Source organism: Phalangium opilio, unplaced genomic scaffold (genome assembly GCF_054372755.1).
Source record: "Phalangium opilio isolate 3A_F unplaced genomic scaffold, DU_Popi_V2 ptg000101l_1, whole genome shotgun sequence".
Taxonomy (NCBI): domain Eukaryota; kingdom Metazoa; phylum Arthropoda; class Arachnida; order Opiliones; family Phalangiidae; genus Phalangium; species Phalangium opilio.
In genome coordinates this window covers 9,217,050-9,289,138 of record NW_028324204.1, presented here as the reverse complement: position 1 = coordinate 9,289,138, position 72,089 = coordinate 9,217,050, and the positions used below count along the sequence as shown (strand labels likewise).

The following is a 72,089-nucleotide window of genomic DNA, read 5'->3' as shown; positions in this document are numbered from 1 at the left end:
ACAGCCGAACGCGCTAAACATTGCGCCACGGAAGCCCAAATGTTAAATGCTCGTCAGGTATTGTGTAAAAACCTTGACTTTTTACGTCACATCTGAGACCTCACAACACCGCTCCCGGATGGGCTCGAACCACCAACCTATTGGTTAACAGCCGAACGCGCTAACCATTGCGCCACGGAAGCCCAAAAGTTAAATGCTCGTCAGGTATTGTGTAAAAACCTTGATTTTTTACGTCAAATCTGAGACCTCACAACACCGCTCCCGGATGGGGTCGAACCACCAACCTATTGGTTAACAGCCGAACGCGCTAACCATTGCGCCACGGAAGCCCAAAAATTAAATGGTCGTCATTTATTGTGCAAATACTTTGGCTTTCTACGTTACATTTGAGATCCCACAACACCGCTCCCGGGTGGGCTCGAACCACCAACCTATTGGTTAACAGCCGAACGCGCTAACCATTGAGCCACGGAAGCTCAGAAATTAAATGGTTGTCAGGTATTGTGGAAAAACTTTGACTTTTTACGTCACATCTGAGACCTCACAACACCGCTCCCGGATGGGCTCGAACCACCAACCTATTGGTTAACAGCCGAACGTGCTAACCATTGCGCCACGGAAGCCCAAAAATTAAATGGGCGTCAGGTATTGTGGAAAAACTTTGACTCTCTACGTTACATTAGAAATCCAAAAACACCGCTCCCGGGTGGGCTCGAACCACCAACCTATTGGTTAACAGCCGAACGCGCTAACCATTGAGCCACGAAAGCTCAGAAAATAAATGGTTGTCACGTATTGTGGAAAAGTTTTGACTTTTTACGCTACATATGAGACCCAACAACACCTCTCCCGGGTGGGCTCGAACCACCAACCTTTCGATAAACAGCTGAACGCGCTAACCATTGCGCCACGCAAGCCCAAAAATAAAATGTTCGTCAGGTATTGTGGAAAAACTCTGACATTTTACGTTACATCTGAGACGTCACAACACTTCTCCCGGATAGGCTCGAACCACCAACCAATTGGTTAACAGCCGAACGCGCTAACCATTGAGCCACAGAAGCTCAGAAATTAAATGGTTGTCATTTATTGTGCAAATACTTTGGCTTTCTACGTTACATTTGAGATCCCACAACACCGCTTCCGGGTGGGCTCGAACCACCAACCTATTGGTTAACAGCCGAACGCGCTAACCATTGAGCCACGGAAGCTCAGAAATTAAATGGTTGTCAGGTATTGTGGAAAAACTTTGACTTTTTACGTCACATCTGAGACCTCACAACACCGCTCCCGGATGGGCTCGAACCACCAACCTATTGGTTAACAGCCGAACGTGCTAACCATTGCGCCACGGAAGCCCAAAAATTAAATGGTCGTCAGGTATTGTGGAAAAACTTTGACTTTCTACGTTACATTAGAAATCCAAAAACACCGCTCCCGGGTGGGCTCGAACCACCAACCTATTGGTTAACAGCCGAACGCGCTAACCATTGAGCCACGAAAGCTCAGAAAATAAATGGTTGTCACGTATTGTGGAAAAGTTTTGACTTTTTACGCTACATATGAGACCCAACAACACCTCTCCCGGGTGGGCTCGAACCACCAACCTTTCGATAAACAGCTGAACGCGCTAACCATTGCGCCACGCAAGCCCAAAAATAAAATGTTCGTCAGGTATTGTGGAAAAACTCTGACATTTTACGTTACATCTGAGACGTCACAACACTTCTCCCGGATAGGCTCGAACCACCAACCAATTGGTTAACAGCCGAACGCGCTAACCATTGAGCCACAGAAGCTCAGAAATTAAATGGTTGTTAGGTTTTGTGGATAAGTTATGACTTTTTACGTTACATCAGAGACCCTACAACACCTCTCCCAAGTGGGCTAGAACCACCAACCTATTGGTTAACAGCCGAACGCGCTAGCCATTGCGCCACGGACGCCCAAAAATTAAATGGTTGTCAGGTATTGTTGAAAAGTTACGACTTTTCACGCTACATCTGAGACCCCACAAATCCTCTCTCGTTTGGGCTCGAACCACCAACCTTTCGGTTAACAGCTGAACGCACTAACCATTGCGCCACGGAAGCCCAAAAATTAAATGGTCGTCAGGTATTGTAGAAAAACTTTGGCATTTGTAGAACGTTACATTTGAGATCCAAAAACACCGCTCCCGGGTGGGCTCGAACCACCAAGCTATTGGTTAACAGCCGAACGCGCTAACCATTGAGCCACGAAAGATCAGAAAATAAATGGTTATCACGTATTATGGAAAAAGTTTGACTTTTCACGCTTCATCTGAGACCTCACAACACCTCTCCCGGGTGGGCTCGAATACCAACCTTTCGATTAACAGCTGAACGCGCTAACCATTGCGCCACGGAAGCCCAAAAATTAAATGCTCGTCAGGTATTGTGGAAAAACTCTGACATTTTACGTTACATCTGAGACGTCACAACACCGCTCCCGGGAGGGCTCGAACCACCAACCTTTCGGTTAACAGCTGAACGCGCTGACCATTGCGCCATTGAAGCCCAAAAATTAAATTTTCGTCAGGTATTGAGGTAAAACCTTGTCTTTTTACTTCACATCTGAGACCTCACAACACCGCTCCCGGATGGGCTCGAACCACCAACCTTTCGGTTAACAGCCGAACGCGCTAACCGTTCGCCACGGACGCCCAAAAATTAAATGGTCGTCAGGTATTGTGGAAAAACTTTGGCTATTTACGTTACATTTGAGATCCAAAAACACCGCTCCCGGGTGGGCTCGAACCACCAACCTATTGGTTAACAGCCGAACGCGCTAACTATTGAGCCACGGAAGATCAGAAATTAAATGGTTGTCACGTATTGTGGAAAAGTTTTGACTTTTAACGCTACATCTGAGACCCGACAACACCTCTTCCGGGTGGGCTCGAACCACCAACCTTTCGATTAAGTGCTCGACGCGCTAATTATTGCGCCACGGAAGGCCAAAAATTAAATGTTCGTCAGGTATTGTGGAAAAACTCTGACATTTTACCAGGGGTAAATAACGAAAAGAGTTAGAGACGCTAGCTTCCGTAGTGTAGAATACAGTAGGACCTTGAAACGTCATAGAATTTGTAACTAACGTAGTGCCATCTTTGGAACAGTATTGTATATAAGACCAGAACCTTAAAAGTTTTGCCTTAAAATCTCGCGCCGCAAGGTATTCTGGGTAAAGTAAAATGGCGGGTGTCGATGTTGAGAAGTCATCTCATAAAGCAACCCAATATAATTATTATATTCAATCGCGAGTAAACAGCGATTTAAAGAAGAAAGATAAGTCAACAATTTGCAATTTGAAGCCGGGGAAATCCTCAAAATGTGATCAAACTTTTTTTGCCGTAAGTGCGCGGTTACAGAGACGGCCCAGTGAGCCAAGGCTTAGTGATTTTTCCGAGTCAGTGCCAGTGGAATTGTGGGATCAGGATCATCGACTGTATCTGTGACTAAAGAAATTAAAACAACTAAAACTGTCTAGAATGATGCAAAAACGACATTTAATTCCATTTCATTATCGATAAAGGAATTTACCAACTTTAAGATTGCATGATTCTAATTCAAGTGCACCTTAATGAATAAACTTTACTCTAAGCCTAATTGTCACTGAGTCGTAAGCAGACGAACACTAGCAAACGAACACTTGCAGACGAAAACTAGCAGACGAACGCGCTAACCATTGCGCCACGCAAGCCCAAAAATTAAATGTTCGTCAGGTATTGTGGAAAAACTCTGACATTTTACGTTACATCTGAGACGTCACAACACTTCTCCCGGATGGGCTCGAACCACCAACCTATTGGTTAATAGCCGAACGCGCTAACCATTGCGCCACTGAAGCCCAAAAATTAAATTTTCGTCAGGTATTGAGGTAAAACTTTGACTTTTTACTTCACATCTGAGGCCGTACAACACCGCTCCCGGATGGGCTCGAACCACCAACCTTTCGGTTAACAGCCGAATGCGCTAACCATTCGCCACGGACGCCCAAAAATTAAATGGTCGTCAGGTATTGTGGAAAAACTTTGGCTATTTACGTTACATTTGAGATCCAAAAACACCGCTCCCGGGTGGGCTCGAACCACCAACCTATTGGTTAACAGCCGAACGCGCTAACTATTGAGCCACGGAAGATCAGAAATTAAATGGTTGTCACGTATTGTGGAAAAGTTTTGACTTTTAACGCTACATCTGAGACCCCACAACACCTCTTCCGGGTGGGCTCGAACCACCAACCTTTCGATTAAGTGCTCGACTCGCTAATTATTGCGCCACGGAAGGCCAAAAATTAAATGTTCGTCAGGTATTGTGGAAAAACTCTGACATTTTACGTAACATCTGAGACGTCACAACACCGCTCCCGGATGGGCTCGAACCACCAACCTTTCGGTTAACAGCCGAACGCGCTAGCCATTGCGCCACGGACGCCCAAAAATTAAATGGTTGTCAGGTTTTGTTGAAAAGTTACGACTTTTCACGCTACATCTGAGACCCCACAAAACCTCTCTTTTGGGCTCGAACCACCAACCTTTCGGTTAACAGCTGAACGCGCTAACCATTGCGCCACGGAAGGCCAAAAATTAAATGTTCGTCAGGTATTGTGGAAAAACTCTGACATTTTACGTAACATCTGAGACGTCACAACACCGCTCCCGGATGGGCTCGAACCACCAACCTTTCGGTTAACAGCCGAACGCGCTAGCCATTGCGCCACGGACGCCCAAAAATTAAATGGATGACAGGTTTTGTTGAAAAGTTACGACTTTTCACGCTACATCTGAGACCCCACAAAACCTCTCTTTTGGGCTCGAACCACCAACCTTTCGGTTAACAGCTGAACGCGCTAACCATTGCGCCACGGAAGCCCAAAAATTAAATGGTCGTCAGGTATTGTGGAAAAACTTTGGCTATTTACGTTACATTTGAGATCCAAAAACACCGCTCCCGGGTGGGCTCGAACCACCAAGCTATTGGTTAACAGCCGAACGCGCTAACCATTGAGCCACGAAAGATCAGAAAATAAATGGTTATCACGTATTATGGAAAAAGTTTGACTTTTCACGCTACATCTGAGACCTCACAACACCTCTCCCGGGTGGGCTCGAACCACCAACCTTTCGATTAACAGCTGAACGCGCTAACCATTGCGCCACGGAGGCCCAAAAAATAAATGCTCGTCAGGTATTGAGGTAAAACTTTGACTTTTTACTTCACATCCGAGACCTCACAACACCGCTCCCGGATGGGCTCGAACCACCAACCCTTCGATTAACAGCCGAACGCGCTAACCATTGAGCCACGGAAGCTCAGAACTTAAATGGTTGTCACGTATTGTGGAAAAGTTTTGACTTTTTACGCTACATCTGAGACCCCACATCACCTCTTCCGGGTGGGCTCGAACCACCAACCTTTCGATTAACAGCTGAACGCGCTAACCATTGCGCCACGGAAGCCCAAAAAATAAATGTTCGTCAGGTATTGTGGAAAAGCTCTGACATTTTACGTTACATCTGAGACATCACAACACCGCTCCCGGATGGGCTAGAACCACCAACCTATTGGTTAAAAGCCGAACGCGCTAACCATTGAGCCACGGAAGCTCAGAAATTAAATGGTTGTCAGGTATTGTTGAAAAGTTACGACTTTTTACGCTACATCTGAGACCCCACAAAACCTCTCTCGTTTGGGCTCGAACCACCAACCTTTCGGTTAACAGCTGAACGCGCTGACCATTGCGCCACTGAAGCCCAAAAATTAAATGTTCGTCAGGTATTGTGGAAAAACTCTGACTTTTTACTTCACATCTGAGGCCTCACAACACCGCTCCCGGATGGGCTCGAACCACCAACCTTTCGGTTAACAGCCGAACGCGCTAACCATTGAGCCACGGAAGCTCAGAAACTAAATGGTCGTCACGTATTGTGGAAACACTTTGGCTTTCTACGTTACATTTGAGATCCCACAACACCGCTCCCGGGTGGGCTCGAACCACCAACCTATTGGTTAACAGCCGAACGCGTTAACCATTGCGCCACGGAAGCAAAAAAATTAAATGGTCGTCAGGTATTGTGGAAAAACTTTGGCTTTCTACGTTACGTTTGAGATCCCACAACGCCACTCCCGGGTGGGCTCGAACCACTAACCTATTTGTTAACTGCTGAACGCGCTAACCATTGCGCCACGGAAGCCCAAAAATTAAATGCTCGTCAGGTATTGTGTAAAAACCTTGACCTTTTACGTCACATCTGAGACCTCACAACACCGCTCCCGGATGGGCTCGAACCACCAACCTATTGGTTAACAGCCGAAAGCGCTAACCATTGAGCCACGGAAGCTCAGAAATTAAATGGTTGTCACGTATTGTGGAAAAGTTTTGACTTTTTACGCTACATCTGAGACCCCACAACACCTCTCCCGGGTGGGCTCGAACCTTCAACCTTTCGATTAACAGCTGAACGCGCTAATCATTGCGCCACGGAAGCCCAAAAATTAAATGGTCGTCAGGTATTGTGGAAAAACATTGGCTTTCTACGTTTTGTTTGAGATCCCACAACACCGCGCCCGGGTGGGCTCGAACCACAAACCTATTGGTTAACAGCCGAACGCCCTAACCATTGCGCCACGGAAGGCCAAAAATTAAATGATCGTCAGGTATTGTGGAAAAACTTTGGCTTTCTACGTTACATTTGAGATCCCACAACGCCGCTCCCGGGTGGGCTCGAACCACTAACCTATTGGTTAACAGCCGAACGCGCTAACCATTGAGCCACGGAGGCTCAGAAATTAAATGGTTGTCACGTATTGTGGAAACGTTTTGACTTTTTACGCTACATCTGAGACCCCACAACACCTCTCCCGGGTGGGCTCGAACCACCAACTTTTCGATTAACAGCTGAACGCGCTAACCATTGCGCCACGGAAGCCCAAAAGTTCAATATTCGTCAGGTATTGTGGAAAAACTCTGACATTTTATGTTACATCTGAGACGTCACAACACCGCTCCCGGAAGGGCTCAAACCACCAGTCTTTTGAATAGCAGCTGAACGCGCTAACCATTGCGCCACGGAAGCCCAAAAATTAAATGGTCGTCCGGTATTGTGGAAAAACCTGGACTTTTTACGTAACATCTGAGACCTCATAGCACCGCTCCCGGGTGTGCTCGAACCACCAACCTTTCTGTAAACAGCCGAACGCGCTAACGATTGCGTCACGGAAGCCCCAAAATTAAATGGTCGTCCGGTATTGTGGAAAAACCTGGACTTTTTACGTCACATCTGAGACGTCACAACACCGCTCCCGGATGGGCTCGAACCACCAACCTATTGGTTAACAGCCGAACGCGCTAACCATTGAGCCACGGAAGCTCAGAAATTAAATGGTTTTCACGTATTGCGGAAAAGTTTTGACTTTTTACGCTACATCTGAGACCCCACAACACCTCTCTCGGGTGGGCTCGAACCTTCAACCTTTCCATTAACAGCTGAACGCGCTAATCATTGCGCCACGGAAGCCCAAAAATTAAATGGTCGTCAGGTATTGTGGAAAAACATTGGCTTTCTACGTTACGTTTGAGATCCCACAACACCGCGCCCGGGTGGGCTCGAACCACCAACCTATTGGTTAACAGCCGAACGCCCTAACCATTGCGCCACGGAAGCCCAAAAATTAAATGATCGTCAGGTATTGTGGAAAAACTTTGGCTTTCTACGTTACATTTGAGATCCCACAACGCCGCTCCCGGGTGGGCTCGAACCACTAACCTATTGGTTAACAGCCGAACGCGCTAACCATTGAGCCACGGAGGCTCAGAAATTAAATGGTTGTCACGTATTGTGGAAACGTTTTGACTTTTAACGCTACATCTGAGACCCCACAGCACCTCTCCCGGGTGGGCTCGAACCACCAACCTATTGGTTAACAGCCGAACGCGCTAACCATTGCGCCACGGAAGCCCAAAAGTTAAATACTCGTCAGGTATTGTGTAAAAACCTTGACTTCTTACGTCACATCTGAGACCTCACAACACCGCTCCCGGATGGGCTCGAACCACCAACCTTTCGGCTAACAGCTGAACGCGCTGACCATTGCGCCACTGAAGCCCAAAAATTAAATTTTCGTCAGGTATTGAGGTAAAACTTTGACTTTTTACTTCACATCCGAGACCTCACAACACCGCTCCCGGATGGGCTCGAACCACCAACCTTTCGATTAACAGCCGAACGCGCTAACCATTGAGCCACGGAAGCTCAGAAATTAAATGGTTGTCACGTATTGTGGAAAAGTTTTGACTTTTTACGCTACATCTGAGACCCCACAACACCTCTTCCGGGTGGGCTCGAACCACCAACCTTTCGGTTAACAGCCGAACGCGCTAACCATTCGCCACGGACGCCCAAAAATTAAATGGTCGTCAGGTATTGTGGAAAAACTTTGGCTATTTATGTTACATTTGAGATCCAAAAACACCGCTCCCGGGTGGGCTCGAACCACCAACCTATTGGTTAACAGCCGAACGCTCTAACCATTGAGCCACGGAAGCTCAGAAATTAAATGGTCGTCACGTATTGTGGAAAAACTTTGGCTTTCTACGTTACATTTGAGATCCCACAACACCGCTCCCGGGTGGGCTCGAACCACCAACCTATTGGTTAACAGCCGAACGCGTTAACCATTGCGCCACGGAAGCTCAGAACTTAAATGGTTGTCACGTATTGTGGAAAAGTTTTGACTTTTTACGCTACATCTGAGACCCCACATCACCTCTTCCGGGTGGGCTCGAACCACCAACCTTTCGATTAACAGCTGAACGCGCTAACCATTGCGCCACGGAAGCCCAAAAAATAAATGTTCGTCAGGTATTGTGGAAAAGCTCTGACATTTTACGTTACATCTGAGACATCACAACACCGCTCCCGGATGGGCTAGAACCACCAACCTATTGGTTAAAAGCCGAACGCGCTAACCATTGAGCCACGGAAGCTCAGAAATTAAATGGTTGTCAGGTATTGTTGAAAAGTTACGACTTTTTACGCTACATCTGAGACCCCACAAAACCTCTCTCGTTTGGGCTCGAACCACCAACCTTTCGGTTAACAGCTGAACGCGCTGACCATTGCGCCACTGAAGCCCAAAAATTAAATGTTCGTCAGGTATTGTGGAAAAACTCTGACTTTTTACTTCACATCTGAGGCCTCACAACACCGCTCCCGGATGGGCTCGAACCACCAACCTTTCGGTTAACAGCCGAACGCGCTAACCATTGAGCCACGGAAGCTCAGAAACTAAATGGTCGTCACGTATTGTGGAAAAACTTTGGCTTTCTACGTTACATTTGAGATCCCACAACACCGCTCCCGGGTGGGCTCGAACCACCAACCTATTGGTTAACAGCCGAACGCGTTAACCATTGCGCCACGGAAGCAAAAAAATTAAATGGTCGTCAGGTATTGTGGAAAAACTTTGGCTTTCTACGTTACGTTTGAGATCCCACAACGCCACTCCCGGGTGGGCTCGAACCACTAACCTATTTGTTAACTGCTGAACGCGCTAACCATTGCGCCACGGAAGCCCAAAAATTAAATGCTCGTCAGGTATTGTGTAAAAACCTTGACCTTTTACGTCACATCTGAGACCTCACAACACCGCTCCCGGATGGGCTCGAACCACCAACCTATTGGTTAACAGCCGAAAGCGCTAACCATTGAGCCACGGAAGCTCAGAAATTAAATGGTTGTCACGTATTGTGGAAAAGTTTTGACTTTTTACGCTACATCTGAGACCCCACAACACCTCTCCCGGGTGGGCTCGAACCTTCAACCTTTCGATTAACAGCTGAACGCGCTAATCATTGCGCCACGGAAGCCCAAAAATTAAATGGTCGTCAGGTATTGTGGAAAAACATTGGCTTTCTACGTTTTGTTTGAGATCCCACAACACCGCGCCCGGGTGGGCTCGAACCACAAACCTATTGGTTAACAGCCGAACGCCCTAACCATTGCGCCACGGAAGGCCAAAAATTAAATGATCGTCAGGTATTGTGGAAAAACTTTGGCTTTCTACGTTACATTTGAGATCCCACAACGCCGCTCCCGGGTGGGCTCGAACCACTAACCTATTGGTTAACAGCCGAACGCGCTAACCATTGAGCCACGGAGGCTCAGAAATTAAATGGTTGTCACGTATTGTGGAAACGTTTTGACTTTTTACGCTACATCTGAGACCCCACAACACCTCTCCCGGGTGGGCTCGAACCACCAACTTTTCGATTAACAGCTGAACGCGCTAACCATTGCGCCACGGAAGCCCAAAAGTTCAATATTCGTCAGGTATTGTGGAAAAACTCTGACATTTTATGTTACATCTGAGACGTCACAACACCGCTCCCGGAAGGGCTCAAACCACCAGTCTTTTGAATAGCAGCTGAACGCGCTAACCATTGCGCCACGGAAGCCCAAAAATTAAATGGTCGTCCGGTATTGTGGAAAAACCTGGACTTTTTACGTAACATCTGAGACCTCATAGCACCGCTCCCGGGTGTGCTCGAACCACCAACCTTTCTGTAAACAGCCGAACGCGCTAACGATTGCGTCACGGAAGCCCCAAAATTAAATGGTCGTCAGGTATTGTGGAAAAACATTGGCTTTCTACGTTACATTTGAGATCCCACAACGCCGCTCCCGGGTGGGCTCGAACCACTAACCTATTGGTTAACAGCCGAACGCGCTAACCATTGAGCCACGGAGGCTCAGAAATTAAATGGTTGTCACGTATTGTGGAAACGTTTTGACTTTTAACGCTACATCTGAGACCCCACAGCACCTTTCCCGGGTGGGCTCGAACCACCAACCTATTGGTTAACAGCCGAACGCGCTAACCATTGCGCCACGGAAGCCCAAAAGTTAAATACTCGTCAGGTATTGTGTAAAAACCTTGACTTCTTACGTCACATCTGAGACCTCACAACACCGCTCCCGGATGGGCTCGAACCACCAACCTTTCGGCTAACAGCTGAACGCGCTGACCATTGCGCCACTGAAGCCCAAAAATTAAATTTTCGTCAGGTATTGAGGTAAAACTTTGACTTTTTACTTCACATCCGAGACCTCACAACACCGCTCCCGGATGGGCTCGAACCACCAACCTTTCGATTAACAGCCGAACGCGCTAACCATTGAGCCACGGAAGCTCAGAAATTAAATGGTTGTCACGTATTGTGGAAAAGTTTTGACTTTTTACGCTACATCTGAGACCCCACAACACCTCTTCCGGGTGGGCTCGAACCACCAACCTTTCGGTTAACAGCCGAACGCGCTAACCATTCGCCACGGACGCCCAAAAATTAAATGGTCGTCAGGTATTGTGGAAAAACTTTGGCTATTTATGTTACATTTGAGATCCAAAAACACCGCTCCCGGGTGGGCTCGAACCACCAACCTATTGGTTAACAGCCGAACGCTCTAACCATTGAGCCACGGAAGCTCAGAAATTAAATGGTCGTCACGTATTGTGGAAAAACTTTGGCTTTCTACGTTACATTTGAGATCCCACAACACCGCTCCCGGGTGGGCTCGAACCACCAACCTATTGGTTAACAGCCGAACGCGTTAACCATTGCGCCACGGAAGCCCAAAAATTAAATGGTCGTCAGGTATTGCGGAAAAACTTTGGCTTTCTACGTTACGTTTGAGATCCCACAACGCCGCTCCCGGGTGGGCTCGAACCACTAACCTATTTGTTAACTGCTGAACGCGCTAACCATTGCGCCACGGAAGCTAAAAATTAAATGCTCGTCAGGTATTGTGTAAAAACCTTGACTTTTTACGTCACATCTGAGACCTCACAACACCGCTCCCGGATGGGCTCGAACCACCAACCTATTGGTTAACAGCCGAACGCGCTAACCATTGCGCCACGGAAGCCCAAAAATTAAATGCTCGTCAGGTATTGTGTAAAAACCTTGACTTTTTACGTCACATCCGAGACCTAACAACACCGCTCCCGGATGGGCTCGAACCACCAACCTTTCGATTAACAGCCGAACGCGCTAACCATTGAGCCACGGAAGCTCAGAAATTAAATGGTTGTCACGTATTGTGGAAAAGTTTTGACTTTTTACGCTACATCTGAGACCCCACAACACCTCTTCCGGGTGGGCTCGAACCACCAACCTTTCGATTAACAGCTGAACGCGCTAACCATTGCGCCACGGAAGCCCGAAAATTAAATGCTCGTCAGGTATTTTGGAAAAACTCTGACATTTTACGTTACATCTGAGACGTCACAACACCGCTCCCGGGAGGGCTCGAACCACCAACCTTTCGATTAACAGCTGAACGCGCTAACCATTGCGCCACGGAAGCCCGAAAATTAAATGCTCGTCAGGTATTTTGGAAAAACTTTGACTTTTTACTTCACATCTGAGGCCTCACAACACCGCTCCCGGATGGGCTCGAACCACCAACCTTTCGGTTAACAGCCGAACGCGCTAACCATTGCGCCACGGACGCCCAAAAAAAATGGTCGTCAGGTATTGCGGAAAAACTTTGGCTATTTACGTTACATTTGAGATCCAAAAACAACGCTCCCGGGTGGGCTCGAAACACCAAGCTATTGGTTAACAGCCGAACGCGCTAACCATTGAGCCACGAAAGATCAGAAAATAAATGGTTATCACGTATTATGGAAAAAGTTTGACTTTTCACGCTACATCTGAGACCTCACAACACCTCTCCCGGGTGGGCTCGAACCACCAACCTTTCGATTAACAGCTGAACGCGCTAACCATTGCGCCACGGAAGCCCAAATATTAAATGCTCGTCAGGTATTGTGGAAAAACTCTGACATTTTACGTTACATCTGAGACGTCACAACACCGCTCCCGGGAGGGCTCGAACCACCAACCTTTCGGTTAACAGCCGAACGCGCTAACCATTCGCCACGGACGCCCAAAAATTAAATGTTCGTCAGGTATTGTGGAAAAACTCTGACATTTTACGTTACATCTGAGACGACACAACACCGCTCCCGGGAGGGCTCGAACCACCAACCTTTCGGTTAACAGCTGAACGCGCTGACCATTGCGCCACTGAAGCCCAAAAATTAAATTTTCGTCAGGTATTGAGGTAAAACTTTGACTTTTTACTTCACATCCGAGACCCCACAACACCTCTTCCGGGTGGGCTCGAACCACCAACCTTTCGGTTAACAGCTGATTGCACTAACCATTGCACCACGGAAGCCCAAAAATTAAATGATCGTCAGGTATTGTAGAAAAACTTTGGCTATTTACGTTTTATTTGAGATCCAAAAACACCGCTCCCGGGTGGGCTCGAACCACCAAGCTATTGGTTAACAGCCGAACGCGCTAACCATTGAGCCACGAAAGATAAGAAAATAAATGGTTATCACGTATTATGGAAAAAGTTTGACTTTTCACGCTACATCTGAGACCTCACAACACCTCTTCCGGGTGGGCTCGAACCACCAACCTTTCGATTAACAGCTGAACGCGCTAACCATTGCGCCACGGAAGCCCAAAAATTAAATGCTCGTCAGGTATTGTGGAAAAACTCTGGCATTTTACGTTACATCTGAGACGACACAACACCGCTCCCGGGAGGGCTCGAACCACCAACCTTTCGGTTAACAGCTGAACGCGCTGACCATTGCGCCACTGAAGCCCAAAAATTAAATTTTCGTCAGGTATTGAGGTAAAACTTTGACTTTTTACTTCACATCCGAGACCTCACAACACCGCTCCCGGATGGGCTCGAACCAAAAACCTTTCGATTAACAGCCGAACGCGCTAACCATTGAGCCACGGAAGCTCAGAAATTAAATGGTTGTCACGTATTGTGGAAAAGTTTTGACTTTTTACGCTACATCTGAGACCCCACAACACCTCTTCCGGGTGGGCTCGAACCACCAACCTTTCGATTAACAGCTGAACGCGCTAACCATTGCGCCACGGAAGCCCAAAAATTAAATGCTCGTCAGGTATTTTGGAAAAACTCTGACATTTTACGTTACATCTGAGACGTCACAACACCGCTCCCGGGAGGGCTCGAACCACCAACCTTTCGGTTAACAGCTGAACGCGCTGACCATTGCGCCACTGAAGCCCAAAAATTAAATTTTCGTCAGATATTGAGGTAAAACTTTGACTTTTTACTTCACATCTGAGGCCTCACAACACCGCTCCCGGATGGGCTCGAACCACCAACCTTTCGGTTAACAGCCGAACGCGCTAACCATTGCGCCACGGACGCCCAAAAAAAATGGTCGTCAGGTATTGCGGAAAAACTCTGACATTTTACGTAACATCTGAGACGTCACAACACCGCTCCCGGATGGGCTCGAACCACCAACCTTTCGGTTAACAGCCGAACGCGCTAGCCATTGCGCCACGGACGCCCAAAAATTAAATGGTTGTCAGGTATTGTTGAAAAGTTACGACTTTTCTCGCTACATCTGAGACCCCACAAATCCTCTCTCGTTTGGGCTCGAACCACCAACCTTTCGGTTAACAGCTGATTGCACTAACCATTGCGCCACGGAAGCCCAAAAATTAAATGGTCGTCAGGTATTGTAGAAAAACTTTGGCTATTTACGTTTTATTTGAGATCCAAAAACAACGCTCCCGGGTGGGCTCGAACCACCAAGCTATTGGTTAACAGCCGAACGCGCTAACCATTGAGCCACGAAAGATAAGAAAATAAATGGTTATCACGTATTATGGAAAAAGTTTGACTTTTCACGCTACATCTGAGACCTCACAACACCTCTCCCGGGTGGGCTCGAACCACCAACCTTTCGATTAACAGCTGAACGCGCTAACCATTGCGCCACGGAAGCCCAAAAATTAAATGCTCGTCAGGTATTGTGGAAAAACTCTGACATTTTACGTTACATCTGAGACGACACAACACCGCTCCCGGGAGGGCTCGAACCACCAACCTTTCGGTTAACAGCTGAACGCGCTGACCATTGCGCCACTGAAGCCCAAAAATTAAATTTTCGTCAGGTATTGAGGTAAAACTTTGACTTTTTACTTCACATCCGAGACCTCACAACACCGCTCCCGGATGGGCTCGAACCAAAAACCTTTCGATTAACAGCCGAACGCGCTAACCATTGAGCCACGGAAGCTCAGAAATTAAATGGTTGTCACGTATTGTGGAAAAGTTTTGACTTTTTACGCTACATCTGAGACCCCACAACACCTCTTCCGGGTGGGCTCGAACCACCAACCTTTCGATTAACAGCTGAACGCGCTAACCATTGCGCCACGGAAGCCCAAAAATTAAATGCTCGTCAGGTATTTTGGAAAAACTCTGACATTTTACGTTACATCTGAGACGTCACAACACCGCTCCCGGGAGGGCTCGAACCACCAACCTTTCGGTTAACAGCTGAACGCGCTGACCATTGCGCCACTGAAGCCCAAAAATTAAATTTTCGTCAGATATTGAGGTAAAACTTTGACTTTTTACTTCACATCTGAGGCCTCACAACACCGCTCCCGGATGGGCTCGAACCACCAACCTTTCGGTTAACAGCCGAACGCGCTAACCATTGCGCCACGGACGCCCAAAAAAAATGGTCGTCAGGTATTGCGGAAAAACTCTGACATTTTACGTAACATCTGAGACGTCACAACACCGCTCCCGGATGGGCTCGAACCACCAACCTTTCGGTTAACAGCCGAACGCGCTAGCCATTGCGCCACGGACGCCCAAAAATTAAATGGTTGTCAGGTATTGTTGAAAAGTTACGACTTTTCTCGCTACATCTGAGACCCCACAAATCCTCTCTCGTTTGGGCTCGAACCACCAACCTTTCGGTTAACAGCTGATTGCACTAACCATTGCGCCACGGAAGCCCAAAAATTAAATGGTCGTCAGGTATTGTAGAAAAACTTTGGCTATTTACGTTTTATTTGAGATCCAAAAACAACGCTCCCGGGTGGGCTCGAACCACCAAGCTATTGGTTAACAGCCGAACGCGCTAACCATTGAGCCACGAAAGATAAGAAAATAAATGGTTATCACGTATTATGGAAAAAGTTTGACTTTTCACGCTACATCTGAGACCTCACAACACCTCTCCCGGGTGGGCTCGAACCACCAACCTTTCGATTAACAGCTGAACGCGCTAACCATTGCGCCACGGAAGCCCAAAAATTAAATGCTCGTCAGGTATTGTGGAAAAACTCTGACATTTTACGTTACATCTGAGACGACACAACACCGCTCCCGGGAGGGCTCGAACCACCAACCTTTCGGTTAACAGCTGAACGCGCTGACCATTGCGCCACTGAAGCCCAAAAATTAAATTTTCGTCAGGTATTGAGGTAAAACTTTGACTTTTTACTTCACATCCGAGACCTCACAACACCGCTCCCGGATGGGCTCGAACCACCAACCTTTCGATTAACAGCCGAACGCGCTAACCATTGAGCCACGGAAGCTCAGAAATTAAATGGTTGTCACGTATTGTGGAAAAGTTTTGACTTTTTACGCTACATCTGAGACCCCACAACACCTCTTCCGGGTGGGCTCGAACCACCAACCTTTCGATTAACAGCTGAACGCGCTAACCATTGCGCCACGGAAGCCCAAAAATTAAATGCTCGTCAGGTATTTTGGAAAAACTCTGACATTTTACGTTACATCTGAGACGTCACAACACCGCTCCCGGGAGGGCTCGAACCACCAACCTTTCGGTTAACAGCTGAACGCGCTGACCATTGCGCCACTGAAGCCCAAAAATTAAATTTTCGTCAGATATTGAGGTAAAACTTTGACTTTTTACTTCACATCTGAGGCCTCACAACACCGCTCCCGGATGGGCTCGAACCACCAACCTTTCGGTTAACAGCCGAACGCGCTAACCATTGCGCCACGGACGCCCAAAAAAAATGGTCGTCAGGTATTGCGGAAAAACTTTGGCTATTTACGTTACATTTGAGATCCAAAAACAACGCTCCCGGGTGGGCTCGAAACACCAAGCTATTGGTTAACAGCCGAACGCGCTAACCATTGAGCCACGAAAGATCAGAAAATAAATGGTTATCACGTATTATGGAAAAAGTTTGACTTTTCACGCTACATCTGAGACCTCACAACACCTCTCCCGGGTGGGCTCGAACCACCAACCTTTCGATTAACAGCTGAACGCGCTATCCATTGCGCCACGGAAGCCCAAATATTAAATGCTCGTCAGGTATTGTGGAAAAACTCTGACATTTTACGTTACATCTGAGACGTCACAACACCGCTCCCGGGAGGGCTCGAACCACCAACCTTTCGGTTAACAGCCGAACGCGCTAACCATTCGCCACGGACGCCCAAAAATTAATAGGTCGTCAGGTATTGAGGTAAAACTTTGACTTTTTACTTCACATCCGAGACCTCACAACACCGCTCCCGGATGGGCTCGAACCACCAACCTTTCGATTAACAGCCGAACGCGCTAACCATTGAGCCACGGAAGCTCAGAAATTAAATGGTTGTCACGTATTGTGGAAAAGTTTTGATTTTTTACGCTACATCTGAGACCCCACAACACCTCTTCCGGGTGGGCTCGAACCACCAACCTTTCGGTTAACAGCCGAACGCGCTAACCATTCGCCACGGACGCCCAAAAATTAATAGGTCGTCAGGTATTGTGGAAAAACTTTGGCTATTTATGTTACATTTGAGATCCAAAAACACCGCTCCCGGGTGGGCTCGAACCACCAACCTATTGGTTAACAGCCGAACGCGCTAACCATTGAGCCACGGAAGCTCAGAAATTAAATGGTCGTCACGTATTGTGGAAAAACTTTGGCTTTCTACGTTACATTTGAGATCCCACAACGCCGCTCCCGGGTGGGCTCGAACCACTAACCTATTTGTTAACTGCTGAACGCGCTAACCATTGCGCCACGGAAGCCCAAAAATTAAATGCTCGTCAGGTATTGTGTAAAAACTCTGACATTTTACGTTACATCTGAGACCTCACAACACCGCTCCCGGATGGGCTCGAACCACCAACCTATTGGTTAACAGCCGAACGCGCTAACCATTGAGCCACGGAAGCTCAGAGATTAAATGGTTGTCAGGTGTTGTGGATAAGTTATGACTTATTACGTTACATCTGAGACCCTACAACACCTCTCTCGGTTGGGCTCGAACCACCAACCTTTCGGTTAACAGCCGAACGCGCTAACCATTGCGCCAAGGAAGCCCAAAAAATAAATGGTCGTCAGGTATTGTGGAAAAACTTTGTCTTTCTACGTTACATTTGAGATCCCACAACACCGCTCCCGGGTGGGCTCGAACCACCACCCTATTGGTTAAAAGCTGAACGCGCTAACCATTCAGCCACGGAAGGTCAGAAATTAAATGGTTGTCACGTATTGTGGAAAAACTTTGGCTTTCTACGTTACATTTGAGATCCCACAACACCGCTCCCGGGTGGGCTCGAACCACCAACCTATTTGTTAACAGCCGAACGCGTTAACCATTGCGCGACGGAAGCCCAAAAATTAAATGGTCGTCAGGTATTGTGGAAAAACTTTGGCTTTCTACGTTACGTTTGAGATCCCACAACGCCGCTCCCGGGTGGGCTCGAACCACTAACCTATTTGTTAACTGCTGAACGCGCTAACCATTGCGCCACGGAAGCCCAAAAATTAAATGCTCGTCAGGTATTGTGTAAAAACCTTGACTTTTTACGTCACTTCTGAGACCTCACAACACCGCTCCCGGATGGGCTCGAACCACCAACCTATTGGTTACAAGCCGAACGCGCTAACCATTGAGCCACGGAAGCTCAGAAATTAAATGGTCGTCACGTATTGTGGAAAAACTTTGGCTTTCTACGTTACACTTGAGATCCCACAACACCGCTCCCGGGTGGGCTCGAGCCACCAACCTATTTGTTAACAGCCGAACGCGTTAACCATTGCGCCACGGAAGCCCAAAAATTAATTGGTCGTCAGGTATTGTGGAAAAACTTTGGCTTTCTACTTTACGTTTGAGATCCCACAACGCCGCTCCCGGGTGGGCTCGAACCACTAACCTATTTGTTAACTGCTGAACGCGCTAACCATTGCGCCACGGAAGCCCAAAAATTAAATGCTCGTCAGGTATTGTGTAAAAACCTTGACTTTTTACGTCACTTCTGAGACCTCACAACACTGCTCCCGGATGGGCTCGAACCACCAACCTATTGGTTAACAGCCGAACGCGCTAACCATTGAGCCACGGAACCTCAGAAATTAAATGGTCGTCACGTATTGTGGAAAAACTTTGGCTTTCTACGTTTTTACACAATACCTGACGAGCATTTAATTTTTGGGCTTCCGTGGCGCAATGGTTAGCGCGTTCAGCAGTTAACAAATAGGTTAGTGGTTCGAGCCCACCCGGGAGCGGCGTTGTGGGATCTCAAACGTAACGTAGAAAGCCAAAGTTTTTCCACAATACCTGACGACCATTTAATTTTTGGGCTTCCGTGGCGCAATGGTTAACGCGTTCGGCTGTTAACAAATAGGTTGGTGGTTCGAGCCCACCCGGGAGCGGTGTTGTGGGATCTCAAATGTAACGTAGAAAGCCAAAGTTTTTCCACAATACGTGACAACCATTTAATTTCTGAGCTTCCGTGGCTGAATGGTTAGCGCGTTCAGCTTTTAACCAATAGGGTGGTGGTTCGAGCCCACCCGGGAGCGGTGTTGTGGGATCTCAAATGTAACGTAGAAAGACAAAGTTTTTCCACAATACCTGACGACCATTTATTTTTTGGGCTTCCTTGGCGCAATGGTTAGCGCGTTCGGCTGTTAACCGAAAGGTTGGTGGTTCGAGCCCAACCGAGAGAGGTGTTGTAGGGTCTCAGATGTAACGTAATAAGTCATAACTTATCCACAACACCTGACAACCATTTAATCTCTGAGCTTCCGTGGCTCAATGGTTAGCGCGTTCGGCTGTTAACCAATAGGTTGGTGGTTCGAGCCCATCCGGGAGCGGTGTTGTGAGGTCTCAGATGTAACGTAAAATGTCAGAGTTTTTCCACAATACCTGACGAACATTTAATTTTTGGGCTTCCGTGGCGCAATGGTTAGCGCGTTCGGCTGTTAACCAATAGGTTGGTGGTTCGAGCCCATCCGGGAGCGGTGTTGTGAGGTCTCAGAAGTGACGTAAAAAGTCAAGGTTTTTACACAATACCTGACGAGCATTTAATTTTTGGGCTTCCGTGGCGCAATGGTTAGCGCGTTCAGCAGTTAACAAATAGGTTAGTGGTTCGAGCCCACCCGGGAGCGGCGTTGTGGGATCTCAAACGTAACGTAGAAAGCCAAAGTTTTTCCACAATACCTGACGACCATTTAATTTTTGGGCTTCCGTGGCGCAATGGTTAACGCGTTCGGCTGTTAACCAATAGGTTGGTGGTTCGAGCCCATCCGGGAGCGGTGTTGTGAGGTCTCAGAAGTGACGTAAAAAGTCAAGGTTTTTACACAATACCTGACGAGCATTTAATTTTTGGGCTTCCGTGGCGCAATGGTTAGCGCGTTCAGCAGTTAACAAATAGGTTAGTGGTTCGAGCCCACCCGGGAGCGGCGTTGTGGGATCTCAAACGTAACGTAGAAAGCCAAAGTTTTTCCACAATACCTGACGACCATTTAATTTTTGGGCTTCCGTGGCGCAATGGTTAACGCGTTCGGCTGTTAACAAATAGGTTGGTGGTTCGAGCCCACCCGGGAGCGGTGTTGTGGGATCTCAAATGTAACGTAGAAAGCCAAAGTTTTTCCACAATACGTGACAACCATTTAATTTCTGAGCTTCCGTGGCTGAATGGTTAGCGCGTTCAGCTTTTAGCCAATAGGGTGGTGGTTCGAGCCCACCCGGGAGCGGTGTTGTGGGATCTCAAATGTAACGTAGAAAGACAAAGTTTTTCCACAATACCTGACGACCATTTATTTTTTGGGCTTCCTTGGTGCAATGGTTAGCGCGTTCGGCTGTTAACCGAAAGGTTGGTGGTTCGAGCCCAACCGAGAGAGGTGTTGTAGGGTCTCAGATGTAACGTAATAAGTCATAACTTATCCACAACACCTGACAACCATTTAATCTCTGAGCTTCCGTGGCTCAATGGTTAGCGCGTTCGGCTGTTAACCAATAGGTTGGTGGTTCGAGCCCATCCGGGAGCGGTGTTGTGAGGTCTCAGATGTAACGTAAAATGTCAGAGTTTTTCCACAATACCTGACGAACATTTAATTTTTGGGCTTCCGTGGCGCAATGGTTAGCGCGTTCGGCTGTTAACCAATAGGTTGGTGGTTCGAGCCCATCCGGGAGCGGTGTTGTGAGGTCTCAGAAGTGACGTAAAAAGTCAAGGTTTTTACACAATACCTGACGAGCATTTAATTTTTGGGCTTCCGTGGCGCAATGGTTAGCGCGTTCAGCAGTTAACAAATAGGTTAGTGGTTCGAGCCCACCCGGGAGCGGCGTTGTGGGATCTCAAACGTAACGTAGAAAGCCAAAGTTTTTCCACAATACCTGACGACCATTTAATTTTTGGGCTTCCGTGGCGCAATGGTTAACGCGTTCGGCTGTTAACCAATAGGTTGGTGGTTCGAGCCCACCCGGGAGCGGTGTTGTGGGATCTCAAATGTAACGTAGAAAGCCAAAGTTTTTCCACAATACGTGACGACCATTTAATTTCTGAGCTTCCGTGGCTCAATGGTTAGCGCGTTCGGCTGTTAACCAATAGGTTGGTGGTTCGAGCCCACCCGGGAGCGGTGTTTTTGGATCTCAAATGTAACATAAATAGCCAAAGTTTTTCCACAATACCTGACGACCTATTAATTTTTGGGCGTCCGTGGCGAATGGTTTGCGCGTTCGGCTGTTAACCGAAAGGTTGGTGGTTCGAGCCCACCCGGAAGAGGTGTTGTGGGGTCTCAGATGTAGCGTAAAAAGTCAAAACTTTTCCACAATACGTGACAACCATTTAATTTCTGAGCTTCCGTGGCTCAATGGTTAGCGCGTTCGGCTGTTAATCGAAAGGTTGGTGGTTCGAGCCCATCCGGGAGCGGTGTTGTGAGGTCTCGGATGTGAAGTAAAAAGTCAAAGTTTTACCTCAATACCTGACGAAAATTTAATTTTTGGGCTTCAGTGGCGCAATGGTCAGCGCGTTCAGCTGTTAACCGAAAGGTTGGTGGTTCGAGCCCTCCCGGGAGCGGTGTTGTGTCGTCTCAGATGTAACGTAAAATGTCAGAGTTTTTCCACAATACCTGACGAACATTTAATTTTTGGGCGTCCGTGGCGAATGGTTAGCGCGTTCGGCTGTTAACCGAAAGGTTGGTGGTTCGAGCCCTCCCGGGAGCGGTGTTGTGACGTCTCAGATGTAACGTAAAATGTCAGAGTTTTTCCACAATACCTGACGAGCATTTAATATTTGGGCTTCCGTGGCGCAATGGTTAGCGCGTTCAGCTGTTAATCGAAAGGTTGGTGGTTCGAGCCCACCCGGGAGAGGTGTTGTGAGGTCTCAGATGTAGCGTGAAAAGTCAAATTTTTTCCATAATACGTGATAACCATTTATTTTCTGATCTTTCGTGGCTCAATGGTTAGCGCGTTCGGCTGTTAACCAATAGCTTGGTGTTTCGAGCCCACCCGGGAGCGTTGTTTTTGGATCTCAAATGTAACAAAAATAGCCAAAGTTTTTCCGCAATACCTGACGACCATTTTTTTGGGCGTCCGTGGCGCAATGGTTAGCGCGTTCGGCTGTTAACCGAAAGGTTGGTGGTTCGAGCCCATCCGGGAGCGGTGTTGTGAGGCCTCAGATGTGAAGTAAAAAGTCAAAGTTTTACCTCAATACCTGACGAAAATTTAATTTTTGGGCTTCAGTGGCGCAATGGTCAGCGCGTTCAGCTGTTAACCGAAAGGTTGGTGGTTCGAGCCCTCCCGGGAGCGGTGTTGTGACGTCTCAGATGTAACGTAAAATGTCAGAGTTTTTCCAAAATACCTGACGAGCATTTAATTTTTGGGCTTCCGTGGCGCAATGGTTAGCGCGTTCAGCTGTTAATCGAAAGGTTGGTGGTTCGAGCCCACCCGGAAGAGGTGTTGTGGGGTCTCAGATGTAGCGTAAAAAGTCAAAACTTTTCCACAATACGTGACAACCATTTAATTTCTGAGCTTCCGTGGCTCAATGGTTAGCGCGTTCGGCTGTTAATCGAAAGGTTGGTGGTTCGAGCCCATCCGGGAGCGCTGTTGTGAGGTCTCGGATGTGAAGTAAAAAGTCAAAGTTTTACCTCAATACCTGACGAAAATTTAATTTTTGGGCTTCAGTGGCGCAATGGTCAGCGCGTTCAGCTGTTAACCGAAAGGTTGGTGGTTCGAGCCCTCCCGGGAGCGGTGTTGTGTCGTCTCAGATGTAGCGTGAAAAGTCAAACTTTTTCCATAATACGTGATAACCATTTATTTTCTTATCTTTCGTGGCTCAATGGTTAGCGCGTTCGGCTGTTAACCAATAGCTTGGTGTTTCGAGCCCACCCGGGAGCGTTGTTTTTGGATCTCAAATGTAACGTAAATAGCCAAAGTTTTTCCGCAATACCTGACGAAAATTTAATTTTTGGGCGTCCGTGGCGCAATGGTTAGCGCGTTCAGCTGTTAATCGAAAGGTTGGTGGTTCGAGCCCACCCGGGAGAGGTGTTGTGAGGTCTCAGATGTAGCGTGAAAAGTCAGAATTTTTCCACAATACCTGACGAGCATTTAATTTTTGGGCTTCCGTGGCGCAATGGTTAGCGCGTTCAGCTGTTAATCGAAAGGTTGGTGGTTCGAGCCCACCCGGGAGAGGTGTTGTGAGGTCTCAGATGTAGCGTGAAAAGTCAAATTTTTTCCATAATACGTGATAACCATTTACTTTCTTATCTTTCGTGGCTCAATGGTTAGCGCGTTCGGCTGTTAACCAATAGCTTGGTGGTTCGAGCCCACCCGGGAGCGGTGTTTTTGGATCTCAAATAAAACGTAAATAGCCAAAGTTTTTCTACAATACCTGACGACCATTTAATTTTTGGGCTTCTGTGGCGCAATGGTTAGTGCAATCAGCTGTTAACCGAAAAGGTTGGTGGTTCGAGCCCAAACGAGAGAGGATTTGTGGGGTCTCAGATGTAGCGAGAAAAGTCGTAGCTTTTCAACAATACCTGACAACCATTTAATTTTTGGGCGTCCGTGGCGCAATGGCTAGCGCGTTCGGCTGTTAACCGAAAGGTTGGTGGTTCGAGCCCATCCGGGAGCGGTGTTGTGACGTCTCAGATGTTACGTAAAATGTCAGAGTTTTTCCACAATACCTGACGAGCATTTAATTTTTGGGCTTCCGTGGCGCAATGGTTAGCGCGTTCAGCTGTTAATCGAAAGGTTGGTGGTTCGAGCCCACCCGGAAGAGGTGTTGTGGGGTCTCAGATGTAGCGTAAAAAGTCAAAACTTTTCCACAATACGTGACAACCATTTAATTTCTGAGCTTCCGTGGCTCAATGGTTAGCGCGTTCGGCTGTTAATCGAAAGGTTGGTGGTTCGAGCCCATCCGGGAGCGGTGTTGTGAGGTCTCGGAAGTGAAGTAAAAAGTCAAAGTTTTACCTCAATACCTGACGAAAATTTAATTTTTGGGCTTCAGTGGCGCAATGGTCAGCGCGTTCAGCTGTTAACCGAAAGGTTGGTGGTTCGAGCCCTCCCGGGAGCGGTGTTGTGTCGTCTCAGATGTAACGTAAAATGTCAGAGTTTTTCCACAATACCTGACGAGCATTTAGTTTTTGGGCTTCCGTGGCGCAATGGTTAGCGCGTTCAGCTGTTAATCGAAAGGTTGGTGGTTCGAGCCCAGCCGGAAGAGGTGTTGTGGGGTCTCAGATGTTGCGTTAAAAGTCAAAACTTTTCCACAATACGTGACAACCATTTAATTTCTGATCTTCCTTGGCTCAATGGTTAGCGCGTTCGGCTGTTAACCAATAGGTTGGTGGTTCGTGCCCACCCGGGAGCGGTGTTTTTGGATCTCAAATGTAACGTAAATAGCCAAAGTTTTTCCACAATACCTGACGACCATTTAATTTTTGGGCGTCCGTGGCGAATGGTTAGCGCGTTCGGCTGTTAACCGAAAGGTTGGTGGTTCGAGCCCACCCGGGAGCGGTGTTGTGGGATCTGAAATGTAACGTAGAAAGCCAAAGTTTTTGCACAATAAATGACGACCATTTAATTTTTGGGCTTCCGTGGCGCAATGGTTAGCGCGTTCGGCTGTTAACCAATAGGTTGGTGGTTCGAGCCCATCCGGGAGCGGTGTTGTGAGGTCTCAGATGTGACGTAAAAAGTCAAGGTTTTTACATAATACCTGACGAGCATTTAACTTTTGGGCTTCCGTGGCGCAATGGTTAGCGCGTTCGGCTGTTAACCAATAGGTTGGTGGTTCGAGCCCATCCGGGAGCGGTGTTGTGAGGTCTCGGATGTGACGTAAAAAGTCAAGGTTTTTACACAATACCTAACAAGCATTTAACTTTTGGGCTTCCGTGGCGCAATGGTTAGCGCTTTCGGCTGTTAACCAATAGGTTGGTGGTTCGAGCCCATCCGGGAGCGGTGTTGTGAGGTCTCAGATGTGACGTAAAAAGTCAAGGTTTTTACACAATATCTGACGAGCATCTAATTTTTGGGCTTCCGTGGCGCAATGGTTAGCGCGTTCAGCTGTTAATCGAAAGGTTGGTGGTTCGAGCCCACCAGGGAGAGGTGTTGTGGGGTCTCAAATGTAACGTAGAAAGCCAAAGTTTTTCCACAATACCTGACAACCGTTTAATTTCTGAGCTTCCGTGGCTCAATGGTTAGCGCGTTCAGCTGTTAACCAATAGGTTGGTGGTTCGAGCCCACCCGGGAGCGGTGTTGTGTGATCTCAAATGTAACGTAGAAAGCCAAAGTTTTTCCACAATACCTGACGACCATTTAATTTTTGGGCTTCCGTGGCGCAATGGTTAGCGCGTTCGGCTGTTAACCAATAGGTTGGTGGTTCGAGCCCATCCGGGAGCGGTGTTGTGAGGTCTCAGATGTGACGTAAAAAGTCAAGGTTTTTACACAATACCTGACGAGCATTTAATTTTTGGGCTTCCGTGGCACAATGGTTAGCGCGTTCAGCTGTTAATCGAAAGGTTGGTGGTTCGAGCCCACCCGGGAGAGGTGTTGTGGGGTCTCAAATGTAACGTAGAAAGCCAAAGTTTTTCCACAATACCTGACAACAATTTAATTTCTGAGCTTCCGTGGTTCAATGGTTAGCGCGTTCGGCTGTTAACCAATAGGTTGGTGGTTCGACCCCATCCGGGAGCGGTGTTGTGAGGTCTCAGATGTGACGTAAAAAGTCAAGGTTTTTACACAATACCTAACGAGCATTTAACTTTTGGGCTTCCGTGGCGCAATGGTTAGCGCGTTCGGCTGTTAACCAATAGGTTGGTGGTTCGAGCCCATCCGGGAGCGGTGTTGTGAGGTCTCAGATGTGACGTAAAAAGTCAAGGTTTTTACACAATACCTGACGAGCATTTAATTTTTGGGCTTCCGTGGCACAATGGTTAGCGCGTTCAGCTGTTAATCGAAAGGTTGGTGGTTCGAGCCCACCCGGGAGAGGTGTTGTGGGGTCTCAAATGTAACGTAGAAAGCCAAGGTTTTTCCACAATACCTGACAACAATTTAATTTCTGAGCTTCCGTGGCTCAATGGTTAGCGCGTTCGGCTGTTAACCAATAGGTTGGTGGTTCGACCCCATCCGGAAGCGGTGTTGTGAGGTCTCAGATGTGACGTAAAAAGTCAAGGTTTTTACATAATACCTGACGAGCATTTAACTTTTGGGCTTCCGTGTCGCAATGGTTAGCGCGTTCGGCTGTTAACCAATAGGTTGGTGGTTCGAGCCCATCCGGGAGCGGTGTTGTGAGGTCTCAGATGTGACGTAAAAAGTCAAGGTTTTTACACAATACCTAACGAGCATTTAACTTTTGGGCTTCCGTGGCACAATGGTTAGCGCGTTCAGCTGTTAATCGAAAGGTTGGTGGTTCGAGCCCACCCGGGAGAGGTGTTGTGGGGTCTCAAATGTAACGTAGAAAGCCAAAGTTTTTCCACAATACCTGACAACCGTTTAATTTCTGAGCTTCCGTGGCTCAATGGTTAGCGCGTTCAGCTGTTAACCAATAGGTTGGTGGTTCGAGCCCACCCGGGAGCGGTGTTGTGTGATCTCAAATGTAACGTAGAAAGCCAAAGTTTTTCCACAATACCTGACGACCATTTAATTTTTGGGCTTCCTTGGCGCAATGGTTAGCGCGTTCGGCTGTTAACCAATAGGTTGGTGGTTCGAGCCCATCCGGGAGCGGTGTTGTGAGGTCTCAGATGTGACGTAAAAAGTCAAGGTTTTTACACAATACCTGACGAGCATTTAATTTTTGGGCTTCCGTGGCACAATGGTTAGCGCGTTCAGCTGTTAATCGAAAGGTTGGTGGTTCGAGCCCACCCGGGAGAGGTGTTGTGGGGTCTCAAATGTAACGTAGAAAGCCAAAGTTTTTCCACAATACCTGACAACCGTTTAATTTCTGAGCTTCCGTGGCTCAATGGTTAGCGCGTTCAGCTGTTAACCAATAGGTTGGTGGTTCGAGCCCACCCGGGAGCGGTGTTGTGTGATCTCAAATGTAACGTAGAAAGCCAAAGTTTTTCCACAATACCTGACGACCATTTAATTTTTGGGCTTCCGTGGCGCAATGGTTAGCGCGTTCGGCTGTTAACCAATAGGTTGGTGGTTCGAGCCCATCCGGGAGCGGTGTTGTGAGGTCTCAGATGTGACGTAAAAAGTCAAGGTTTTTACACAATACCTGACGAGCATTTAATTTTTGGGCTTCCGTGGCACAATGGTTAGCGCGTTCAGCTGTTAATCGAAAGGTTGGTGGTTCGAGCCCACCCGGGAGAGGTGTTGTGGGGTCTCAAATGTAACGTAGAAAGCCAAAGTTTTTCCACAATACCTGACAACAATTTAATTTCTGAGCTTCCGTGGCTCAATGGTTAGCGCGTTCGGCTGTTAACCAATAGGTTGGTGGTTCGACCCCATCCGGGAGCGGTGTTGTGAGGTCTCAGATGTGACGTAAAAAGTCAAGGTTTTTACACAATACCTAACGAGCATTTAACTTTTGGGCTTCCGTGGCGCAATGGTTAGCGCGTTCGGCTGTTAACCAATAGGTTGGTGGTTCGAGCCCATCCGGGAGCGGTGTTGTGAGGTCTCAGATGTGACGTAAAAAGTCAAGGTTTTTACACAATACCTGACGAGCATTTAATTTTTGGGCTTCCGTGGCACAATGGTTAGCGCGTTCAGCTGTTAATCGAAAGGTTGGTGGTTCGAGCCCACCCGGGAGAGGTGTTGTGGGGTCTCAAATGTAACGTAGAAAGCCAAGGTTTTTCCACAATACCTGACAACAATTTAATTTCTGAGCTTCCGTGGCTCAATGGTTAGCGCGTTCGGCTGTTAACCAATAGGTTGGTGGTTCGACCCCATCCGGAAGCGGTGTTGTGAGGTCTCAGATGTGACGTAAAAAGTCAAGGTTTTTACATAATACCTGACGAGCATTTAACTTTTGGGCTTCCGTGTCGCAATGGTTAGCGCGTTCGGCTGTTAACCAATAGGTTGGTGGTTCGAGCCCATCCGGGAGCGGTGTTGTGAGGTCTCAGATGTGACGTAAAAAGTCAAGGTTTTTACACAATACCTAACGAGCATTTAACTTTTGGGCTTCCGTGGCACAATGGTTAGCGCGTTCAGCTGTTAATCGAAAGGTTGGTGGTTCGAGCCCACCCGGGAGAGGTGTTGTGGGGTCTCAAATGTAACGTAGAAAGCCAAAGTTTTTCCACAATACCTGACAACCGTTTAATTTCTGAGCTTCCGTGGCTCAATGGTTAGCGCGTTCAGCTGTTAACCAATAGGTTGGTGGTTCGAGCCCACCCGGGAGCGGTGTTGTGTGATCTCAAATGTAACGTAGAAAGCCAAAGTTTTTCCACAATACCTGACGACCATTTAATTTTTGGGCTTCCGTGGCGCAATGGTTAGCGCGTTCGGCTGTTAACCAATAGGTTGGTGGTTCGAGCCCATCCGGGAGCGGTGTTGTGAGGTCTCAGATGTGACGTAAAAAGTCAAGGTTTTTACACAATACCTGACGAGCATTTAATTTTTGGGCTTCCGTGGCACAATGGTTAGCGCGTTCAGCTGTTAATCGAAAGGTTGGTGGTTCGAGCCCACCCGGGAGAGGTGTTGTGGGGTCTCAAATGTAACGTAGAAAGCCAAAGTTTTTCCACAATACCTGACAACAATTTAATTTCTGAGCTTCCGTGGCTCAATGGTTAGCGCGTTCGGCTGTTAACCAATAGGTTGCTGGTTCGACCCCATCCGGGAGCGGTGTTGTGAGGTCTCAGATGTGACGTAAAAAGTCAAGGTTTTTACACAATACCTAACGAGCATTTAACTTTTGGGCTTCCGTGGCGCAATGGTTAGCGCGTTCGGCTGTTAACCAATAGGTTGGTGGTTCGAGCCCATCCGGGAGCGGTGTTGTGAGGTCTCAGATGTGACGTAAAAAGTCAAGGTTTTTACACAATACCTGACGAGCATTTAATTTTTGGGCTTCCGTGGCACAATGGTTAGCGCGTTCAGCTGTTAATCGAAAGGTTGGTGGTTCGAGCCCACCCGGGAGAGGTGTTGTGGGGTCTCAAATGTAACGTAGAAAGCCAAGGTTTTTCCACAATACCTGACAACAATTTAATTTCTGAGCTTCCGTGGCTCAATGGTTAGCGCGTTCGGCTGTTAACCAATAGGTTGGTGGTTCGACCCCATCCGGGAGCGGTGTTGTGGGGTCTCAGATGTGACGTAAAAAGTCAAGGTTTTTACATAATACCTGACGAGCATTTAATTTTGGGCTTCCGTGTCGCAATGGTTAGCGCGTTCGGCTGTTAACCAATAGGTTGGTGGTTCGAGCCCATCCGGGAGCGGTGTTGTGAGGTCTCAGATGTGACTTAAAAAGTCAAGGTTTTTACACAATACCTAACGAGCATTTAACTTTTGGGCTTCCGTGGCACAATGGTTAGCGCGTTCAGCTGTTAATCGAAAGGTTGGTGGTTCGAGCCCACCCGGGAGAGGTGTTGTGGGGTCTCAAATGTAACGTAGAAAGCCAAAGTTTTTCCACAATACCTGACAACCGTTTAATTTCTGAGCTTCCGTGGCTCAATGGTTAGCGCGTTCAGCTGTTAACCAATAGGTTGGTGGTTCGAGCCCACCCGGGAGCGGTGTTGTGTGATCTCAAATGTAACGTAGAAAGCCAAAGTTTTTCCACAATACCTGACGACCATTTTATTCTTGAGCTTCCGTGGCTCAATGGTTAGCGCTTTCGGCTGTTAACCAATAGGTTGGTGGTTCGAGCCCACCCGGGAGCGGTGTTGTGGGATCTGAAATGTAACGTAGAAAGCCAAAGTTTTTGCACAATAAATGACGACCATTTAATTTTTGGGCTTCCGTGGCGCAATGGTTAGCGCGTTCGGCTGTTAACCAATAGGTTGGTGGTTCGAGCCCATCCGGGAGCGGTGTTGTGAGGTCTCGGATGTGACGTAAAAAGTCAAGGTTTTTACACAATACCTAACAAGCATTTAACTTTTGGGCTTCCGTGGCGCAATGGTTAGCGCGTTCGGCTGGTAACCAATAGGTTGGTGGTTCGAGCCCATCCGGGAGCGGTGTTGTGAGGTCTCAGATGTGACGTAAAAAGTCAAGGTTTTTACACAATACCTGACGAGCATTTAACTTTTGGGCTTCCGTGGCGCAATGGTTTGCGCGTTCGGCTGTTAACCAATAGGTTGGTGGTTCGAGCCCATCCGGGAGCGGTGTTGTGAGGTCTCAGATGTGACGTAAAAAGTCAAGGTTTTTACACAATATCTGACGAGCATCTAATTTTTGGGCTTCCGCGGCGCAATGGTTAGCGCGTTCAGCTGTTAATCGAAAGGTTGGTGGTTCGAGCCCACCCGGGAGAGGTGTTGTGGGGTCTCAAATGTAACGTAGAAAGCCAAAGTTTTTCCACAATACCTGACAACCGTTTAATTTCTGAGCTTCCGTGGCTCAATGGTTAGCGCGTTCAGCTGTTAACCAATAGGTTGGTGGTTCGAGCCCACCCGGGAGCGGTGTTGTGTGATCTCAAATGTAACGTAGAAAGCCAAAGTTTTTCCACAATACCTGACGACCATTTAATTTTTGGGCTTCCGTGGCGCAATGGTTAGCGCGTTCGGCTGTTAACCAATAGGTTGGTGGTTCGAGCCCATCCGGGAGCGGTGTTGTGAGGTCTCAGATGTGACGTAAAAAGTCAAGGTTTTTACACAATACCTGACGAGCATTTAATTTTTGGGCTTCCGTGGCACAATGGTTAGCGCGTTCAGCTGTTAATCGAAAGGTTGGTGGTTCGAGCCCACCCGGGAGAGGTGTTGTGGGGTCTCAAATGTAACGTAGAAAGCCAAAGTTTTTCCACAATACCCGACAACAATTTAATTTCTGAGCTTCCGTGGCTCAATGGTTAGCGCGTTCGGCTGTTAACCAATAGGTTGGTGGTTCGACCCCATCCGGGAGCGGTGTTGTGAGGACTCAGATGTGACGTAAAAAGTCAAGGTTTTTACACAATACCTAACGAGCATTTAACTTTTGGGCTTTCGTGGCGCAATGGTTAGCGCGTTCGGCTGTTAACCAATAGGTTGGTGGTTCGAGCCCATCCGGGAGCGGTGTTGTGAGGTCTCAGATGTGACGTAAAAAGTCAAGGTTTTTACACAATACCTGACGAGCATTTAATTTTTGGGCTTCCGTGGCACAATGGTTAGCGCGTTCAGCTGTTAATCGAAAGGTTGGTGGTTCGAGCCCACCCGGGAGAGGTGTTGTGGGGTCTCAAATGTAACGTAGAAAGCCAAAGTTTTTCCACAATACCTGACAACAATTTAATTTCTGAGCTTCCGTGGCTCAATGGTTAGCGCGTTCGGCTGTTAACCAATAGGTTGGTGGTTCGACCCCATCCGGGAGCGGTGTTGTGAGGTCTCAGATGTGACGTAAAAAGTCAAGGTTTTTACATAATACCTGACGAGCATTTAACTTTTGGGCTTCCGTGTCGCAATGGTTAGCGCGTTCGGCTGTTAACCAATAGGTTGGTGGTTCGAGCCCATCCGGGAGCGGTGTTGTGAGGTCTCAGATGTGACGTAAAAAGTCAAGGTTTTTACACAATACCTAACGAGCATTTAACTTTTGGGCTTCCGTGGCACAATGGTTAGCGCGTTCAGCTGTTAATGGAAAGGTTGGTGGTTCGAGCCCACCCGGGAGAGGTGTTGTGGGGTCTCAAATGTAACGTAGAAAGCCAAAGTTTTTCCACAATACCTGACAACAATTTAATTTCTGAGCTTCCGTGGCTCAATGGTTAGCGCGTTCGGCTGTTAACCAATAGGTTGGTGGTTCGAGCCCATCCGGGAGCGGTGTTGTGAGGTCTCAGATGTGACGTAAAAAGTCAAGGTTTTTACACAATATCTGACGAGCATCTAATTTTTGGGCTTCCGCGGCGCAATGGTTAGCGCGTTCAGCTGTTAATCGAAAGGTTGGTGGTTCGAGCCCACCCGGGAGAGGTGTTGTGGGGTCTCAAATGTAACGTAGAAAGCCAAAGTTTTTCCACAATACCTGACAACCGTTTAATTTCTGAGCTTCCGTGGCTCAATGGTTAGCGCGTTCAGCTGTTAACCAATAGGTTGGTGGTTCGAGCCCACCCGGGAGCGGTGTTGTGTGATCTCAAATGTAACGTAGAAAGCCAAAGTTTTTCCACAATACCTGACGACCATTTAATTTTTGGGCTTCCGTGGCGCAATGGTTAGCGCGTTCGGCTGTTAACCAATAGGTTGGTGGTTCGAGCCCATCCGGGAGCGGTGTTGTGAGGTCTCAGATGTGACGTAAAAAGTCAAGGTTTTTACACAATACCTGACGAGCATTTAATTTTTGGGCTTCCGTGGCACAATGGTTAGCGCGTTCAGCTGTTAATCGAAAGGTTGGTGGTTCGAGCCCACCCGGGAGAGGTGTTGTGGGGTCTCAAATGTAACGTAGAAAGCCAAAGTTTTTCCACAATACCCGACAACAATTTAATTTCTGAGCTTCCGTGGCTCAATGGTTAGCGCGTTCGGCTGTTAACCAATAGGTTGGTGGTTCGACCCCATCCGGGAGCGGTGTTGTGAGGACTCAGATGTGACGTAAAAAGTCAAGGTTTTTACACAATACCTAACGAGCATTTAACTTTTGGGCTTCCGTGGCGCAATGGTTAGCGCGTTCGGCTGTTAACCAATAGGTTGGTGGTTCGAGCCCATCCGGGAGCGGTGTTGTGAGGTCTCAGATGTGACGTAAAAAGTCAAGGTTTTTACACAATACCTGACGAGCATTTAATTTTTGGGCTTCCGTGGCACAATGGTTAGCGCGTTCAGCTGTTAATCGAAAGGTTGGTGGTTCGAGCCCACCCGGGAGAGGTGTTGTGGGGTCTCAAATGTAACGTAGAAAGCCAAAGTTTTTCCACAATACCTGACAACAATTTAATTTCTGAGCTTCCGTGGCTCAATGGTTAGCGCGTTCGGCTGTTAACCAATAGGTTGGTGGTTCGACCCCATCCGGGAGCGGTGTTGTGAGGTCTCAGATGTGACGTAAAAAGTCAAGGTTTTTACATAATACCTGACGAGCATTTAACTTTTGGGCTTCCGTGTCGCAATGGTTAGCGCGTTCGGCTGTTAACCAATAGGTTGGTGGTTCGAGCCCATCCGGGAGCGGTGTTGTGAGGTCTCAGATGTGACGTAAAAAGTCAAGGTTTTTACACAATACCTAACGAGCATTTAACTTTTGGGCTTCCGTGGCACAATGGTTAGCGCGTTCAGCTGTTAATGGAAAGGTTGGTGGTTCGAGCCCACCCGGGAGAGGTGTTGTGGGGTCTCAAATGTAACGTAGAAAGCCAAAGTTTTTCCACAATACCTGACAACAATTTAATTTCTGAGCTTCCGTGGCTCAATGGTTAGCGCGTTCGGCTGTTAACCAATAGGTTGGTGGTTCGACCCCATCCGGGAGCGGTGTTGTGAGGTCTCAGATGTGACGTAAAAAGTCAAGGTTTTTACATAATACCTGACGAGCATTTAACTTTTGGGCTTCCGTGTCGCAATGGTTAGCGCGTTCGGCTGTTAACCAATAGGTTGGTGGTTCGAGCCCATCCGGGAGCGGTGTTGTGAGGCCTCAGATGTGACGTAAAAAGTCAAGGTTTTTACACAATACCTAACGAGCATTAAACTTTTGGGCTTCCGTGGCGCAATGGTTAGCGCGTTCGGCTGTTAACCAATAGGTTGGTGGTTCGAGCCCATCCGGGAGCGGTGTTGTGAGGTCTCAGATGTGACGTAAAAAGTCAAGGTTTTTACACAATACCTGACGAGCATTTAACTTTTGGGCTTCCGTGGCGCAATGGTTAGCGCGTTCGGCTGTTAACCAATAGGTTGGTGGTTCGAGCCCATCCGGGAGCGGTGTTGTGAGGTCTCAGATATGACGTAAAAAGTCAAGGTTTTTACACAATATCTGACGAGCATCTAATTTTTGGGCTTCCGTGGCGCAATGGTTAGCGCGTTCAGCTGTTAATCGAAAGGTTGGTGGTTCGAGCCCACCCGGGAGAGGTGTTGTGGGGTCTCAAATGTAACGTAGAAAGCCAAAGTTTTTCCACAATACCTGACAACCGTTTAATTTCTGAGCTTCCGTGGCTCAATGGTTAGCGCGTTCAGCTGTTAACCAATAGGTTGGTGGTTCGAGCCCACCCGGGAGCGGTGTTGTGTGATCTCAAATGTAACGTAGAAAGCCAAAGTTTTTCCACAATACCTGACGACCATTTAATTTTTGGGCTTCCGTGGCGCAATGGTTAGCGCGTTCGGCTGTTAACCAATAGGTTGGTGGTTCGAGCCCATCCGGGAGCGGTGTTGTGAGGTCTCAGATGTGACGTAAAAAGTCAAGGTTTTTACACAATACCTGACGAGCATTTAATTTTTGGGCTTCCGTGGCACAATGGTTAGCGCGTTCAGCTGTTAATCGAAAGGTTGGTGGTTCGAGCCCACCCGGGAGAGGTGTTGTGGGGTCTCAAATGTAACGTAGAAAGCCAAAGTTTTTCCACAATACCTGACAACAATTTAATTTCTGAGCTTCCGTGGCTCAATGGTTAACGCGTTCGGCTGTTAACCAATAGGTTGGTGGTTCGACCCCATCCGGGAGCGGTGTTGTGAGGTCTCAGATGTGACGTAAAAAGTCAAGGTTTTTACATAATACCTGACGAGCATTTAACTTTTGGGCTTCCGTGTCGCAATGGTTAGCGCGTTCGGCTGTTAACCAATAGGTTGGTGGTTCGAGCCCATCCGGGAGCGGTGTTGTGAGGCCTCAGATGTGACGTAAAAAGTCAAGGTTTTTACACAATACCTAACGAGCATTAAACTTTTGGGCTTCCGTGGCGCAATGGTTAGCGCGTTCGGCTGTTAACCAATAGGTTGGTGGTTCGAGCCCATCCGGGAGCGGTGTTGTGAGGTCTCAGATGTGACGTAAAAAGTCAAGGTTTTTACACAATACCTGACGAGCATTTAACTTTTGGGCTTCCGTGGCGCAATGGTTAGCGCGTTCGGCTGTTAACCAATAGGTTGGTGGTTCGAGCCCATCCGGGAGCGGTGTTGTGAGGTCTCAGATATGACGTAAAAAGTCAAGGTTTTTACACAATATCTGACGAGCATCTAATTTTTGGGCTTCCGTGGCGCAATGGTTAGCGCGTTCAGCTGTTAATCGAAAGGTTGGTGGTTCGAGCCCACCCGGGAGAGGTGTTGTGGGGTCTCAAATGTAACGTAGAAAGCCAAAGTTTTTCCACAATACCTGACAACCGTTTAATTTCTGAGCTTCCGTGGCTCAATGGTTAGCGCGTTCAGCTGTTAACCAATAGGTTGGTGGTTCGAGCCCACCCGGGAGCGGTGTTGTGTGATCTCAAATGTAACGTAGAAAGCCAAAGTTTTTCCACAATACCTGACGACCATTTAATTTTTGGGCTTCCGTGGCGCAATGGTTAGCGCGTTCGGCTGTTAACCAATAGGTTGGTGGTTCGAGCCCATCCGGGAGCGGTGTTGTGAGGTCTCAGATGTGACGTAAAAAGTCAAGGTTTTTACACAATACCTGACGAGCATTTAATTTTTGGGCTTCCGTGGCACAATGGTTAGCGCGTTCAGCTGTTAATCGAAAGGTTGGTGGTTCGAGCCCACCCGGGAGAGGTGTTGTGGGGTCTCAAATGTAACGTAGAAAGCCAAAGTTTTTCCACCATACCTGACAACAATTTAATTTCTGAGCTTCCGTGGCTCAATGGTTAGCGCGTTCGGCTGTTAACCAATAGGTTGGTGGTTCGACCCCATCCGGGAGCGGTGTTGTGAGGTCTCAGATGTGACGTAAAAAGTCAAGGTTTTTACACAATACCTAACGAGCATTTAACTTTTGGGCTTGGTGGCGCAATGGTTAGCGCGTTCGGCTGTTAACCAATAGGTTGGTGGTTCGAGCCCATCCGGGAGCGGTGTTGTGAGGTCTCAGATGTGACGTAAAAAGTCAAGGTTTTTACACAATACCTAACGAGCATTTAACTTTTGGGCTTCCGTGTCACAATGGTTAGCGCGTTCAGCTGTTAATCGAAAGGTTGGTGGTTCGAGCCCACCCGGGAGAGGTGTTGTGGGGTCTCAAATGTAACGTAGAAAGCCAAAGTTTTTCCACAATACCTGACAACAATTTAATTTCTGAGCTTCCGTGGCTCAATGGTTAGCGCGTTCGGCTGTTAACCAATAGGTTGGTGGTTCGACCCCATCCGGGAGCGGTGTTGTGAGGTCTCAGATGTGACGTAAAAAGTCAAGGTTTTTACATAATACCTGACGAGCATTTAACTTTTGGGCTTCCGTGTCGCAATGGTTAGCGCGTTCGGCTGTTAACCAATAGGTTGGTGGTTCGAGCCCATCCGGGAGCGGTGTTGTGAGGCCTCAGATGTGACGTAAAAAGTCAAGGTTTTTACACAATACCTAACGAGCATTAAACTTTTGGGCTTCCGTGGCGCAATGGTTAGCGCGTTCGGCTGTTAACCAATAGGTTGGTGGTTCGAGCCCATCCGGGAGCGGTGTTGTGAGGTCTCAGATGTGACGTAAAAAGTCAAGGTTTTTGCACAATACCTGACGAGCATTTAACTTTTGGGCTTCCGTGGCGCAATGGTTAGCGCGTTCGGCTGTTAACCAATAGGTTGGTGGTTCGAGCCCATCCGGGAGCGGTGTTGTGAGGTCTCAGATGTGACGTAAGAAGTCAAGGTTTTTACACAATACCTGACGAGTATTTAACTTTTAAGCTTCCGTGGCGCTATGGTTAGCGCGTTCGGCTGTTAATCAATAGGTTGGTGGTTCGAGCCCATCCGGGAGCGGTATTGTGAGGTCTCAGATGTGACGTAAAAAGTCAAGGTTTTTACACAATACCTGACGAGCATTTAATTTTTGGGATTCCGTGGCGCAATGGTTAGCGCGTTCAGCTGTTAATCGAAAGGTTAGTGGTTCGAGCCCACGCGGGAGAGGTGTTGTGGGGTCTCAAATGTAACGTAGAAAGCCAAAGTTTTTCCACAACACCTGACAACCATTTAATTTCTGAGCTTCCGTGGCTCAATGGTTAGCGCGTTCGGCTGTTAACCAATAGGTTGGTGGTTCGACCCCATCCGGGAGCGGTGTTGTGAGGTCTCAGATGTGACGTAAAAAGTCAAGGTTTTTACACAATACCTAACGTGCATTTAACTTTTGGGCTTCCGTGGCGCAATGGTTAGCGCGTTCGGCTGTTCACCAATAGGTTGGTGGTTCGAGCCCATCCGGGAGCGGTGTTGTGAGGTCTCAGATGTGACGTAAAAAGTCAAGGTTTTTACACAATACCTGACGAGCATTTAATTTTTGGGCTTCCGTGGCACAATGGTTAGCGCGTTCAGCTGTTAATCGAAAGGTTGGTGGTTCGAGCCCACCCGGGAGAGGTGTTGTGGGGTCTCAAATGTAACGTAGAAAGCCAAAGTTTTTCCACAATACCTGACAACAATTTAATTTCTGAGCTTCCGTGGCTCAATGGTTAGCGCGTTCGGCTGTTAACCAATAGGTTGGTGGTTCGACCCCATCCGGGAGCGGTGTTGTGAGGTCTCAGATGTGACGTAAAAAGTCAAGGTTTTTACATAATACCTGACGAGCATTTAACTTTTGGGCTTCCGTGTCGCAATGGTTAGCGCGTTCGGCTGTTAACCAATAGGTTGGTGGTTCGAGCCCATCCGGGAGCGGTGTTGTGAGGTCTCAGATGTGACGTAAAAAGTCAAGGTTTTTACACAATACCTGACGAGCATTTAACTTTTGGGCTTCCGTGGCGCAATGGTTAGCGCGTTCGGCTGTTAACCAATAGGTTGGTGGTTCGAGCCCATCCGGGAGCGGTGTTGTGAGGTCTCAGATGTGACGTAAGAAGTCAAGGTTTTTACACAATACCTGACGAGTATTTAACTTTTGGGCTTCCGTGGCGCAATGGTTAGCGCGTTCGGCTGTTAATCAATAGGTTGGTGGTTCGAGCCCATCCGGGAGCGGTATTGTGAGGTCTCAGATGTGACGTAAAAAGTCAAGGTTTTTACACAATACCTGACGAGCATTTAATTTTTGGGATTCCGTGGCGCAATGGTTAGCGCGTTCAGCTGTTAATCGAAAGGTTAGTGGTTCGAGCCCACGCGGGAGAGGTGTTGTGGGGTCTCAAATGTAACGTAGAAAGCCAAAGTTTTTCCACAACACCTGACAACCATTTAATTTCTGAGCTTCCGTGGCTCATTGGTTAGCGCGTTCGGCTGTTAACCAATAGGTTGGTGGTTCGAGCCCATCCGGGAGCGGTGTTGTGAGGTCTCAGATGTGACGTAAAAAGTCAAGGTTTTTACACAATACCTAACGAGCATTAAACTTTTGGGCTTCCGTGGCGCAATGGTTAGCGCGTTCGGCTGTTAACCAATAGGTTGGTGGTTCGAGCCCATCCGGGAGCGGTGTTGTGAGGTCTCAGATGTGACGTAAAAAGTCAAGGTTTTTGCACAATACCTGACGAGCATTTAACTTTTGGGCTTCCGTGGCGCAATGGTTAGCGCGTTCGGCTGTTAACCAATAGGTTGGTGGTTCGAGCCCATCCGGGAGCGGTGTTGTGAGGTCTCAGATGTGACGTAAGAAGTCAAGGTTTTTACACAATACCTGACGAGTATTTAACTTTTGGGCTTCCGTGGCGCAATGGTTAGCGCGTTCGGCTGTTAATCAATAGGTTGGTGGTTCGAGCCCATCCGGGAGCGGTATTGTGAGGTCTCAGATGTGACGTAAAAAGTCAAGGTTTTTACACAATACCTGACGAGCATTTAATTTTTGGGATTCCGTGGCGCAATGGTTAGCGCGTTCAGCTGTTAATCGAAAGGTTAGTGGTTCGAGCCCACGCGGGAGAGGTGTTGTGGGGTCTCAAATGTAACGTAGAAAGCCAAAGTTTTTCCACAACACCTGACAACCATTTAATTTCTGAGCTTCCGTGGCTCAATGGTTAGCGCGTTCGGCTGTTAACCAATAGGTTGGTGGTTCGACCCCATCCGGGAGCGGTGTTGTGAGGTCTCAGATGTGACGTAAAAAGTCAAGGTTTTTACACAATACCTAACGTGCATTTAACTTTTGGGCTTCCGTGGCGCAATGGTTAGCGCGTTCGGCTGTTAACCAATAGGTTGGTGGTTCGAGCCCATCCGGGAGCGGTGTTGTGAGGTCTCAGATGTGACGTAAAAAGTCAAGGTTTTTACACAATACCTGACGAGCATTTAATTTTTGGGCTTCCGTGGCACAATGGTTAGCGCGTTCAGCTGTTAATCGAAAGGTTGGTGGTTCGAGCCCACCCGGGAGAGGTGTTGTGGGGTCTCAAATGTAACGTAGAAAGCCAAAGTTTTTCCACAATACCTGACAACAATTTAATTTCTGAGCTTCCGTGGCTCAATGGTTAGCGCGTTCGGCTGTTAACCAATAGGTTGGTGGTTCGACCCCATCCGGGAGCGGTGTTGTGAGGTCTCAGATGTGACGTAAAAAGTCAAGGTTTTTACATAATACCTGACGAGCATTTAACTTTTGGGCTTCCGTGTCGCAATGGTTAGCGCGTTCGGCTGTTAACCAATAGGTTGGTGGTTCGAGCCCATCCGGGAGCGGTGTTGTGAGGTCTCAGATGTGACGTAAAAAGTCAAGGTTTTTACACAATACCTAACGAGCATTTAACTTTTGGGCTTCCGTGGCACAATGGTTAGCGCGTTCAGCTGTTAATCGAAAGGTTGGTGGTTCGAGCCCACCCGGGAGAGGTGTTGTGGGGTCTCAAATGTAACGTAGAAAGCCAAAGTTTTTCCACAATACCTGACAACAATTTAATTTCTGAGCTTCCGTGGCTCAATGGTTAGCGCGTTCGGCTGTTAACCAATAGGTTGGTGGTTCGACCCCATCCGGGAGCGGTGTTGTGAGGTCTCAGATGTGACGTAAAAAGTCAAGGTTTTTACATAATACCTGACGAGCATTTAACTTTTGGGCTTCCGTGTCGCAATGGTTAGCGCGTTCGGCTGTTAACCAATAGGTTGGTGGTTCGAGCCCATCCGGGAGCGGTGTTGTGAGGCCTCAGATGTGACGTAAAAAGTCAAGGTTTTTACACAATACCTAACGAGCATTAAACTTTTGGGCTTCCGTGGCGCAATGGTTAGCGCGTTCGGCTGTTAACCAATAGGTTGGTGGTTCGAGCCCATCCGGGAGCGGTGTTGTGAGGTCTCAGATGTGACGTAAAAAGTCAAGGTTTTTACACAATACCTGACGAGCATTTAACTTTTGGGCTTCCGTGGCGCAATGGTTAGCGCGTTCGGCTGTTAACCAATAGGTTGGTGGTTCGAGCCCATCCGGGAGCGGTGTTGTGAGGTCTCAGATGTGACGTAAAAAGTCAAGGTTTTTACACAATACCTGACGAGCATTTAATTTTTGGGATTCCGTGGCGCAATGGTTAGCGCGTTCAGCTGTTAATCGAAAGGTTAGTGGTTCGAGCCCACGCGGGAGAGGTGTTGTGGGGTCTCAAATGTAACGTAGAAAGCCAAAGTTTTTCCACAACACCTGACAACCATTTAATTTCTGAGCTTCCGTGGCTCAATGGTTAGCGCGTTCGGCTGTTAACCAATAGGTTGGTGGTTCGACCCCATCCGGGAGCGGTGTTGTGAGGTCTCAGATGTGACGTAAAAAGTCAAGGTTTTTACACAATACCTAACGTGCATTTAACTTTTGGGCTTCCGTGGCGCAATGGTTAGCGCGTTCGGCTGTTAACCAATAGGTTGGTGGTTCGAGCCCATCCGGGAGCGGTGTTGTGAGGTCTCAGATGTGACGTAAAAAGTCAAGGTTTTTACACAATACCTGACGAGCATTTAATTTTTGGGCTTCCGTGGCACAATGGTTAGCGCGTTCAGCTGTTAATCGAAAGGTTGGTGGTTCGAGCCCACCCGGGAGAGGTGTTGTGGGGTCTCAAATGTAACGTAGAAAGCCAAAGTTTTTCCACAATACCTGACAACAATTTAATTTCTGAGCTTCCGTGGCTCAATGGTTAGCGCGTTCGGCTGTTAACCAATAGGTTGGTGGTTCGACCCCATCCGGGAGCGGTGTTGTGAGGTCTCAGATGTGACGTAAAAAGTCAAGGTTTTTACATAATACCTGACGAGCATTTAACTTTTGGGCTTCCGTGTCGCAATGGTTAGCGCGTTCGGCTGTTAACCAATAGGTTGGTGGTTCGAGCCCATCCGGGAGCGGTGTTGTGAGGTCTCAGATGTGACGTAAAAAGTCAAGGTTTTTACACAATACCTAACGAGCATTTAACTTTTGGGCTTCCGTGGCACAATGGTTAGCGCGTTCAGCTGTTAATCGAAAGGTTGGTGGTTCGAGCCCACCCGGGAGAGGTGTTGTGGGGTCTCAAATGTAACGTAGAAAGCCAAAGTTTTTCCACAATACCTGACAACAATTTAATTTCTGAGCTTCCGTGGCTCAATGGTTAGCGCGTTCGGCTGTTAACCAATAGGTTGGTGGTTCGACCCCATCCGGGAGCGGTGTTGTGAGGTCTCAGATGTGACGTAAAAAGTCAAGGTTTTTACATAATACCTGACGAGCATTTAACTTTTGGGCTTCCGTGTCGCAATGGTTAGCGCGTTCGGCTGTTAACCAATAGGTTGGTGGTTCGAGCCCATCCGGGAGCGGTGTTGTGAGGCCTCAGATGTGACGTAAAAAGTCAAGGTTTTTACACAATACCTAACGAGCATTAAACTTTTGGGCTTCCGTGGCGCAATGGTTAGCGCGTTCGGCTGTTAACCAATAGGTTGGTGGTTCGAGCCCATCCGGGAGCGGTGTTGTGAGGTCTCAGATGTGACGTAAAAAGTCAAGGTTTTTACACAATACCTGACGAGCATTTAACTTTTGGGCTTCCGTGGCGCAATGGTTAGCGCGTTCGGCTGTTAACCAATAGGTTGGTGGTTCGAGCCCATCCGGGAGCGGTGTTGTGAGGTCTCAGATGTGACGTAAGAAGTCAAGGTTTTTACACAATACCTGACGAGTATTTAACTTTTGGGCTTCCGTGGCGCAATGGTTAGCGCGTTCGGCTGTTAATCAATAGGTTGGTGGTTCGAGCCCATCCGGGAGCGGTATTGTGAGGTCTCAGATGTGACGTAAAAAGTCAAGGTTTTTACACAATACCTGACGAGCATTTAATTTTTGGGATTCCGTGGCGCAATGGTTAGCGCGTTCAGCTGTTAATCGAAAGGTTAGTGGTTCGAGCCCACGCGGGAGAGGTGTTGTGGGGTCTCAAATGTAACGTAGAAAGCCAAAGTTTTTCCACAACACCTGACAACCATTTAATTTCTGAGCTTCCGTGGCTCATTGGTTAGCGCGTTCGGCTGTTAACCAATAGGTTGGTGGTTCGAGCCCATCCGGGAGCGGTGTTGTGAGGTCTCAGATGTGACGTAAAAAGTCAAGGTTTTTACATAATACCTGACGAGCATTTAACTTTTGGGCTTCCGTGTCGCAATGGTTAGCGCGTTCGGCTGTTAACCAATAGGTTGGTGGTTCGAGCCCATCCGAGAGCGGTGTTGTGAGGTCTCAGATGTGACGTAAAAAGTCAAGGTTTTTACACAATACCTAACGAGCATTTAACTTTTGGGCTTCCGTGGCACAATGGTTAGCGCGTTCAGCTGTTAATCGAAAGGTTGGTGGTTCGAGCCCACCCGGGAGAGGTGTTGTGGGGTCTCAGATGTAACGTAGAAAGCCAAAGTTTTTCCACAATACCTGACAACAATTTAATTTCTGAGCTTCCGTGGCTCAATGGTTAGCGCTTTCGGCTGTTAACCAATAGGTTGGTGGTTCGACCCCATCCGGGAGCGGTGTTGTGAGGTCTCAGATGTGACGTAAAAAGTCAAGGTTTTTACATAATACCTGACGAGCATTTAACTTTTGGGCTTCCGTGTCGCAATGGTTAGCGCGTTCGGCTGTTAACCAATAGGTTGGTGGTTCGAGCCCATCCGGGAGCGGTGTTGTGAGGCCTCAGATGTGACGTAAAAAGTCAAGGTTTTTACACAATACCTAACGAGCATTAAACTTTTGGGCTTCCGTGGCGCAATGGTTAGCGCGTTCGGCTGTTAACCAATAGGTTGGTGGTTCGAGCCCATCCGGGAGCGGTGTTGTGAGGTCTCAGATGTGACGTAAAAAGTCAAGGTTTTTACACAATACCTGACGAGCATTTAACTTTTGGGCTTCCGTGGCGCAATGGTTAGCGCGTTCGGCTGTTAACCAATAGGTTGGTGGTTCGAGCCCATCCGGGAGCGGTGTTGTGAGGTCTCAGATGTGACGTAAGAAGTCAAGGTTTTTACACAATACCTGACGAGTATTTAACTTTTGGGCTTCCGTGGCGCAATGGTTAGCGCGTTCGGCTGTTAATCAATAGGTTGGTGGTTCGAGCCCATCCGGGAGCGGTATTGTGAGGTCTCAGATGTGACGTAAAAAGTCAAGGTTTTTACACAATACCTGACGATCATTTAATTTTTGGGATTCCGTGGCGCAATGGTTAGCGCGTTCAGCTGTTAATCGAAAGGTTAGTGGTTCGAGCCCACGCGGGAGAGGTGTTGTGGGGTCTCAAATGTAACGTAGAAAGCCAAAGTTTTTCCACAACACCTGACAACCATTTAATTTCTGAGCTTCCGTGGCTCAATGGTTAGCGCGTTCGGCTGTTAACCAATAGGTTGGTGGTTCGACCCCATCCGGGAGCGGTGTTGTGAGGTCTCAGATGTGACGTAAAAAGTCAAGGTTTTTACACAATACCTAACGAGCATTTAACTTTTGGGCTTCCGTGGCGCAATGGTTAGCGCGTTCGGCTGTTAACCAATAGGTTGGTGGTTCGAGCCCATCCGGGAGCGGTGTTGTGAGGTCTCAGATGTGACGTAAAAAGTCAAGGTTTTTACACAATACCTGACGAGCATTTAATTTTTGGGCTTCCGTGGCACAATGGTTAGCGCGTTCAGCTGTTAATCGAAAGGTTGGTGGTTCGAGCCCACCCGGGAGAGGTGTTGTGGGGTCTCAAATGTAACGTAGAAAGCCAAAGTTTTTCCACAATACCTGACAACAATTTAATTTCTGAGCTTCCGTGGCTCAATGGTTAGCGCGTTCGGCTGTTAACCAATAGGTTGGTGGTTCGAGCCCATCCGGGAGCGGTGTTGTGAGGTCTCAGATGTGACGTAAAAAGTCAAGGTTTTTACACAATACCTAACGAGCATTTAACTTTTGGGCTTCCGTGGCACAATGGTTAGCGCGTTCAGCTGTTAATCGAAAGGTTAGTGGTTCGAGCCCACGCGGGAGAGGTGTTGTGGGGTCTCAAATGTAACGTAGAAAGCCAAAGTTTTTCCACAACACCTGACAACCATTTAATTTCTGAGCTTCCGTGGCTCATTGGTTAGCGCGTTCGGCTGTTAACCAATAGGTTGGTGGTTCGAGCCCATCCGGGAGCGGTGTTGTGAGGTCTCAGATGTGACGTAAAAAGTCAAGGTTTTTACACAATACCTGACGAGCATTTAACTTTTGGGCTTCCGTGGCGCAATGGTTAGCGCGTTCGGCGGTTAACCAATAGGTTGGTGGTTCGAGCCCATCCGGGAGCGGTGTTGTGAGGTCTCAGATGTGACGTAAAAAGTCAAGGTTTTTACACAATACCTAACGAGCATTTAACTTTTGGGCTTCCGTGGCACAATGGTTAGCGCGTTCAGCTGTTAATCGAAAGGTTGGTGGTTCGAGCCCACCCGGGAGAGGTGTTGTGGGGTCTCAAATGTAACGTACAAAGCCAAAGTTTTTCCACAATACCTGACAACAATTTAATTTCTGAGCTTCCGTGGCTCAATGGTTAGCGCGTTCGGCTGTTAACCAATAGGTTGGTGGTTCGACCCCATCCGGGAGCGGTGTTGTGAGGTCTCAGATGTGACGTAAAAAGTCAAGGTTTTTACATAATACCTGACGAGCATTTAACTTTTGGGCTTCCGTGTCGCAATGGTTAGCGCGTTCGGCTGTTAACCAATAGGTTGGTGGTTCGAGCCCATCCGAGAGCGGTGTTGTGAGGTCTCAGATGTGACGTAAAAAGTCAAGGTTTTTACACAATACCTAACGAGCATTTAACTTTTGGGCTTCCGTGGCACAATGGTTAGCGCGTTCAGCTGTTAATCGAAAGGTTGGTGGTTCGAGCCCACCCGGGAGAGGTGTTGTGGGGTCTCAGATGTAACGTAGAAAGCCAAAGTTTTTCCACAATACCTGACAACAATTTAATTTCTGAGCTTCCGTGGCTCAATGGTTAGCGCTTTCGGCTGTTAACCAATAGGTTGGTGGTTCGACCCCATCCGGGAGCGGTGTTGTGAGGTCTCAGATGTGACGTAAAAAGTCAAGGTTTTTACATAATACCTGACGAGCATTTAACTTTTGGGCTTCCGTGTCGCAATGGTTAGCGCGTTCGGCTGTTAACCAATAGGTTGGTGGTTCGAGCCCATCCGGGAGCGGTGTTGTGAGGCCTCAGATGTGACGTAAAAAGTCAAGGTTTTTACACAATACCTAACGAGCATTAAACTTTTGGGCTTCCGTGGCGCAATGGTTAGCGCGTTCGGCTGTTAACCAATAGGTTGGTGGTTCGAGCCCATCCGGGAGCGGTGTTGTGAGGTCTCAGATGTGACGTAAAAAGTCAAGGTTTTTACACAATACCTGACGAGCATTTAACTTTTGGGCTTCCGTGGCGCAATGGTTAGCGCGTTCGGCTGTTAACCAATAGGTTGGTGGTTCGAGCCCATCCGGGAGCGGTGTTGTGAGGTCTCAGATGTGACGTAAGAAGTCAAGGTTTTTACACAATACCTGACGAGTATTTAACTTTTGGGCTTCCGTGGCGCAATGGTTAGCGCGTTCGGCTGTTAATCAATAGGTTGGTGGTTTGAGCCCATCCGGGAGCGGTATTGTGAGGTCTCAGATGTGACGTAAAAAGTCAAGGTTTTTACACAATACCTGACGATCATTTAATTTTTGGGATTCCGTGGCGCAATGGTTAGCGCGTTCAGCTGTTAATCGAAAGGTTAGTGGTTCGAGCCCACGCGGGAGAGGTGTTGTGGGGTCTCAAATGTAACGTAGAAAGCCAAAGTTTTTCCACAACACCTGACAACCATTTAATTTCTGAGCTTCCGTGGCTCAATGGTTAGCGCGTTCGGCTGTTAACCAATAGGTTGGTGGTTCGACCCCATCCGGGAGCGGTGTTGTGAGGTCTCAGATGTGACGTAAAAAGTCAAGGTTTTTACACAATACCTAACGAGCATTTAACATTTGGGCTTCCGTGGCGCAATGGTTAGCGCGTTCGGCTGTTAACCAATAGGTTGGTGGTTCGAGCCCATCCGGGAGCGGTGTTGTGAGGTCTCAGATGTGACGTAAAAAGTCAAGGTTTTTACACAATACCTGACGAGCATTTAATTTTTGGGCTTCCGTGGCACAATGGTTAGCGCGTTCAGCTGTTAATCGAAAGGTTGGTGGTTCGAGCCCACCCGGGAGAGGTGTTGTGGGGTCTCAAATGTAACGTAGAAAGCCAAAGTTTTTCCACAATACCTGACAACAATTTAATTTCTGAGCTTCCGTGGCTCAATGGTTAGCGCGTTCGGCTGTTAACCAATAGGTTGGTGGTTCGAGCCCATCCGGGAGCGGTGTTGTGAGGTCTCAGATGTGACGTAAAAAGTCAAGGTTTTTACACAATACCTAACGAGCATTTAACTTTTGGGCTTCCGTGGCACAATGGTTAGCGCGTTCAGCTGTTAATCGAAAGGTTGGTGGTTCGAGCCCACCCGGGAGAGGTGTTGTGGGGTCTCAAATGTAACGTAGAAAGCCAAAGTTTTTCCACAATACCTGACAACAATTTAATTTCTGAGCTTCCGTGGCTCAATGGTTAGCGCGTTCGGCTGTTAACCAATAGGTTGGTGGTTCGACCCCATCCGGGAGCGGTGTTGTGAGGTCTCAGATGTGACGTAAAAAGTCAAGGTTTTTACATAATACCTGACGAGCATTTAACTTTTGGGCTTCCGTGTCGCAATGGTTAGCGCGTTCGGCTGTTAACCAATAGGTTGGTGGTTCGAGCCCATCCGGGAGCGGTGTTGTGAGGCCTCAGATGTGACGTAAAAAGTCAAGGTTTTTACACAATACCTAACGAGCATTAAACTTTTGGGCTTCCGTGGCGCAATGGTTAGCGCGTTCGGCTGTTAACCAATAGGTTGGTGGTTCGAGCCCATCCGGGAGCGGTGTTGTGAGGTCTCAGATGTGACGTAAAAAGTCAAGGTTTTTACACAATACCTGACGAGCATTTAACTTTTGGGCTTCCGTGGCGCAATGGTTAGCGCGTTCGGCTGTTAACCAATAGGTTGGTGGTTCGAGCCCATCCGGGAGCGGTGTTGTGAGGTCTCAGATGTGACGTAAAAAGTCAAGGTTTTTCCACAACACCTGACAACCATTTAATTTCTGAGCTTCCGTGGCTCAATGGTTAGCGCGTTCGGCTGTTAACCAATAGGTTGGTGGTTCGAGCCCATCCGGGAGCGGTGTTGTGAGGTCTCAGATGTGACGTAAAAAGTCAAGGTTTTTACACAATACCTGACGAGCATTTAACTTTTGGGCTTCCGTGGCGCAATGGTTAGCGCGTTCGGCGGTTAACCAATAGGTTGGTGGTTCGAGCCCATCCGGGAGCGGTGTTGTGAGGTCTCAGATGTGACGTAAAAAGTCAAGGTTTTTACACAATACCTAACGAGCATTTAACTTTTGGGCTTCCGTGGCACAATGGTTAGCGCGTTCAGCTGTTAATCGAAAGGTTGGTGGTTCGAGCCCACCCGGGAGAGGTGTTGTGGGGTCTCAAATGTAACGTACAAAGCCAAAGTTTTTCCACAATACCTGACAACAATTTAATTTCTGAGCTTCCGTGGCTCAATGGTTAGCGCGTTCGGCTGTTAACCAATAGGTTGGTGGTTCGACCCCATCCGGGAGCGGTGTTGTGAGGTCTCAGATGTGACGTAAAAAGTCAAGGTTTTTACATAATACCTGACGAGCATTTAACTTTTGGGCTTCCGTGTCGCAATGGTTAGCGCGTTCGGCTGTTAACCAATAGGTTGGTGGTTCGAGCCCATCCGAGAGCGGTGTTGTGAGGTCTCAGATGTGACGTAAAAAGTCAAGGTTTTTACACAATACCTAACGAGCATTTAACTTTTGGGCTTCCGTGGCGCAATGGTTAGCGCGTTCGGCTGTTAACCAATAGGTTGGTGGTTCGAGCCCATCCGGGAGCGGTGTTGTGAGGTCTCAGATGTGACGTAAAAAGTCAAGGTTTTTACACAATACCTGACGAGCATTTAACTTTTGGGCTTCCGTGGCGCAATGTTTAGCGCGTTCGGCTGTTAACCAATAGGTTGGTGGTTCGAGCCCATCCGGGAGCGGTGTTGTGAGGTCTCAGATGTGACGTAAGAAGTCAAGGTTTTTACACAATACCTGACGAGTATTTAACTTTTGGGCTTCCGTGGCGCAATGGTTAGCGCGTTCGGCTGTTAATCAATAGGTTGGTGGTTCGAGCCCATCCGGGAGCGGTGTTGTGAGGTCTCAGATGTGACGTAAAAAGTCAAGGTTTTTACACAATACCTGACGAGCATTTAATTTTTGGGATTCCGTGGCGCAATGGTTAGCGCGTTCAGCTGTTAATCGAAAGGTTAGTGGTTCGAGCCCACGCGGGAGAGGTGTTGTGGGGTCTCAAATGTAACGTAGAAAGCCAAAGTTTTTCCACAACACCTGACAACCATTTAATTTCTGAGCTTCCGTGGCTCAATGGTTAGCGTGTTCGGCTGTTAACCAATAGGTTGGTGGTTCGACCCCATCCGGGAGCGGTGTTGTGAGGTCTCAGATGTGACGTAAAAAGTCAAGGTTTTTACACAATACCTGAAGAGCATTTAACTTTTGGGCTTCCGTGGCGCAATGGTTAGCGCGTTCGGCGGTTAACCAATAGGTTGGTGGTTCGAGCCCATCCGGGAGCGGTGTTGTGAGGTCTCAGATGTGACGTAAAAAGTCAAGGTTATAAAGATGAAGGTTAATTTGTCTCACTTAATTTAAATTCGAATTTTTAACTAGCACTCTCGGCAACGGCCATATCACGCTGAGAACACCGGTTCTCGTCCGATCGCCGACGTTAGCAGCGTCGAGCGCAGTCAGTACTTGGGAATACTGCGTGCCGTTGGTTTTTCACTTTTGTTTCCTCTATTAAATTCCACCCGATTTGAAAAAAGCACACATATCTTCTTTTTGTTATTGTTTTATAAAGATGAAAGTTAATTAAATTCAAATTATTAACTAGCACTCTCGGCAACGGCCATATCACGCTGAATACACCGGTGTTCGTCCGAAAACCGAAGTTAAGCAGCGTCGAGCGTAGTCACTACTTGGGAGGGAGACCACTTACGTACACTGCGTGCAGTTGGCTTTTTCACTTTTTTTTCCTCTTTTAAATTCCAATAGATTTGAAAAGAGCAAACTTATTTTCTTTTTGTTATTGTTTTAAAAAGATGATGGTTAATTTGTCTCACTTAATTTAAATTCGAGTTATTAACTAGCACTCTCGGCAACGACCATATACGCTGAAAAAAGCGGTTCTCGTCCGATCACCGAAGTTAAGCAGCGTCGAGCGCAGTCAGTACTTGGGATGGAGACCACTTAGGAACACTGCGAGCCGTTGGCTTTTTCACTTTTTTTCCTCTTTTAAATTTTAATAGATATGAAAAAAGCAAACATATCTTCTTTTTTGTTATTGTTTTATAAAGATGAAAGTTAATTAAATTCAAATTATTAACTAGCACTCTCGGCAACGGCCATATCACGCTGAATACACCGGTTCTCGTCCGATAACCGAAGTTAAGCAGCGTCGAGCGCAGTCGTACTTGGGAGGGAGACCACTTAGGAACACTGCGTGCCGTTGATTTTTTCACTTTTTTTTCCTCTTATAAATTTTAATAGATATGAAAAAAGCAAACATGTTTTTTTTGTTATTGTTTTAAAATGATGAAGGTTAATTTGTCTCACTTAATTTAAATTCGAATTATTAACAAGCACTCTCGGCAACGGCCATATCACGCTGAAAACACCGGTTTTCGTCCGATCACCGAAGTTAAGCAGCGTCGAGCGCATACAGTACTTGGGAATACTGCGTTCCGTTGGTTTTTCACTTTTGTTTCCTCTTTTAAATTCCACCCGATATGAAAGAAGCAAACATATCTTCTTTTTGTTATTGTTTTATAAAGATGAAAGTTAATTAAATTCAAATTATTAACTAGCACTCTCGGCAACGGCCGTATCACGCTGAATACACCGGTTCTCGTCCGATAACCGAAGTTAAGCAGCGTCGAGCGCAGTCAGTACTTGGGAACACTGCATGCCGATGGCTTTTTCACATTTGTTTCCTCTTAAATTCCACCAGATATGAAAAAACAAACATATCTTCTTATTGTTATTTTTTATAAAGATGAAGGTTAATTAAGTTCAAATTATTAACTAGCACTCTCGGCAACGGCCATATCACGCTGAATACACCGGTTCTCGTCCGATCACCGAAGTTAAGCAGCGTCGAGCGCAGTCAGTACTTGGGAGGGCGACAGCTTAGGAACACTGCGTGCCGTTAGCTTTTTCACTTTTTTTTTCCTCTTTTAAATTCCAATAGATATGAAAAAAGCAAACATATTTTCTTTTTTTTATTGTTTTAAAAAGATGAAGGTTAATTTGTCTCACTTAATTTAAATTCGAATTATTATCTAGCACTCTCGGCAACGGCCATATCACGCTGAGAACACCGGTTCTCGTCCGATCGCCGAGATTAGCAGCGTCGAGCGCAGTCAGTACTTGGGAATACTGCGTGCCGTTGGTTTTTCACTTTTGTTTCCTCTTTTAAATTCCACCCGATTTGAAAAAGCACACATATCTTCTTTTTGTTATTGTTTTATAAAGATGAAAGTTAATTAAATTAAAATTATTAACTAGCACTCTCGGCAACGGCCATATCACGCTGAATACACCGGTTCTCGTCCGATAACTGAAGTTAAGCAGCGTCGAGCGCAGTCACTACTTGGGAGGGAGACCACTTAGGAACACTGCGTGCCGTTGGCTTTTTCACTTTTTTTTCCTCTTTTAAATTTTAATAGATATGAAAAAAGCAAACATATTTTCTTTTTGTTATTGTTTTAAAAAGATGAAGGTTAAATTGTGTCACTTAATTTAAATTCGAATTATTATCTAGCACTCTCGGCAACGGCCATATCAAATTCAAATTCAAATTCAAAAATGTTTATTTTTTACTTTTCATTACATTACAGTTTGCTACGGGGCTAAGTCACATTGTGACTTGTAAGCCCCGTGCCTATCTGCTTAATTTAATATAACAATTTAATTTAATCAAATAAAAAATAGATTTAACAATGGTGTCTTATAATAATTCGTGTTAAAGATTCATGAAAGAAGATTTAATGAATATATGTTATATCCACTTAAATTGAACAGTGGCATGGTATAATATAAAATATTTAACAATTGGTTATGCCAAAGGTGGCTTTATAAAAACAAATTAAATAAAAAAGTAAAGGTTTTATTATTTTTTTATCACGCTGAGAACACCGGTTCTCGTCCGATCGCCGACGTTAACGGCGTCGAGCGCAGTCAGTACTTGGGAATACTGCGTGCCGTTGGCTTTTTCACTTTTGTTTCCTCTTTTAAATTCCACCCGATATGAAAAAAGCAAACATATCTTCTTTTTGTTATTGTTTTATAAAGATGAAGGTTAATTTGTCTCACTTAATTTAAATTCGAATTTTTAACTAGCACTCTCGGCAACGGCCATATCACGCTGAGAACACCGGTTCTCGTCCGATCGCCGACGTTAGCAGCGTCGAGCGCAGTCAGTACTTGGGAATACTGCGTGCCGTTGGTTTTTCACTTTTGTTTCCTCTTTTAAATTCCACCCGATTTGAAATAGCACAGATATCTTCTTTTTGTTATTGTTTTATAAAGATGAAAGTTAATTAAATTAAAATTATTAACTAGCACTCTCGGCAACGGCCATATCACGCTGAATACACCGGTTCTCGTCCGATAACTGAAGTTAAGCAGCGTCGAGCGCAGTCACTACTTGGGAGGGAGACCACTTAGGAACACTGCGTGCCGTTGGCTTTTTCACTTTTTTTTCCTCTTTTAAATTTTAATAGATATGAAAAAAGCAAACATGTTTTCATTTTGTTATTGTTTTAAAATGATGAAGGTTAATTTGTCTCACTTAATTTAAATTCGAATTATTAACTAGCACTCTCGGCAACGACCATATCACGCTGAATACAGCGGTTCTCGTCCGATCACCGAAGTTAAGCAGCGTCGAGCGCAGTCAGTACTTGGGATGGAGACCACTTAGGAACACTGCGTGACGTTGGCTTTTTCACTTTTTTTTCCTCTTTTAAATTTTAATAGATATGAAAAAAGCAAACATATCTTCTTTTTTGTTATTGTTTTATAAAGATGAAAGTTAATTAAATTCAAATTATTAACTAGCACTCTCGGCAACGGCCATATCACGCTGAATACACCGGTTCTCGTCCGAAAACCGAAGTTAAGCAGCGTCGAGCGCAGTCACTACTTGGGAGGGAGACCACTTAGGTACACTGCGTGCCGTTGGCTTTTTCACTTTTTTTTCCTCTTTTAAATTCCAATAGATTTGAACAATAAATAAAAATGTACCTCGATTTTTAATATCATTTTCAAAATCGACGTAACTCGGCCTAAGAAAAACATTTTGAGTATTTGTTCACTGTTTTCAAATATAACCACTGAAACCATTATTTTTGTAATTTTTGCGTTAATTCAAGCAAATGTAACGATATTCATTCAACAAACTGTTAAAATTCAATTTTAAATAAGAAATCGTTGTCACGGATTTTGTATCTTGAAGAAAAAAACATGCGATTTTTTCGGTACACTTTTGAATGAATTTTTTCTGGAGAAATGTTTGACCGAATTCAGCTTAATTCCCTATAAAACACTCATTGAAAGTGATTTCATGTCGATTGAACAATAATTAAAAATTTACCTCGATTTTTAATAACATTTTCAAAATCGACGTTTCACGGCCAAAGATGCATACTTTGAGTATTTCTTCACTATTTTCAAATATATTCATTGAAACCACTTTTTTATACTTTTTGCTTTAATTCAAGCAATGTAACGATATTCATTCAAAAAACTGTTAAAATTCAATTTTCAATAAGAAATCGTATTCACGGATTTTGTGTCTTGAAGAAGAAAAACCTGCGATTTTTTCGGTACTTTTTTGAATGAATTTTTTTCTGGAGAAATTTTTGACCGAATTCAGCTTAATTCCCTATAAAACACTCATTAAAAGTGATTTCATCTCGATTGAACAATAAATAAAAATGTACCTCGATTTTTAATAACATTTTCAAAATCGACGTAACTCGACCTAAGAAAAACATTTTGAGTATTTGTTCACTGTTTTCAAATATAACCACTGAAACCATTATTTTTGTAATTTTTGCGTTAATTCAAGCAAATGTAACGATATTCATTCAACAAACTGTTAAAATTCAATTTTAAATAAGAAATCGTTGTCACGGATTTTGTATCTTGAAGAAAAAAACATGCGATTTTTTCGGTACACTTTTGAATGCATTTTTTTCTGGAGAAATAATTGACCGAATTCAGCTTAATTCCCTATAAAACACTCATTAAAAGTGATTTCATCTCGATTGAACAATAATTAAAAATGTACCTCGATTTTTAATAACATTTTAAAAATCGATGTTTCACCGCCAACGAAGCATATTTTGAGTATTTCTTCACTATTTACAAATATATACACTGAAACCATTATTTTTATACTTTTTGCTTTAATTCAAGCAAATGTAACGATATTCAATCAAAAAACTGTTAAAATTAAATTTTTCAATAAGAAATCGTTGTCACGGATTTTGTATCTTGAAGAAGAAAAACATGCGATTTTTTCGGTACTATTTTGAATGCATTTTTTTCTGGAGAAATTTTTGACCTAATTCAGCTTAGTTCCCTATAAAACACTCATTAAAAGTGATTTCATCTCGATTGAACAATAATTAAAAATGAACCTCGATTTTTAATAACATTTTAAAAATCGACGTTTCACCGCCAACGAAGCATATTTTGAGTATTTCTTCACTATTTACAAATATATTCACTGAAACCATTATTTTTATACTTTTTGCTTTAATTCAAGCAAATGTAACGATATTCATTCAAAAAACTGTTAAAATTCGATTTTTCAATAAGAAATCGTTGTCACGGATTTTGTATCTTGAAGAAGAAAAACATGCGATTTTTTCGGTACTTTTTTGAATGCATTTTTTTCTGGAGAAATTTCAATCAATTCAATTCAAAATGTTTATTTTATTTGCATTACAGATACAGTATACCACGGGGCTAAGTCACATTGTGACTTGTAAGCCCCGTGCCTATCTGTTTAATTTAATATAACAATTTTAATTTAATCAAATAAAAATAGATTTAACAATGGTGTCTTATAATAAATAATGTTAAAGATTCATGAAAAAACTTAATGTATATATGTTATATCCACTTGAAATTAAACAATGGCATGGTATAACATAAAAAATTTAACAATGGGTTATGCCAAAGGTGGCTTTATAAAAACAAATTAAATAAAAAAGTAAAGGTTTTGTTATTTTTTTCCAATATTAGTGATTTTTATAGTCTTTTTAAATCTAAATAAATTCGGTTTGGCTTGAATTTCTGGTGATATTGTGTTATATAATTTTATTCCCGAATAAAAGATAGACGTGAATTTTTTTGAAGTGTTACATTTAGGTAAATCTAATAGATTTTTGACCGAATTCAGCTTAATTCCCTATAAAACACTCATTGAGAGTGATTTCATCTCGATTGAACAATAAATAAAAATGTACCTCGATTTTTAATAACATTTTCAAAATCTACGTTTCACGGCCAAAGAAGCATATTTTGAGTATTTCTTCACTATTTTCAAATATAACCACTGAAACCATTATTTTTATACTTTTTGCTTTAATTCAAGCAAATGTAACGATATTCAATCAAAAAACTATTAAAATTAAATTTTTCAATAAGAAATCGTTGTCACGGATTTTGTATCTTGAAGAAGAAAAACCTGCGATTTTATCGGTACTTTTTTGAATGCATTTTTTTCTGGAGAAATATTTGACCGAATTCAGCTTAATTCCCTATAAAACACTCATTGAAAGTGATTTCATCTCGATTGAACAATAATTAAAAATTTACCTCGATTTTTAATAACATTTTCAAAATCGACGTTTCACGGCCAAAGAAGCATACTTTGAGTATTTCTTCACTATTTTCAAATATATTCATTGAAACCACTTTTTTATACTTTTTGCTTTAATTCAAGCAATGTAACGATATTCATTCAAAAAACTGTTAAAATTCAATTTTCAATAAGAAATCGTATTCACGGATTTTGTGTCTTGAAGAAGAAAAACCTGCGATTTTTTCGGTACTTTTTTGAATGAATTTTTTTCTGGAGAAATTTTTGACCGAATTCAGCTTAATTCCCTATAAAACACTCATTAAAAGTGATTTCATCTCGATTGAACAATAAATAAAAATGTACCTCGATTTTTAATAACATTTTCAAAATCGACGTAACTCGACCTAAGAAAAACATTTTGAGTATTTCTTCACTGTTTTCAAATATAACCACTGAAACCATTATTTTTGTAATTTTTGCGTTAATTCAAGCAAATGTAACGATATTCATTCAACAAACTGTTAAAATTCAATTTTAAATAAGAAATCGTTGTCACGGATTTTGTATCTTGAAGAAAAAAACATGCGATTTTTTCGGTACACTTTTGAATGCATTTTTTTCTGGAGAAATAATTGACCGAATTCAGCTTAATTCCCTATAAAACACTCATTAAAAGTGATTTCATCTCGATTGAACAATAATTAAAAATGTACCTCGATTTTTAATAACATTTTAAAAATCGACGTTTCACCGCCAACGAAGCATATTTTGAGTATTTCTTCACTATTTACAAATATATACACTGAAACCATTATTTTTATACTTTTTGCTTTAATTCAAGCAAATGTAACGATATTCAATCAAAAAACTGTTAAAATTAAATTTTTCAATAAGAAATCGTTGTCACGGATTTTGTATCTTGAAGAAGAAAAACATGCGATTTTTTCGGTACTATTTTGAATGCATTTTTTTCTGGAGAAATTTTTGACCTAATTCAGCTTAGTTCCCTATAAAACACTCATTAAAAGTGATTTCATCTCGATTGAACAATAATTAAAAATGAACCTCGATTTTTAATAACATTTTAAAAATCGACGTTTCACCGCCAACGAAGCATATTTTGAGTATTTCTTCACTATTTACAAATATATTCACTGAAACCATTATTTTTATACTTTTTGCTTTAATTCAAGCAAATGTAACGATATTCATTCAAAAAACTGTTAAAATTCGATTTTTCAATAAGAAATCGTTGTCACGGATTTTGTATCTTGAAGAAGAAAAACATGCGATTTTTTCGGTACTTTTTTGAATGCATTTTTTTCTGGAGAAATTTCAATCAATTCAATTCAAAATGTTTATTTTATTTGCATTACAGATACAGTATACCACGGGGCTAAGTCACATTGTGACTTGTAAGCCCCGTGCCTATCTGTTTAATTTAATATAACAATTTTAATTTAATCAAATAAAAATAGATTTAACAATGGTGTCTTATAATAAATAATGTTAAAGATTCATGAAAAAACTTAATGTATATATGTTATATCCACTTGAAATTAAACAATGGCATGGTATAACATAAAAAATTTAACAATGGGTTATGCCAAAGGTGGCTTTATAAAAACAAATTAAATAAAAAAGTAAAGGTTTTGTTATTTTTTTCCAATATTAGTGATTTTTATAGTCTTTTTAAATCTAAATAAATTCGGTTTGGCTTGAATTTCTGGTGATATTGTGTTATATAATTTTATTCCCGAATAAAAGATAGACGTGAATTTTTTTGAAGTGTTACATTTAGGTAAATCTAATAGATTTTTGACCGAATTCAGCTTAATTCCCTATAAAACACTCATTGAGAGTGATTTCATCTCGATTGAACAATAAATAAAAATGTACCTCGATTTTTAATAACATTTTCAAAATCTACGTTTCACGGCCAAAGAAGCATATTTTGAGTATTTCTTCACTATTTTCAAATATAACCACTGAAACCATTATTTTTATACTTTTTGCTTTAATTCAAGCAAATGTAACGATATTCAATCAAAAAACTATTAAAATTAAATTTTTCAATAAGAAATCGTTGTCACGGATTTTGTATCTTGAAGAAGAAAAACCTGCGATTTTATCGGTACTTTTTTGAATGCATTTTTTTCTGGAGAAATATTTGACCGAATTCAGCTTAATTCCCTATAAAACACTCATTGAAAGTGATTTCATCTCGATTGAACAATAATTAAAAATTTACCTCGATTTTTAATAACATTTTCAAAATCGACGTTTCACGGCCAAAGAAGCATACTTTGAGTATTTCTTCACCATTTTCAAATATATTCATTGAAACCACTTTTTTATACTTTTTGCTTTAATTCAAGCAATGTAACGATATTCATTCAAAAAACTGTTAAAATTCAATTTTCAATAAGAAATCGTATTCACGGATTTTGTGTCTTGAAGAAGAAAAACCTGCGATTTTTTCGGTACTTTTTTGAATGAATTTTTTTCTGGAGAAATTTTTGACCGAATTCAGCTTAATTCCCTATAAAACACTCATTAAAAGTGATTTCATCTCGATTGAACAATAAATAAAAATGTACCTCGATTTTTAATAACATTTTCAAAATCGACGTAACTCGACCTAAGAAAAACATTTTGAGTATTTGTTCACTGTTTTCAAATATAACCACTGAAACCATTATTTTTGTAATTTTTGCGTTAATTCAAGCAAATGTAACGATATTCATTCAACAAACTGTTAAAATTCAATTTTAAATAAGAAATCGTTGTCACGGATTTTGTATCTTGAAGAAAAAAACATGCGATTTTTTCGGTACACTTTTGAATGCATTTTTTTCTGGAGAAATAATTGACCGAATTCAGCTTAATTCCCTATAAAACACTCATTAAAAGTGATTTCATCTCGATTGAACAATAATTAAAAATGTACCTCGATTTTTAATAACATTTTAAAAATCGACGTTTCACCGCCAACGAAGCATATTTTGAGTATTTCTTCACTATTTACAAATATATACACTGAAACCATTATTTTTATACTTTTTGCTTTAATTCAAGCAAATGTAACGATATTCAATCAAAAAACTGTTAAAATTAAATTTTTCAATAAGAAATCGTTGTCACGGATTTTGTATCTTGAAGAAGAAAAACATGCGATTTTTTCGGTACTATTTTGAATGCATTTTTTTCTGGAGAAATTTTTGACCTAATTCAGCTTAGTTCCCTATAAAACACTCATTAAAAGTGATTTCATCTCGATTGAACAATAATTAAAAATGAACCTCGATTTTTAATAACATTTTAAAAATCGACGTTTCACCGCCAACGAAGCATATTTTGAGTATTTCTTCACTATTTACAAATATATTCACTGAAACCATTATTTTTATACTTTTTGCTTTAATTCAAGCAAATGTAACGATATTCATTCAAAAAACTGTTAAAATTCGATTTTTCAATAAGAAATCGTTGTCACGGATTTTGTATCTTGAAGAAGAAAAACATGCGATTTTTTCGGTACTTTTTTGAATGCATTTTTTTCTGGAGAAATTTCAATCAATTCAATTCAAAATGTTTATTATATTTGCATTACAGATACAGTATACCACGGGGCTAAGTCACATTGTGACTTGTAAGCCCCGTGCCTATCTGTTTAATTTAATATAACAATTTTAATTTAATCAAATAAAAATAGATTTAACAATGGTGTCTTATAATAAATAATGTTAAAGATTCATGAAAAAACTTAATGTATATATGTTATATCCACTTGAAATTAAACAATGGCATGGTATAACATAAAAAATTTAACAATGGGTTATGCCAAAGGTGGCTTTATAAAAACAAATTAAATAAAAAAGTAAAGGTTTTGTTATTTTTTTCCAATATTAGTGATTTTTATAGTCTTTTTAAATCTAAATAAATTCGGTTTGGCTTGAATTTCTGGTGATATTGTGTTATATAATTTTATTCCCGAATAAAAGATAGACGTGAATTTTTTTGAAGTGTTACATTTAGGTAAATCTAATAGATTTTTGACCGAATTCAGCTTAATTCCCTATAAAACACTCATTGAGAGTGATTTCATCTCGATTGAACAATAAATAAAAATGTACCTCGATTTTTAATAACATTTTCAAAATCTACGTTTCACGGCCAAAGAAGCATATTTTGAGTATTTCTTCACTATTTTCAAATATAACCACTGAAACCATTATTTTTATACTTTTTGCTTTAATTCAAGCAAATGTAACGATATTCATTCAAAAAACTGTTAAAATTCAATTTTTCAATAAGAAATCGTTGTCACTGATTTTGTATCTTGAAGAAGAAAAACATGCGATTTTTTCGGTACTTTTTTGAATGCATTTTTTTCTGGAGAAATTTTTGACCGAATTCAGCTTAATTCCCTATAAAACACTCAATAAAAGTGATTTCATCTCGATTGAACAATAAATAAAAATGTACCTCGATTTTTAATAACATTTTCAAAATCGACGTAACTCGACCTAAGAAAAACATTTTGAGTATTTGTTCACTGTTTTCAAATATAACCACTGAAACCATTATTTTTGTAATTTTTGCGTTAATTCAAGCAAATGTAACGATATTCATTCAACAAACTGTTAAAATTCAATTTTAAATAAGAAATCGTTGTCACGGATTTTGTATCTTGAAGAAGAAAAACATGCGATTTTTTCGGTACTTTTTTGAATGCATTTTTTTCTGGAGAAATTTGTGACCGAATTCAGCTTAATTCCCTATAAAACACTCATTGAGAGTGATTTCATCTCGATTGAACAATAAATAAAAATGTACCTCGATTTTTAATAACATTTTAAAAATCGACGTTTACCGCCAACGAAGCATATTTTGAGTATTTCTTCACTATTTACAAATATATTCACTGAAACCATTATTTTTATACTTTTTGCTTTAATTCAAGCAAATGTAACGATATTCATTCAAAAAACTGTTAAAATTCGATTTTTCAATAAGAAATCGTTGTCACGGATTTTGTATCTTGAAGAAGAAAAACATGCGATTTTTTCGGTACTTTTTTGAATGCATTTTTTTCTGGAGAAATTTTTGACCGAATTCAGCTTAATTCCCTATAAAACACTCAATAAAAGTGATTTCATCTCGATTGAACAATAAATAAAAATCTACCTCGATTTTTAATAACATTTTCAAAATCGACGTAACTCGACCTAAGAAAAACATTTTGAGTATTTGTTCACTGTTTTCAAATATAACCACTGAAACCATTATTTTTGTAATTTTTGCGTTAATTCAAGCAAATGTAACGATATTCATTCAACAAACTGTTAAAATTCAATTTTAAATAAGAAATCGTTGTCAGGGATTTTGTATCTTGAAGAAAAAAAACATGCGATTTTTTCGGTACACTTTTGAATGCATTTTTTTCTGGAGAAATGTTTGACCGAATTCAGCTTAATTCCCTATAAAACACTCATTAAAAGTGATTTCATCTCGATTGAACAATAATTAAAAATGTACCTCGATTTTTAATAACATTTTAAAAATCGACGTTTCACCGCCAACGAAGCATATTTTGAGTATTTCTTCACTATTTACAAATATATACACTGAAACCATTATTTTTATACTTTTTGCTTTAATTCAAGCAAATGTAACGATATTCAATCAAATAACTGTTAAAATTAAATTTTTCAATAAGAAATCGTTGTCACGGATTTTGTATCTTGAAGAAGAAAAACATGCGATTTTTTCGGTACTATTTTGAATGCATTTTTTTCTGGAGAAATTTTTGACCTAATTCAGCTTAGTTCCCTATAAAACACTCATTAAAAGTGATTTCATCTCGATTGAACAATAATTAAAAATGTACCTCGATTTTTAATAACATTTTAAAAATCGACGTTTCACCGCCAACGAAGCATATTTTGAGTATTTCTTCACTATTTACAAATATATTCACTGAAACCATTATTTTTATACTTTTTGCTTTAATTCAAGCAAATGTAACGATATTCATTCAAAAAACTGTTAAAATTCGATTTTTCAATAAGAAATCGTTGTCACGGATTTTGTATCTTGAAGAAGAAAAACATGCGATTTTTTCGGTACTTTTTTGAATGCATTTTTTTCTGGAGAAATTTCAATTCAATTCAATTCAAAATGTTTATTTTATTTGCATTACAGATACAGTATACCACGGGGCTAAATCACATTGTGACTTGTAAGCCCCGTGCCTATCTGTTTAATTTAATATAACAATTTTAATTTAATCAAATAAAAATAGATTTAACAATGGTGTCTTATAATAAATAATGTTAAAGATTCATGAAAAAACTTAATGTATATATGTTATATCCACTTGAAATTAAACAATGGCATGGTATAACATAAAACATTTAACAATGGGTTATGCCAAAGGTGGCTTTATAAAAACAAATTAAATAAAAAAAGTAAAGGTTTTGTTATTTTTTTCCAATATTAGTGATTTTTATAGTCTTTTTAAATCTAAATAAATTCGGTTTGGCTTGAATTTCTGGTGATATTGTGTTATATAATTTTATTCCCGAATAAAAGATAGACGTGAATTTTTTTGAAGTGTTACATTTAGGTAAATCTAATAGATTTTTGACCGAATTCAGCTTAATTCCCTATAAAACACTCATTGAGAGTGATTTCATCTCGATTGAACAATAAATAAAAATGTACCTCGATTTTTAATAACATTTTCAAAATCTACGTTTCACGGCCAAAGAAGCATATTTTGAGTATTTCTTCACTATTTTCAAATATAACCACTGAAACCATTATTTTTATACTTTTTGCTTTAATTCAAGCAAATGTAACGATATTCATTCAAAAAACTGTTAAAATTCAATTTTTCAATAAGAAATCGTTGTCACTGATTTTGTATCTTGAAGAAGAAAAACATGCGATTTTTTCGGTACTTTTTTGAATGCATTTTTTTCTGGAGAAATTTATGACCGAATTCAGCTTAATTCCCTATAAAACACTCAATAAAAGTGATTTCATCTCGATTGAACAATAAATAAAAATGCACCTCGATTTTTAATAACATTTTCAAAATCGACGTAACTCGACCTAAGAAAAACATTTTGAGTATTTGTTCACTGTTTTCAAATATAACCACTGAAACCATTATTTTTGTAATTTTTGCGTTAATTCAAGCAAATGTAACGATATTCATTCAACAAACTGTTAAAATTCAATTTTAAATAAGAAATCGTTGTCAGGGATTTTGTATCTTGAAGAAAAAAAACATGCGATTTTTTCGGTACACTTTTGAATGCATTTTTTTCTGGAGAAATGTTTGACCGAATTCAGCTTAATTCCCTATAAAACACTCATTGAAAGTGATTTCATGTCGATTGAACAATAATTAAAAATTTACCTCGATTTTTAATAACATTTTCAAAATCGACGTTTCACGGCCAAAGACGCATACTTTGAGTATTTCTTCACTATTTTCAAATATGTTCACTGAAACCATTATTTTTATACTTTTTGCTTTAATTCAAGCAAATGTAACGATATTCAATCAAAAAACTATTAAAATTAAATTTTTCAATAAGAAATCGTTGTCACGGATTTTGTATCTTGAAGAAGAAAAACCTGCGATTTTATCGGTACTTTTTTGAATGCATTTTTTTCTGGAGAAATATTTGACCGAATTCAGCTTAATTCCCTATAAAACACTCATTGAAAGTGATTTCATCTCGATTGAACAATAATTAAAAATTTACCTCGATTTTTAATAACATTTTCAAAATCGACGTTTCACGGCCAAAGAAGCATACTTTGAGTATTTCTTCACTATTTTCAAATATATTCATTGAAACCACTTTTTTATACTTTTTGCTTTAATTCAAGCAATGTAACGATATTCATTCAAAAAACTGTTAAAATTCAATTTTCAATAAGAAATCGTATTCACGGATTTTGTGTCTTGAAGAAGAAAAACCTGCGATTTTTTCGGTACTTTTTTGAATGAATTTTTTTCTGGAGAAATTTTTGACCGAATTCAGCTTAATTCCCTATAAAACACTCATTAAAAGTGATTTCATCTCGATTGAACAATAAATAAAAATGTACCTCGATTTTTAATAACATTTTCAAAATCGACGTAACTCGACCTAAGAAAAACATTTTGAGTATTTGTTCACTGTTTTCAAATATAACCACTGAAACCATTATTTTTGTAATTTTTGCGTTAATTCAAGCAAATGTAACGATATTCATTCAACAAACTGTTAAAATTCAATTTTAAATAAGAAATCGTTGTCACGGATTTTGTATCTTGAAGAAAAAAACATGCGATTTTTTCGGTACACTTTTGAATGCATTTTTTTCTGGAGAAATAATTGACCGAATTCAGCTTAATTCCCTATAAAACACTCATTAAAAGTGATTTCATCTCGATTGAACAATAATTAAAAATGTACCTCGATTTTTAATAACATTTTAAAAATCGATGTTTCACCGCCAACGAAGCATATTTTGAGTATTTCTTCACTATTTACAAATATATACACTGAAACCATTATTTTTATACTTTTTGCTTTAATTCAAGCAAATGTAACGATATTCAATCAAAAAACTGTTAAAATTAAATTTTTCAATAAGAAATCGTTGTCACGGATTTTGTATCTTGAAGAAGAAAAACATGCGATTTTTTCGGTACTATTTTGAATGCATTTTTTTCTGGAGAAATTTTTGACCTAATTCAGCTTAGTTCCCTATAAAACACTCATTAAAAGTGATTTCATCTCGATTGAACAATAATTAAAAATGAACCTCGATTTTTAATAACATTTTAAAAATCGACGTTTCACCGCCAACGAAGCATATTTTGAGTATTTCTTCACTATTTACAAATATATTCACTGAAACCATTATTTTTATACTTTTTGCTTTAATTCAAGCAAATGTAACGATATTCATTCAAAAAACTGTTAAAATTCGATTTTTCAATAAGAAATCGTTGTCACGGATTTTGTATCTTGAAGAAGAAAAACATGCGATTTTTTCGGTACTTTTTTGAATGCATTTTTTTCTGGAGAAATTTCAATCAATTCAATTCAAAATGTTTATTTTATTTGCATTACAGATACAGTATACCACGGGGCTAAGTCACATTGTGACTTGTAAGCCCCGTGCCTATCTGTTTAATTTAATATAACAATTTTAATTTAATCAAATAAAAATAGATTTAACAATGGTGTCTTATAATAAATAATGTTAAAGATTCATGAAAAAACTTAATGTATATATGTTATATCCACTTGAAATTAAACAATGGCATGGTATAACATAAAAAATTTAACAATGGGTTATGCCAAAGGTGGCTTTATAAAAACAAATTAAATAAAAAAGTAAAGGTTTTGTTATTTTTTTCCAATATTAGTGATTTTTATAGTCTTTTTAAATCTAAATAAATTCGGTTTGGCTTGAATTTCTGGTGATATTGTGTTATATAATTTTATTCCCGAATAAAAGATAGACGTGAATTTTTTTGAAGTGTTACATTTAGGTAAATCTAATAGATTTTTGACCGAATTCAGCTTAATTCCCTATAAAACACTCATTGAGAGTGATTTCATCTCGATTGAACAATAAATAAAAATGTACCTCGATTTTTAATAACATTTTCAAAATCTACGTTTCACGGCCAAAGAAGCATATTTTGAGTATTTCTTCACTATTTTCAAATATAACCACTGAAACCATTATTTTTATACTTTTTGCTTTAATTCAAGCAAATGTAACGATATTCAATCAAAAAACTATTAAAATTAAATTTTTCAATAAGAAATCGTTGTCACGGATTTTGTATCTTGAAGAAGAAAAACCTGCGATTTTATCGGTACTTTTTTGAATGCATTTTTTTCTGGAGAAATATTTGACCGAATTCAGCTTAATTCCCTATAAAACACTCATTGAAAGTGATTTCATCTCGATTGAACAATAATTAAAAATTTACCTCGATTTTTAATAACATTTTCAAAATCGACGTTTCACGGCCAAAGAAGCATACTTTGAGTATTTCTTCACTATTTTCAAATATATTCATTGAAACCACTTTTTTATACTTTTTGCTTTAATTCAAGCAATGTAACGATATTCATTCAAAAAACTGTTAAAATTCAATTTTCAATAAGAAATCGTATTCACGGATTTTGTGTCTTGAAGAAGAAAAACCTGCGATTTTTTCGGTACTTTTTTGAATGAATTTTTTTCTGGAGAAATTTTTGACCGAATTCAGCTTAATTCCCTATAAAACACTCATTAAAAGTGATTTCATCTCGATTGAACAATAAATAAAAATGTACCTCGATTTTTAATAACATTTTCAAAATCGACGTAACTCGACCTAAGAAAAACATTTTGAGTATTTCTTCACTGTTTTCAAATATAACCACTGAAACCATTATTTTTGTAATTTTTGCGTTAATTCAAGCAAATGTAACGATATTCATTCAACAAACTGTTAAAATTCAATTTTAAATAAGAAATCGTTGTCACGGATTTTGTATCTTGAAGAAAAAAACATGCGATTTTTTCGGTACACTTTTGAATGCATTTTTTTCTGGAGAAATAATTGACCGAATTCAGCTTAATTCCCTATAAAACACTCATTAAAAGTGATTTCATCTCGATTGAACAATAATTAAAAATGTACCTCGATTTTTAATAACATTTTAAAAATCGATGTTTCACCGCCAACGAAGCATATTTTGAGTATTTCTTCACTATTTACAAATATATACACTGAAACCATTATTTTTATACTTTTTGCTTTAATTCAAGCAAATGTAACGATATTCAATCAAAAAACTGTTAAAATTAAATTTTTCAATAAGAAATCGTTGTCACGGATTTTGTATCTTGAAGAAGAAAAACATGCGATTTTTTCGGTACTATTTTGAATGCATTTTTTTCTGGAGAAATTTTTGACCTAATTCAGCTTAGTTCCCTATAAAACACTCATTAAAAGTGATTTCATCTCGATTGAACAATAATTAAAAATGAACCTCGATTTTTAATAACATTTTAAAAATCGACGTTTCACCGCCAACGAAGCATATTTTGAGTATTTCTTCACTATTTACAAATATATTCACTGAAACCATTATTTTTATACTTTTTGCTTTAATTCAAGCAAATGTAACGATATTCATTCAAAAAACTGTTAAAATTCGATTTTTCAATAAGAAATCGTTGTCACGGATTTTGTATCTTGAAGAAGAAAAACATGCGATTTTTTCGGTACTTTTTTGAATGCATTTTTTTCTGGAGAAATTTCAATCAATTCAATTCAAAATGTTTATTTTATTTGCATTACAGATACAGTATACCACGGGGCTAAGTCACATTGTGACTTGTAAGCCCCGTGCCTATCTGTTTAATTTAATATAACAATTTTAATTTAATCAAATAAAAATAGATTTAACAATGGTGTCTTATAATAAATAATGTTAAAGATTCATGAAAAAACTTAATGTATATATGTTATATCCACTTGAAATTAAACAATGGCATGGTATAACATAAAAAATTTAACAATGGGTTATGCCAAAGGTGGCTTTATAAAAACAAATTAAATAAAAAAGTAAAGGTTTTGTTATTTTTTTCCAATATTAGTGATTTTTATAGTCTTTTTAAATCTAAATAAATTCGGTTTGGCTTGAATTTCTGGTGATATTGTGTTATATAATTTTATTCCCGAATAAAAGATAGACGTGAATTTTTTTGAAGTGTTACATTTAGGTAAATCTAATAGATTTTTGACCGAATTCAGCTTAATTCCCTATAAAACACTCATTGAGAGTGATTTCATCTCGATTGAACAATAAATAAAAATGTACCTCGATTTTTAATAACATTTTCAAAATCTACGTTTCACGGCCAAAGAAGCATATTTTGAGTATTTCTTCACTATTTTCAAATATAACCACTGAAACCATTATTTTTATACTTTTTGCTTTAATTCAAGCAAATGTAACGATATTCAATCAAAAAACTATTAAAATTAAATTTTTCAATAAGAAATCGTTGTCACGGATTTTGTATCTTGAAGAAGAAAAACCTGCGATTTTATCGGTACTTTTTTGAATGCATTTTTTTCTGGAGAAATATTTGACCGAATTCAGCTTAATTCCCTATAAAACACTCATTGAAAGTGATTTCATCTCGATTGAACAATAATTAAAAATTTACCTCGATTTTTAATAACATTTTCAAAATCGACGTTTCACGGCCAAAGAAGCATACTTTGAGTATTTCTTCACTATTTTCAAATATATTCATTGAAACCACTTTTTTATACTTTTTGCTTTAATTCAAGCAATGTAACGATATTCATTCAAAAAACTGTTAAAATTCAATTTTCAATAAGAAATCGTATTCACGGATTTTGTGTCTTGAAGAAGAAAAACCTGCGATTTTTTCGGTACTTTTTTGAATGAATTTTTTTCTGGAGAAATTTTTGACCGAATTCAGCTTAATTCCCTATAAAACACTCATTAAAAGTGATTTCATCTCGATTGAACAATAAATAAAAATGTACCTCGATTTTTAATAACATTTTCAAAATCGACGTAACTCGACCTAAGAAAAACATTTTGAGTATTTCTTCACTGTTTTCAAATATAACCACTGAAACCATTATTTTTGTAATTTTTGCGTTAATTCAAGCAAATGTAACGATATTCATTCAACAAACTGTTAAATTTCAATTTTAAATAAGAAATCGTTGTCACGGATTTTGTGTCTTGAAGAAGAAAAACCTGCGATTTTTTCGGTACTTTTTTGAATGAATTTTTTTCTGGAGAAATTTTTGACCGAATTCAGCTTAATTCCCTATAAAACACTCATTAAAAGTGATTTCATCTCGATTGAACAATAAATAAAAATGTACCTCGATTTTTAATAACATTTTCAAAATCGACGTAACTCGACCTAAGAAAAACATTTTGAGTATTTCTTCACTGTTTTCAAATATAACCACTGAAACCATTATTTTTGTAATTTTTGCGTTAATTCAAGCAAATGTAACGATATTCATTCAACAAACTGTTAAAATTCAATTTTAAATAAGAAATCGTTGTCACGGATTTTGTATCTTGAAGAAAAAAACATGCGATTTTTTCGGTACACTTTTGAATGCATTTTTTTCTGGAGAAATAATTGACCGAATTCAGCTTAATTCCCTATAAAACACTCATTAAAAGTGATTTCATCTCGATTGAACAATAATTAAAAATGTACCTCGATTTTTAATAACATTTTAAAAATCGACGTTTCACCGCCAACGAAGCATATTTTGAGTATTTCTTCACTATTTACAAATATATACACTGAAACCATTATTTTTATACTTTTTGCTTTAATTCAAGCAAATGTAACGATATTCAATCAAAAAACTGTTAAAATTAAATTTTTCAATAAGAAATCGTTGTCACGGATTTTGTATCTTGAAGAAGAAAAACATGCGATTTTTTCGGTACTATTTTGAATGCATTTTTTTCTGGAGAAATTTTTGACCTAATTCAGCTTAGTTCCCTATAAAACACTCATTAAAAGTGATTTCATCTCGATTGAACAATAATTAAAAATGAACCTCGATTTTTAATAACATTTTAAAAATCGACGTTTCACCGCCAACGAAGCATATTTTGAGTATTTCTTCACTATTTACAAATATATTCACTGAAACCATTATTTTTATACTTTTTGCTTTAATTCAAGCAAATGTAACGATATTCATTCAAAAAACTGTTAAAATTCGATTTTTCAATAAGAAATCGTTGTCACGGATTTTGTATCTTGAAGAAGAAAAACATGCGATTTTTTCGGTACTTTTTTGAATGCATTTTTTTCTGGAGAAATTTCAATCAATTCAATTCAAAATGTTTATTTTATTTGCATTACAGATACAGTATACCACGGGGCTAAGTCACATTGTGACTTGTAAGCCCCGTGCCTATCTGTTTAATTTAATATAACAATTTTAATTTAATCAAATAAAAATAGATTTAACAATGGTGTCTTATAATAAATAATGTTAAAGATTCATGAAAAAACTTAATGTATATATGTTATATCCACTTGAAATTAAACAATGGCATGGTATAACATAAAAAATTTAACAATGGGTTATGCCAAAGGTGGCTTTATAAAAACAAATTAAATAAAAAAGTAAAGGTTTTGTTATTTTTTTCCAATATTAGTGATTTTTATAGTCTTTTTAAATCTAAATAAATTCGGTTTGGCTTGAATTTCTGGTGATATTGTGTTATATAATTTTATTCCCGAATAAAAGATAGACGTGAATTTTTTGAAGTGTTACATTTAGGTAAATCTAATAGATTTTTGACCGAATTCAGCTTAATTCCCTATAAAACACTCATTGAGAGTGATTTCATCTCGATTGAACAATAAATAAAAATGTACCTCGATTTTTAATAACATTTTCAAAATCTACGTTTCACGGCCAAAGAAGCATATTTTGAGTATTTCTTCACTATTTTCAAATATAACCACTGAAACCATTATTTTTATACTTTTTGCTTTAATTCAAGCAAATGTAACGATATTCAATCAAAAAACTATTAAAATTAAATTTTTCAATAAGAAATCGTTGTCACGGATTTTGTATCTTGAAGAAGAAAAACCTGCGATTTTATCGGTACTTTTTTGAATGCATTTTTTTCTGGAGAAATATTTGACCGAATTCAGCTTAATTCCCTATAAAACACTCATTGAAAGTGATTTCATCTCGATTGAACAATAATTAAAAATTTACCTCGATTTTTAATAACATTTTCAAAATCGACGTTTCACGGCCAAAGAAGCATACTTTGAGTATTTCTTCACCATTTTCAAATATATTCATTGAAACCACTTTTTTATACTTTTTGCTTTAATTCAAGCAATGTAACGATATTCATTCAAAAAACTGTTAAAATTCAATTTTCAATAAGAAATCGTATTCACGGATTTTGTGTCTTGAAGAAGAAAAACCTGCGATTTTTTCGGTACTTTTTTGAATGAATTTTTTTCTGGAGAAATTTTTGACCGAATTCAGCTTAATTCCCTATAAAACACTCATTAAAAGTGATTTCATCTCGATTGAACAATAAATAAAAATGTACCTCGATTTTTAATAACATTTTCAAAATCGACGTAACTCGACCTAAGAAAAACATTTTGAGTATTTGTTCACTGTTTTCAAATATAACCACTGAAACCATTATTTTTGTAATTTTTGCGTTAATTCAAGCAAATGTAACGATATTCATTCAACAAACTGTTAAAATTCAATTTTAAATAAGAAATCGTTGTCACGGATTTTGTATCTTGAAGAAAAAAACATGCGATTTTTTCGGTACACTTTTGAATGCATTTTTTTCTGGAGAAATAATTGACCGAATTCAGCTTAATTCCCTATAAAACACTCATTAAAAGTGATTTCATCTCGATTGAACAATAATTAAAAATGTACCTCGATTTTTAATAACATTTTAAAAATCGACGTTTCACCGCCAACGAAGCATATTTTGAGTATTTCTTCACTATTTACAAATATATACACTGAAACCATTATTTTTATACTTTTTGCTTTAATTCAAGCAAATGTAACGATATTCAATCAAAAAACTGTTAAAATTAAATTTTTCAATAAGAAATCGTTGTCACGGATTTTGTATCTTGAAGAAGAAAAACATGCGATTTTTTCGGTACTATTTTGAATGCATTTTTTTCTGGAGAAATTTTTGACCTAATTCAGCTTAGTTCCCTATAAAACACTCATTAAAAGTGATTTCATCTCGATTGAACAATAATTAAAAATGAACCTCGATTTTTAATAACATTTTAAAAATCGACGTTTCACCGCCAACGAAGCATATTTTGAGTATTTCTTCACTATTTACAAATATATTCACTGAAACCATTATTTTTATACTTTTTGCTTTAATTCAAGCAAATGTAACGATATTCATTCAAAAAACTGTTAAAATTCGAT

The 72,089-nt window shown here is 41.9% G+C and overlaps 1 non-coding gene and 7 pseudogenes across 1 annotated transcript; all 8 read left to right on the top strand.

Annotated features, from left to right (window-relative positions):
• The first annotated feature begins 30,686 nt into the window (after window positions 1-30,686).
• TRNAT-GGU (transfer RNA threonine (anticodon GGU)) lies at window positions 30,687-30,759 on the top strand. The gene has a single exon. It is a non-coding gene; the product is annotated as a tRNA-Thr (tRNA).
• A 19,286-nt stretch (window positions 30,760-50,045) lies between these two features.
• Window positions 50,046-50,164, top strand: LOC149631483 (5S ribosomal RNA; annotated as a pseudogene).
• A 377-nt stretch (window positions 50,165-50,541) lies between these two features.
• Window positions 50,542-50,659, top strand: LOC149631482 (5S ribosomal RNA; annotated as a pseudogene).
• A 580-nt stretch (window positions 50,660-51,239) lies between these two features.
• LOC149631481 (5S ribosomal RNA) lies at window positions 51,240-51,358 on the top strand (annotated as a pseudogene).
• Window positions 51,359-51,718: 360 nt separating this feature from the next.
• LOC149631480 (5S ribosomal RNA) lies at window positions 51,719-51,837 on the top strand (annotated as a pseudogene).
• A 937-nt stretch (window positions 51,838-52,774) lies between these two features.
• Window positions 52,775-52,893, top strand: LOC149631479 (5S ribosomal RNA; annotated as a pseudogene).
• Window positions 52,894-53,030: 137 nt separating this feature from the next.
• LOC149631478 (5S ribosomal RNA) lies at window positions 53,031-53,149 on the top strand (annotated as a pseudogene).
• Window positions 53,150-53,272: 123 nt separating this feature from the next.
• On the top strand, window positions 53,273-53,391 carry LOC149631477 (5S ribosomal RNA; annotated as a pseudogene).
• Window positions 53,392-72,089: the final 18,698 nt, after the last annotated feature.